Raw genomic sequence first — 72,089 nt, 5'->3', positions numbered from 1 at the left:
AAGGCGCCTTAAAAGAAAAATGCACTGTATTCAATAAGTGTTAGAGAAAGTCCTCTCTTTGTAGTTTGAGATGATGAAGGTCAAGGAAAAAAAAAAGTCCTACATGAAAGTTTTGTGTTTTTTTTTTTTTTTTTTTTTAAAGAAAAAAAGAAAAAGTTTAGGTAAAAGAGCCAACGCAAGTTAAAATTGAAATGAAAGTTTAAAGGTTTTTCGGTTATTTCTCCTTTCTTTTTACAGTGTAATCTATTACGAATTAAAAAAAGAAGTCCTTTTCTTTCAAACTGTTGTCCTAAAGTGCTGGGGTGCCAATGGAAAATACGGTTTTTTATTTATTGTCAAACAGCAAAAATGTTGAATTTGAGAAAGGACAAATGAAAACCTTAGGATAGTAATTGTTGAGGGATTTTGGAGGATTTTAATATCTAACTGAAGAAAATGCCATCACTTTTATCAGGAGGTAGGAGAACAGCTTTGAAGATATTACAATTAAGCTATAGATGTAGTTATTTGTAACTGGGGTGACGCTTAACAGTGAATGAGGAGAAGCCTGGGACACCTGAACCATGCAGTTTACCACATAAACTTTTGAATTCCGTCCTTCTGCCTTGTGCTGTGTTCTAATGAATGCTATCAATAAGAATTGCTGTTTTTAAGTCAGAAGTTTGTTGGAGACTTTGGTTGGGTGGTGATGGAAGCTTTCTGTGGTGGGCAGGAGAGGGAATGGGGCAGGTTTCTAATGGAAGTGTGCTCTGAAAGCGAGACTGGCTTCCATGAGTGTGAATCATCACAAGTCAATTCTTAAGGGTTCTAATCCTACAAAAGAGCAAAACCTCTCACATGCTCCAGCCAGTGCAGAGAAAAAGAGGAGAAACCAGAAACCAGGCATTAAAACCTGTAAAACAATCAGAAAAGTGTGTTAGGACTCAGGGAAACAAACAAACAAACAACAACAACAACAAAAAAAAAACAGCTGAATGTGGTTTCATGAAAAAAAGTCCATTAATATTTCTTTGTGCAACTATGGTTTCAGATACTGAACATATCTAGGAAACAACACATTTCTAAAGAAAAAAACTTTCAGATACCATCTATATATTTTATAATATGGTGCTCCAAGGACACTGCAGTCTTCTGAATAATAATCACTGGATCCAAGTCTCATTTGAGAATGGTACAATTTTTTTCCCTGGGCAATCCATTTGGGTTTTAATACTTGCTTTTTTAGCTTTCCTGAGCTAGAATTACACTGTACTTGAAGCACAGAACTGAAGATTTTTTTACTTTATTTTACTTTTAGCAACCAACCTCTGGCTTTTGACCATGCCCATAATGCGTTTGCTTCATACCTGTCAATTCTAATGAGTTTTGTTTTAATTTTTATACCAGATGAGTTAATTTAGTGATCCTTATAAAGGCTAGGCGGAGAGGTTCCCAGAAATCTAGCATTTCCAAATAGCATTTTCAAGTGGAATCACTTACTGCAATTTAAATATTCAAGCACTTTTGTTTCAAACTTACTATTGTTTATAGGAAGCAAATGCAAATAAGTGGTAAAAACCTTTTGGTATTGGGTCATTAAAAATCCATTCTTGACTTCCTGCCCGCAACTACATCTTTTTTCAGACCTGTCACCCATTTCATTTAAGCACTTAGCTTTCTCCTAATGAATGAATTGGCATTTCATATTACCTTATTATCCTATAAAGCAAAATGCATACTCAATAACATTAACGGTAATTTCTCATAAAGACACATTATCGATCCGGGTGCTACCTGTAAGCATTGAAAATTGCAGCCTGCACACAGAGCTTTTCACATCTGGGCCTGAAGAATTAAAGAAAAATTAAATTTGACAGCAGTAAATTCACAGGCACAATCTAGGCACCAATTTATATGCAAAATGAAATGCTTTATGAAAATTTTCTCTATTTTCTCACGGAGATTTGGGAAAAAGATTTCACTAGATGCTTCTTTCTCTAATATCCCTCTACTTAAATATTATACTGCAGTCACTGCAGACTCCCTTTGATGTATAAATAATCAAGTTAAATTATGTGCAGCAAGGAGACTAGTGCTCTGCCATTCTTATTTTACAAAGTAATATCTACCCTAGAGGGTCAAATTTCCCTGACAAATTCTTAATTACTATGTTGCAACAGAAGCAGAATCTATTTGTGCATAAATCCTGGGCATTCCCATGTGGTAAGTAACTAATATTACCAACCATTTCACTTGGCCTGTTCACTGAACTCCATAATTAGATAATACTTTTGATGATGGTACATTTGAAGTCTTAATCCATTTAATTTTTTATGAGATTTTTTTTATTTTAATAGGGATATGTTAGTGACCGCTGCCTATTTAAAAATCATTAAAATTCTGTCCACAGCAGTAATAAAGATTAAAGATTACTAATATGGCATTCATAACCTTACTGGTTTTCTGGAAATCTGGGGCTTAAGGTAAATGTTAAAGGTCATTTAATATGTTAGTCAGTAATTATAATCCTGGGTAATAGGTTCCTTTTCTAATTATCCCGGTATAAAAGTTCTATTGTTTGGGTCTATTCTTCTGATTTTCTTATTTGGGCTTTTGGGGGGATGAGTAATCCTGGAATTAAGTTTCTGAACATTGATGAAAGTAGGTAATGCTCAATGATTAACTGGATAAAAGCCATATGTTTGAATGCCACATAATATCTTGCCTTGAAGTTACTTGCAAAAGATGCAGCATCCCTTTCCAGGAGAAATAAAGCAGAAAGGTCACTGCAGAGATTAATACCTTTTTTTATTTTAATATCAAACATTGACAAATAAGATAAAGGCTTTGTGAGCAAGCTTAGAAGAAAGTGAGAGTGGTTAAACACTAGATGGGAGAGGATCTTAAAAGAATAATCTGCTGCTCATTAGAGAGGCAGGAAAAGGAGACTTCCTCCTTGAGGCCCCAATTCAGGACACTGTTCAGACACGTAACAAATTTAGATATTGAGAACTGAAATCTGGACTAAGCACTTAAAATTTCATTTAAGTTCAAGTCATTTGATTTTAAGCCCCCTTTAAGCTAAATGTGTACGAAAATGCTGTTAGTAGATCACAGTGCAGTGCTGAACCCACTGTGACCTGCAAAGGCTCTGACAAGAGTCTCCCTACAAAACCTGGACTTCTGGCTGCAGATCTCATATCACACATCTCATTTGAGCATAATCATGCTCTAACTGTAGCAGGAAAAGTTAAGGAAAAGCCAGAACAGTAGTGAGGCAATGTTTCAGGGAGGTGACTTGCTCTTTATGGTGTTTTTTTAGTTTCAGTATGACACAAATACATAATAGCATTAAAAAATAAGCTGATGTGACTAACTTTTATTTCAGCAGTAATTGTATTTCACTAACTGGCTTTGGGCAAATCACTAAGGTTGCATTTAAAAAGTGTCTGCCGGTCATGGTTTTTCCATGTGCGCTGAGTAGCTTCTTGACATACTGATTTGTGCTGAAATTGGTGGTCTGAACTTTTGAAAATCAGGCCTCCAAATGTCTCAGCAAAAAAGAGTTAAGAAACAAACGAACAAAAACATTCACAAAGCTATGAAAACTCTGATCTTAGCATCTCCATTTTAAAAAAGATGACAGATATACTGCCTGTTGAGAAAGTATGAAGCTTAAATAGTCAGTTTGTATAAGGCATTTCAATTCTCCACAGAAAAGGCAACTGATTATACACCAGTTATACACCAGTTGTACACCAGTGAAAATCTTAGCCCAAATCTTCATCACACTCTTTTACTCTTAAAGAAATAAAAATTCACAACCTCTTATGCTTATTATTCCAAAGGAGCTTAGTTGCAGACTGATGAATGTAATTTAACTGTGATTGGTGAAATTTGAAGGATGCTAAATCAGAATTGTATATAAAACTTTGATTAAGAAATTAATCCCTTACAAGCATTTCCTCCGTATTGAAACCCAAGTAGCAAAATCTGAGGCTTTCTTGCAAAGAAGCAATAAATGACTTGGGAAAAAGTTAAACTTCTTGATTTTATCAGTAACTCCATGTGATCAGCCTTTTTTCACAGTGTTTTTGAAAAGAGCATTTTAAAATTCCATTCTATTTTATACTTTTCTGTCTATTTTTTCCCTTTTTCCTTGCTTCATTTTCCCAGTGACTCCTTCAGATAAAATACGAGGCAACATCTATTTAAATGAAAATAAAGACAACAAAAACTTCATGGTTACATATTCACACACAGTTTATCTATTCCCTCATAGTCTTATGCCAGATAAAATTCATGAGCAATTCTCATGGCTACATCTGATCCAAAGTCTCATTCATATCACAAGTTTCCAAACTCAAAGTTATTGCCAGTTTAGCAATCACAAATATTCACAGAAGCTTCTGGTTCCTACCCAAAGAAAATGTGATCAAATGTTTAGCTCTTTAAAGTGAGTATCTGACCAAGATATGAGCACTGATAGTAGAAGGAATGTGTGCATCACCAAACAAACTTTTGGTCACTTGAACAACAGAGCCATATTATGTTTGCCCTCTGGACCTTCATAGCACACCACCAGCAGCAGGTGGGCTCTGTGTCACCTCAGTGCCAGTCAAGGCTCTCCAGAGCTTCTCAAAAATTGGAGAAGCTTCAGAACTTCATCTAATTTCTGTTTAGCTAACCAGAAATAGCATTGCCAGCAAGAGAAAGGAAGTGATCATCCCTCTGTATTCAGCATTGGTGAGGCTGCACTTTGAGTACTGGGCCCACTATTACAAGAAAGGCATTGAGGCCCTGAGGTGTATCCAGAGAAGGGCAATGAAGCTGGTGCGGGGTCTGGAGCACAAGTCTTATGAGGAGCGTCTGAGGGAGCTGGAATTGTTCAGCCTGGAGGAGACTCAGAGGAGACCTTATCGCTCCTTACAACTACCTGAAAGGAGGTTGTGGTGAGGTGGGTGTTGGCTTCTAATCTCAAGTAACAAATGCTAGGACTAGAGGGAATGGTCTCATGTTGTGCCAGGGGAGATTCAGGTCACATGTCAGGAAAAATTTCTTCTCCAGAAGAGTGGTGAGGCACTGTAATGGGCTGCCCAGGAGGGTTGTTGAGTCACCATTCCTGGGGGAGTTCAAGAAACCTTTAGCTACTGTCCTAAAGGATATGGTTTAGTAGGGAAATATTGATGGTAGGTGGATGATTGGACTGGATGATCTTGGAGGTCTTCTCCAACCTTGGTGATTCTATGATTCTATGGTGCTTTGGCCTGACTGCAAATTTGAGCCTTCAGCTTAGTCAGCAGTCATATATATGTAGTATGATGTAGCAGTCATGGTGGATGGTTCATGTAGGTTCCAGGAAATCCAGAAGGGACAACTCTTATTTTTTGAATTTTCTCCTATAAATCTTCCCTTCCAGTCATTCCTCACATTCTCAATCATCTTAACAGGCTAAAATATGAAACTGCTATAGTTGAATTTGGAAGCAGAAAATTGGATTGACATCCATCAGATACAAGAAACCTACTGTTTGTGCCTGGTAGATGCAGAAGAGCGAGGCTTGCTCCAGTAAAAATAAGTAGTTGAGCTTCTCTGAGAAATGCAAAGTACTATTCTCAGCATGGGTTGTGAGCACCTTTTCTTCTGGTTTTGAGGCAATGACTGAGGGAATACTGCTGCGTGTGACTGAGATCTAGCAAGGTATGCTGCCCCAGAGGAGAACAGGGACTAGGGACTTGGCTGGTGACAAAAAGCTCACATTAAAATGTATAATTCATCTGCTGAAATAATTTCAGATATATCACCATTCTGTACAAGTTTAGATACAGCTACATTCACATTGTGATTTAATTATTATACACTGATCAGTATAGAGGTATCCAAGCCATAAACATATCCATACCATAACCCATAACTTTGAATTAGGTATGTTGTGGCTAAGATGAGGAACAGTAAACGTTCTCAGACTCACCTATCTCCACTGAAAGGAATTGGTATAGACAAGAAATGTGACTTAAATAACATCAATCTTTGTGACTTGTAACTAATAGCTTTTGTAATAATGGGACCTATTGATAACTGAGTTACAGTTGGGTGTCATGGTAAGCTATGCAAGACTGATTACATGTAAGAATGCTAAACAAAAATAGGATGAGACTCAAAGGGACATAGGATGGAAGCAGTGGAATAGTGGTGTTGGAAAAAAAGATACGAACAGACAGGTTGATAATTAAGTAAACTGTCTGATTACTTTCACAAGGTGGTCATGGGGAAATGGATACACCATACTTTGTCCAGAGAAGGGCAACAAAACTGGTGAGGGGTCTGGAGCACAAGTCTTACTGAGGGAGCTGGGATTGTTTAGTCTGGAGAAGAGGAGGTTCAGGGGAGACCTCATTGCACTCTACAACTTCCTGAAGGGAGGTTAGGGTGAAGAGGGGTTTGGCCTCTTCTCCCAGGCAATGAACAGGACCCGAGGAAATGGCTGCAAGTTGTACCAGGGAAGGTTTAGGTTGGACATGAGGAAAAATTTTTTCTCTCAGAGAGCGGTCAGGCACTGGAATGACCTGCGCAGAGAAGTCATGGAGTAGCCGTCCGCCATCCTTGGCAGTGTTCAAGAGGCATCTGGATGAGGAGCTGCGAGATATGGGTTAGTGCTTGTGGTAGTAATGGTAACGAGAAGACAGTTGGACTAGATGATCTTATAGGTCATTTCCAACCTTGTGATTCTATGATTCTGTGATTGTATGATTTTACACTTTGACTAAATTGTAAAAGGCATATTTCTATATTTACTTTGCTTTCCACCTCTAATATAATTCAAATATCTGGAATGCAAATACTGGACTTCACATTTGTATTCCTGAAATCACCTTGTGCTTCTCTTCTTTAATATTCTAATAACAAGTTGGATTATTGATATTGAAAAACAGAAACAGTGGATATATAAAGAGCAAATCGGGTCAAAAACAGTGATGGAAGAAGGACCTCATATGTGGTCTCAAACCTGATATATCCTGTTTCTCACTACAAATGTTCATGCTCAGGTATTAGCAGTGACTATTTGACTATCAATTGATCTGCAGCACCCAGGATTTTCTCCTGCTTTCCATAACACTCTCTATTCAGAAAGAGCCAGATGTGCAGAACTGGTTCCGTAAAGATGACAACTGGTAAAGGCTGAAATTGTAATGTAAATGGCTCCTGACTTATGGATGCAAAGTTAGTGCTTTACTTACTTGCTGTCTTATTTTCTGAAGTAAATGATGTTTGAGAGGTCTAGAGGGAAAGACTGAAGCCTGTAATTATTATCAACAACAAAGTAAGTGTTTCTTGTATCATTCACTCTACTGTGTTGGCTATGTAGCTGTGAGTGGAGTCTACACGCCTTGCCATTAAGCTTGACTGAGCTCAGTGTTTCAACCACTGGTGGGAATGATGCCACAGCTCTTGACTTTGCTGTACTAGATTCCTGATTCCTGCTACCCTTCCTGAGGATGGAAATCAGAGGTGAGAGGACTGAAACTATCTGTTTTAAAGGTGCCTTCATGGCCCTGCATGTGGATCTAGTTTAGTCATTACCTCTGTTTTCTTATCTTTAAAATTACTTGTTGAGCTGGAGTATCATAAAGATTGTCTCAGTGGTTATAAACTCCTTCTAGAGTGGTACAGTTATGTGTATTATTTGTATCAAGGACATACAAGGGGTGTGTATTGTATAAACTAGATCTACTCTTTCACATTTGTTTTACTTATGTATCTAAAATATATATGTAAACACAATTTGGAGAGAGAAGATTTGATAGCATGATGCATGAAAAAAAACACAACACAGGTATATAGGTGTATCTGCATGTGAAAGGATTGATGAACATTTTAAATAAAGGGGTAACCTTTCTGTTCAGAAATACCAGCAGCCATCTGTGTCATTTTATATGTATGCATATATATATTCACATATACACACATTGCCAAGTTCTCCTTCAGCTAACCTTTATGCAAGAGAAACTTCTGCTGATGTCAAATGACCAAGAGGATAGCAGCAGCTGATCGTGGTGCCTGTCGGGTGCAGTTGGGTATGTCTCCCCAGCACCAGGCTGGCTTCCCTCACTACTGCCACTGACCTTGCAAACAGCTCCGACAAAGGTCGGAATGGATTCATTGATCAGCCAGGCCAAGCATATGACAGTCTGTGCCTTAATTGAATCCCAAAAGGGGGTAGACTGGGTTTTTATTACAGAGGCCAGACGATAGCACTCATTAAAAGCTCCACAGACTGTGTGGTTTACTAATTAGTTTATTATACAGACACCTTGACGATGGGCAAAGTTGTCATTTTGCCCTTTATCGCACAGGGGATGTTGTTAAAAGTTTAATCAGCTAACACTGACCAACTTAGCTTGGCAGGCTGTGGACAGTCATTACTGAGGTCACCCCTGCTGTAGCATTCCTGACAGGGTCACAGCATGAATCTCCAATAAAAAGCACGTTACATAAGGTAAGAGTGCACCTGAAAGGGAACCAGGAAAAAAGATGTGCTCAGTGGGGAGTGGGAAACAGATGGACTGTTAGGACAAGTGAAGCCTGTTACAGTTTCTTTTTGCTTACATTGTTTAACATATGCTTTTTGGAAATATGGGAAGCTCTCAGTTATTGCTGTGATAAGTTCATTAGAAGGCAGGATAGATTGAACCAAGTGATGTGTGAACAGGCATTCAGTACCGCAGGATTTGAGGAAGTAGGGTTGATTTTCCTAGATAAGTAGTTCCTAAAATGCAGATAATGGGTTGGTCCACAGCACTTGAAGGACTTGCACTGGGAAACTGGAGACTGAGGCAACTCAAGCTCCCTTCTCATCCTTCTTTTCTTTCCAACAAACGCTGGGCAATTTTATACTGTACCTTGGCCTATTTATCCCCTTCAGGTGCGGGCGTGTTATAAGCTTAGGAAAACTTTTCATACGGTTACTTTTATTTAGTTTTTCTGCAGCAGCAGAAGTCCCAGCAAAATAAATACTAACAGCCCGTTAATACTGAGCCTTACACAAAGCCCTCATTACATTCCACATCAGAAGACTCAGAGAGTAAGTAGATGTAGATAAGTGTGGTGTAGAAAACAGGGAAAATGACTGACTAGAATCCCACATCCTTTGCAGCTGTATCTTGATCATTTTTTCTTAGGAAACTATCTAAAAAGATACCTTGATCACATTGTCTGACTGTCAGTCACATTTATATATATATATAAAACTTCAGTTAAATCTGATTGGATAGGGACTCCTGTTCATTTAAATCTTCTTGCAGGGGGTGTTTTCTACAAAAAAGCTGGTAGAAGAGGACCATTTCTAATGGTTCCCTTGCAGGAAGATCAGGGAATTCAACAGTCATCCTTGCACTTTGGTGTGTGGCATACTGTATCAACCATGGCATGTGCTGTCTCTTATTGAGCCACAGCCAAAACACTCAGGTATGGAACACAAAGTATATGCAGTGCTTATGGTGGTCCGCATGGAACAAGAGGGTATTTGAGTGCAGGCTGATAAAACAACATAATTTCATTAGGATGAACTGCAGAGTGGGATGACAGTGGCAAATGAGTTTAGAACAGAATCTTGAGAGAGAGATGGAAAGAAAATGAGTTTATTGAGGTTGATATTTGTAGAGAATATAGGACAAAATTCCAGATAAAATGAGACTTTGTTAATTACAGCACAAAGAAGAAAGTATTTATTTAGGTACCAAGTAGTGTGATATGAAAAGAAAATCAGAATCTTGTCCTAGCACAGGATCATAAAAGAAACAAAGTAGATATGAGCCCATAAGAAATCACTTGAATCTGAGTTTCATCTTAGAAGGACAAGAGTGCACCATTATATCATCCATATCCCATAAATGAGTGGGTCTGAATGCACGTGTCACTGGAACATGCAACAGAGATACCCATGATAGTGAATCCCAACTACAGCCTGTGACTGAAACCACGCTAGTCAAACTGAAAGCATTTAATCATTGTGGTGAATTTATTACCTTAATATTGGGATATTTATTATTGTCTCTGAGTCACCTAGGACAGATTGCATACTGGCTTTGCTGCAAAGCCTTGTCTCGCTCTGTGACTCAAGAGTTTGGGTCTCTTGTTTCAAACACCATTCACTACCACCAGATGTAATTCTAGAGCATCACTTCACAAGCAGAAAAAAAGTATTACAGGATGTACTATCCTCTGGGAGCTGGAGCAGAACATAAGCTATATAGTATTTGTCTCAGTTCTAATTTATTTATTTTTTATACATCAGCTGAAATCCCGGCTTTTGTGAATCAAAATGACAGATGTTACTAGTAACCAGAGCAGAGAATTTCAATCAGAATATCAGTATCACTGCATACTTTTGAGGCATCCTTCTTCCAGCCATGTGCGATTTACAGTTACGCCACATGCTGAATGAAGGTGGAAAGGTAGGGGGTTAATTTTTTTCTTTCATGTTGACTTTTTCTACCAGTTCCAAATATCTGATGCATCTACTGCTCCTCAGTGGTTGAAGTCTTAAATGGCAGAATCCATGTCATTCACACTAAAAGACTGTTACAATCTTATTTAAACACAAAGTGAAGCCTTAAGGTGAATAGGCTGGTATTTGTGTTCAGCTATGGTATAAACCATAGCTGCAGTTATCCCATGGCCAGGGTGAGAGCCTTATCAAAATACTCTGTAGCTTTTTTCAACTCAAAAACCTTGGTTCCTTTGCTAATAAGTACATTTCCAATGTGGAGGAGCTCATATACATCAAAATCTTACTCTGTTCAGAATATGAGATATAGAGGTGGGCCTAGAGAACTGCTGTCATCACTGGATTCCCAAATAAATGTATATAGGGCTACAGGGAGGTGAAGCACAACCTGGTGTACTGCAATGTGTACTATTCATTTTCATTCAAACATTAGCATAAGATGCAGTGGCAGCAAATTTATATCTGTCAACATATGGAGTAAAAATCAATGAGTGTGTACTTACAGTATGTCCTGAGTGCAGTGCACTGTGGGACATGCAGTAAAGGGAATGCGAGAGGGAGCCAAATCCATGACAAAATACAACAGATGCATTTCTATTCAGGGAAGCGTTATCTAAATTCTGAGGACAAGAACAGAAGAAGAATATATGACAGACCTTCAACTTGCATTCATCAGCATGCCTGCTAGTTAATTTTTACTAGCTGGACTTATCCCTTTTCTCTATTTGAAATGTGAATTCATTCACATTAGCCACACAGAAACCTGGCCAGAGTACACTGCAACGCCAGGGTGAGCAGTGGGTCATGTAAAATGGAGGTACCACTGACAGTTAGCACATCTTGGTAGTCACCCCAGGAGTCTTCTCAGAGTGACAGATTGCTCTGTTCCAACCACATAGGCAAATGCTCCATCATTAGCTGACTTTAAAAAAAGCTGCCTTAACTGTGAAACTAAAAGACTCTAACTTTTCCTTTTGCTGTAGCTCCCTCAGGCAATGAAGGAATTTGCGATGTGTGTCAATGAGACATTTGAAATCTCACACATTTAAATCGTCCTGACTTCAACAGCATTTTAAGTACACTGAAACTAGCATTTCTAAACTCAAACACTTACCAGTTTCCTTCCCATAAGCTTGCTCCTACAAGCCTCAGAGGCAGTAGAAAATGTTATTATGCGAACAAAGCTTCTCTCTGTAACTGAATTAAATACAAATCCATTAAAAAGAGAGAGATAATATAATAATTAATACTTTGTACTATCTATTACCTTTCTATTGCAGACTAAAGGTATTAATTCAGCCTTAGCACACCATTTATCTTGCCATTTTATAAACAGAAAAATTGAGACAGAAAGGGGCAAAGTGATTTAACTGAAGTCAGAAGGCAAATCAGCATCAGGATAAGCACAAAATCCTGGAAATCTGTTTGTCAGTGCTGTACCCCCTGTTGTGGCACTAATCTTACCACAAAGTAAAGATACTCTAGAATTTATGCCACTAGTTTTGCTATACAAGAATAGAAATACAAATCACTACAATGAAAAACAGTAAATCCTCAGTTCTCCAGTCTCAGCCTCAAAATAGTGTATGTCTCAGTGGAAGGAGTATAGTGGACATTGTTTCAATCTATAACACCCATTCAGTGATGAGCAAACCATGACAACTTCTCTTCATCTTGTGTGGTATTTTTCAATGTACATGAAGAAAATCTCATAATCCTGTCCTTTAGTCTTTTACCATGTAAGTCAGCGAGAAGCTCCCATTACAATCAGCGGTGTGAGACTGCAATTAAGCAGTGATTAAGAGTCACACAATGCAGCCCACTGGAGGGATGAGCAGTGTTCTGGCTAACAGGATAGGCAAACACACTGTAGAAGTGCTTAGAGATACCACATTAGAAAAAGCATCAGTGCATGGAATTACTGTTCTGACCGCACACAGACATAAATCCAGGTCTCACTCAGCTCTCTGTAAGGATGGACCTGTTTATCCTCCAGAGGGATTTTACATGGCACCATCAGGCTGTCCACAATGCAAAATCAGTCCTTCAGTGATTGCTCGTGAGCACTCAGGACGACAAAGCATTTCATTAATCGTCCATTCCTAATCAGTCTCTTAATAGAGCTATAACTGAATAAATACCCTAGAGAAATTGCTACTTTAAAAAAGGAAGAAATTGGGTACCACTTTGAATATTGGCAGGCACAAGAGTTGCCTTTTAACTCTGGAGTCATTCAACTTTTGTTGGAGTGTTACATAAAAGCTTTTAATTTACCAAGTACCTTTTTGTGAGTCGAGGGGATCATTTGTGACTAATGAAGAGCAGAGAACATTTTAATAATAGTGACAACTAGCTTTGATATTAATATTGTCTCTAAAAAAGTCTCTTTTGAAGTCTCTGAGATTAGGAAAACCCTTTATATTTTATCCAACCGTGTTAATAAAATTGCCTTGCCTACATAATACTCTCTCCGAAGAGAAAGTAATTTTCCCCCATTTAGTTCCCTGTGCTATCCTTTGGATATTTATACATATATTTTCTCACTTGTCATTTTTCTGTGCATCAACATTTCTAATTCTTTTATAAAACAGATTTCTGAAATCTTATTTAAATGAAAACCCAAATGCAATGTTCTATTTCTTACAGGAATCTCAACGTATTTCACATCTTTACAAATGGCATTCCTTTTTGTATGTCGTAGATATTTCTTGGAACTTTTTCAGAGGGGAGATGGAATCGTGTTTATGTTCACGTTTTATGTTTCTCTGATCTTCTGGAGCCTATTAAGGGATCAAAAAAACAGGTCACCTAAAACAAAACATCATTAGGTAAAAATCCTTTCACACATTTACCTAGGCCAGAATCTTTAGCTGTAAATCCAGATTTACAAACATTTAAAATGTTGTTGTTGAAAATGACATTATCAATTTAAACAATGCACCCTCCCTTGAAATGTTCTGCTGCAATAGGATTAGCCCTGGAACTAGGAAAGAAAGCCCAGATTAATATAGAAGCCTTATCCTCCTAAGATAACATGTCCCCTTGTACTAAAGGACACGGTATTTCCACACTTACCAGTAGGCTTTTATGACTCATTACCACTTCTCATTTGAAGTTTCTAAGATTGTTTGCAGTCCTAGTGGCACAGTTATTTTTTTATTAAGTGCAAGTAATTACATCTTACATTATTCCTGAATTTTCTCCCCCTAAATTCTTCTCTTCCAAAAGGAGCTTGTCATCTCTTCTTTTTCATGACCATGACAATGTTGTGAAATATCTTTTTTCATTTCATGTTGTAGTCTTCCCCAGAAATATTTGCATTGGAGTTTTAGATATGGTGTGGTCAGGGTCTTTTCCCTGTAGGAGCTTTCTTCAGGAAGGTCTCTATTTTGTAGAAATATACCAGTAGAAAAATACTAACATAATTGTGTTCTAGATCTTTTATTCTATGAATAATTACATATAAATGTTACTTAAATATGGCAAACCCTATCATCTATCTAGATAGACACAGAGATAACCACAGTTGAGAGTAAGTTACTTCTGTTTAGTTTATGATTTATGCACTTTATCATATCTCACCAACTTTTTGTTAAATTCAGATGGGAAGCAAACCATATCTGTGTACTGAGAGACAACAATGTTTAGTTCCAATAAAAGAGGTCAGCTACTGTGGTAGGACAAAAAAACTGATATGAAAAAAATGTACTGATGGAAACAATACAATGGAAATAACTCTTTTTAGGTCTGAGCTCTGTCTTTGCTTTGACTTTCATTTCTAAAATGAAGCCTACTCAATTTGCCCACAGTTTTCAGAGAGGGTTATAAGTTAAAGCAATACACTTGCTTAAGAATCTTGTTGAATCGGGCCTGCATATGATATATTGCAGGTCATGAATCATTTGAAACATAAACCAGAAAAAAATTCTTTTTCTTCAGTTTCTTTCCTACTGCCCATGATGTATTCCCTCAAGCTCTTCCTTAATTAGGGAAGTTAAGACCAGTAATTCATCTCCTGTTGTTTCTTCCTGCCAGCAGCAGCAGGGGCATTAGCATAGACACTGTTCCAGACATTTTACCATGTGCTCTAACTTTTGAGTAGGTTTCCTTCAGTCTGAAAAAGCATTTATGTTGCTCTTGGCACCCTTTTCAAAAAACAGACATAGGGCAAGATACAAGCCCAGAACAAAACAGATCTCCCAACTTACGCTGATTTCTGAAGATGCCCTGAGTTTTGAAACACATTAAATTTGGTTTGATTTTGTTATGCTTAGAAAGGGCCAAAAGATTGGCAGCCACCTTTTTTCTCGGCAGAGCTATCCATGGCACGCATTTTAGGTGGCTCTGACCAAATCCAAGTCTGGTTCGGTTTTGGCTTAAGTTACTTTTACTTACAAGAGAGGTTGGAAGTTTTCTAACACGTTGAAGCAGAAATTCCAGGAATATGTTTAAAAACGTGAAATTTTAACACAAATAGAAGTTTACTACAGTAAAACTAAAGGTAGGCCTACAGTTAATATTTACAGACATGGGTCTAACAAAGAGACGATAGGGCTAGGCTGCTGACTCAGCCATCCCTATCTATATAGAGATTCTGTAGCTAGAGTAAAGGCAACCAAGAAGGTTATAAAGGGTCACAGAAGCCCCTGTGATCTTCAGGAGCTAGAGCGCCCGCAGAGATTCATTCACCTCTACCACACCTCAAAGTGGAAGGAAGAAAGCACCTTGGTGAGCATTCGTTCAGATGAAGAAACCTTTCATGGGAGTTTCTATAATGCTTCATCTTGAGTGACTATGTGGTTACAGGAGCTGGATGACTGTATAATAAGGCTCACTGGCTCTCTGATAGAAACTTTCATAAAGGAAAAAGTTACTGATGAAAGTAAAGATTTGTGTGTGTGTGTGTTTCTTGTGCAGCTTGAGGATTCATCTGGATTTCAGTGCCTGTAAGATGAGGGACAACAGGGGAGCAGGCCATAAACCTGAACTCCCTGTGCACTCTTCCTGAAAGTGAAGGAAGAGCATCAAAGGGAATGAAAGTGACAGACTCTCTCACTGAAAGGCATTGTATATTCTTGCTTTAGGTCACAGGCATGGTTTGCATCACAGAGCAAAGTCTGTCTAATTTAACATTTATGAAGTCCTCAGTTGTAGGGTGCAGTCTTAAGTAGGCTTGCAAAGTTGGGGTGATGTGTGGAGTAAAAAAGTCATAATTTTTATTTATTTTTTATTTTTAGCAGATTTAAAATTTGTCATTTATGCCTATCTGTTCAATGCCTCCTTTATTATAAACTCATATTTCCCTTTCCTTGTGTGTCTTCTTATCTGCTTACTGGGCTGAAAAAGAAAAGTGCTATCATGTTATCAACTTCATATCAACACTTTTACATGCAAGCCTCTTTTGTTCATAGAATATATTGAAACATTACAATATGTAGAAGCAGAGAAGCCATCAAAAAAACATATGCACATGGGTCCCACCAAATGCAAAAGAGAATCTTGCCTTGCTGATATTTCCACAGTTATGTGAAATCCACTTTTACATAGAGTAAGGGTAATATGTACAAAATGTTTGTTACAATAGATTGGGACCAACATGGACAGAACTATGATTACTCTTTTGGTAGTTCTCAGAATAAGTCTAAGCTTTTTTTTTTCCCCAATAATTTAATAATTTCACTGATGCTTAAAGGTTTTTTTTTCTAAACAGTTTTCAAGCTAATTCAGTTTTTCAAGAGCTCAGCATGCGGTTAGTTATATACATGTTTGTATATGTGTGACTGTACTATAATCATGCAGTCTCAGTTATGAGATCAAATGGGCTCACTTGCATAAGTACACAATTTTGCACTGGAATTGTGAACTAACATACTGTGAACTTACTGAAGTGCTGTTCCACTACTGTAGTCTATTAGCAGGCTTCAACAATAACCTGTCTTCTTTGAAAAGAAAAATGTCTGGGGGAGGAGTTCTATTGTTAGGTGTTCTTAAATGAAAATTATAAAGGAATGCATGAGAAAATGCCCATTCTGGAATTGTAGTGCATCTTGAGATAAACACACTAAAAGCTTGAATAAAGGTGGAAGGACAACAGAAGAACACGATACATTGATAGTTTATTATACACCAGTCAATCAGGAAGCTCATATACACAAAGCTTTTATTAAGTAACTGACGGTATAATCTGAAGGATAGTGTTGATATTAATAGGAAAAGCAATTAAGTATTGCTAGTGATGCCTTTGATTCTACTTAGCAGAGAAATAGGTTGAGAAGGTGCATGAGTAAATCAAATGGGTGATCCTATAACTGCAAAAATAAATTTGAATAGGCCATAAAATAAGATCAAGCTTAATTAACATAAATATATATATATTTATTTATTTTTTTAATTATTGAGTCATCCTTTGCCTTTATTAACACAAATATAATGATTCATAGCTAAGACTTAACAGGAAAGGATTTCTGCTGGAGCCGCTCCAGTAGAAAACAGACTGGAGATTTGGCAAGTGCTAAGGAAAGATAAAAAGTGAAGGCATCATTGGCGACAGTCTGAGACTCAAGAAGAAATAATACAAACAATAGAAAATATACCGAGTTCCTAAAGATGAAAAAAATAAAAGGAATTGTATAAGCAAGTTAAGCAAAGGAGAACAAACTGGGAAAAAATGAAATAAAATGCCACTAGTGAAAGCCAGAAGGCTGATAGGAACCACTGAAAATAGACAAAACTGAGAAGAGTAAGATGAGAGAGCTTTGGAGGGCTTTCTCCTTCCCTCTCCACTTCCCCCCCCTTTAGCTACTGGTCTGAGGGTGCCTAAAATATGATGTAATACAAAAGTGGTTTTTGCTCTAGTCTCCACTTTAAAAAGATAAAAAAACTATAACAACAATGAAAAACACAACTGCTTCATATAAGCAAAGAATGAAGTAGAAGTAATTTAGATAAACTTCTTCTGTTTCTGTATGGACTGAAATAACACTGCAACATGTCTCATGAAGAATGGGTGAGTGGGAAAAAGGGAATGACTTTAAACCTAGAATAGAGAAAATGGGCAATAATATTAATTGATTTTTAATCAGTGAAAAATTGTAGATATGTATTTTTATAGACCAAGTAGATTAGGAGCAATACCCAAATAACACACCTCTAAATAAAGAATATAGAAGTGATATGTCACAATTTACAGGTACTTCATAATAATAATGGTTTGTCACACTCATCAAGTTTTCTTCAGTGGCAGAATGGCAGAACAACAGAATTCATGAAAAGAACTGGTTGTGAGTCATCACAAGATTCTGGTTTGAAAGACATTGCCATAAATAAAACAGGAAAATGCAGACTGAAAAGCTACTGCGAGCACATCAAGCTAGAAAATTGAATTAAAAAAAAAGAAAAAAGTTATAAACTGGTTGCTATTAGAGTGGGATAATGCAAAAGAGAAAGAGACAGACATATTTTATCTATCCTAGCTTTGACATTATTCATTGTTTTCAGTAATGATGAATTGAATTGAACATGTTTAATAACTTTTGAGTATTATGTCCAATCAGGATGACTTGGAGGACAAGAATAGAATTTAAAACAGTTTTAGCAAATTAGAATAATATTCTTGAATAAATAATAGGCAGCTTAATAAGGCCCAGACCAAGCTACTATGGTTGTTTTGATTCTACTTTACCAAAGTAATGACAAATTCTGCAAAAATACAAGATCGCGGAGGGACATCTGTGCAGAAGTTTTGCCAGAAATGGTTTTGAGGTTATGAAGGATTATAATCTGTGCATAAATCAATAATTTTTACCAATTGTACTAGAAGTTATAAAATGAAGGGTCACATTCAGATGAGCGCCATAAAAATGATCCAATGGCTGGAACACCTCCCCTGTGAGGACAGGCTGAGAGAGCTGGAGTTGTTCAGCTTGGAGAAAAGATGGCTACAGGGAGAACTGAGAGCTGCTTTCAATATTTAAAGGGAGGCTCCAATGAAGAGGACAAACTCTTTAGCAGTCTCTGTTGTGACAGGGCAAGGAAAAATGATTTCAAACTAAAAGAGGGGAGATTTAGATTAGATGTATGGTAGAAGTTTTTTACAATAAGGGTGCTGAGGCACTGGTGCAGGTTGCCCAGAGAGGTGGTGGATGCCTCGTCCCTGGAGACACCCAAGGTCAGGCTGGATGGGGCTCTGAGCAACCTGATCTACCTGTGGATGTCCCTGTTATCTGCAGGGAAGTTGGATGAGATAACCTTTATGGTCCCTTGAACTCAAAATATTCCATGATTCTATCATATAAATCATGGCAAGTAATCTTTTAAGCCTTCTAATAAAGCCCTCAACTCCCACCTCCTGATTAGGCTATCACATTTTATATAAGATTGAAAGAAAGAAGAGACGGTCTAGAAGAAAGTGTCATAAACAATCAATGACCTATAGAAAAATGTCTTACAAGCAAAATTTGAGAGGAGTGGGCCTGTTTAGCCTGAAGATCAGAAAACTGAGAGGAGATTAATTAACAATACTCAAATCAGTTGATTCCCACAAAGAAAAAGGCAATGAATAATTTTTTATATACAGTGGAGGAAAGAGAAGGATAACAAAGAGAAATTATGTAGAATATCATGGTCCTTTCTGCGTATGATTTTTGTCTTTTTCCTCTGAAGAAGTAAAATATTTTCTCTTCCTCCTTCTATCCTTTCTACATTAAAATTATTCAGTAGATTTGTCCTGGAGCCTAATTATTTATGCAAATGTTATACATAAAACATTCCAAAAATAAAAACAGTCCAGTCTCTGTTCATGCATATAACTGAATTTAAGACATTCAAGCAATTTCCCTATTTAAGTGATTGAAACAGAGTGCTGCTTGTTACAAACACCTGAACTTTATCTGAGGTTAAGCTAATATATGTGGACTTCACCTTGTTAGTTTGTCTATAGCTACAGAATTTATATATATTTAAATAGAAGATAGGTGAAGATGAACTAAGCCCTCAAATTTTTGAACATACATTTGCAGACCTTTATCTCTTCTTCACTGTCCCTTGCAGTAAGGCTATACCCCTGGCAGGGGGTCTGTACATCAAGAATTTGTGTTCTGACCTTATAGTTTGAAAGGTATTGAGTGTTTCAGCCTCTGCTATTGAAATCATTGGATGTCTGTTGCTGACTCAGATAGGAACAAGGTTAAGCCTGTAAATAGTAACATTATTGAAAATCACTTCTTTAACTGCCATTTTTTTCACTAACACTGAGGCTCATTTTATCAAACTTCTCCCCTAAAATCATGCATGAGGCCTTGTATATCCACAGAACTGTTAACACATTGCTGGAAAACAGCTGGCTCTGCTCACATTTATGTGAGGACTGTTCTGAACATGTAGCTATTAAAATAGCAATTTTTTTGTTATTTTTTCATCTTGCACTGCAGAGCAGCCAGCCCTACACTGAACATGCTTGCCTGTGAAGACCCACAGAAACATCTACCTGAGTTTTTTATGTAATCCCACACTAATTAACCATTGCTGTTAATTCATTCCTCCTTCATTGAAAGGAGTGGACAGGTATAGAGGAGTTATTGCATCCAAAACATTAGGAAATGGACTTCAGTAAGACCTTTGATACCCCACAGCATGCTATCTCAAATTGGAAAAATATGTATTTGATGTGTGAACTGTTAAATGGACAAAGAACTGGCTGCAGGATCAAGTCCAGAGAGTGGTGGTCAGTGGCTCAGTGTGTGGATGGAGAACAGTGACAAGTGACATCCCCAAGGGTCAGTGCTGGGACCAATATTCTTTAATATCTTCATCAATTACATTGACAGTGGGGTTGAGTGCACCCTCAGCAAGTTTGCTAATGACACCAGGCTACAGGGCCTACCGGAGAGATTAGATGCCATTCAGAGGGACCTAAGCCATCGCCATCTTGAGAAGTGGGCCCATGAGATGAGCCTCATGAGATTCAATAAATCCAAATGCAAGATCTTGCATCTGGATCAAGGCAACCCCTCACTACTAATAGAAGCTGGGAGATAAAAAGATCGAGAGCAGCCCTGCTGAAAAAGACCTGGGCATACTGGTGTATGGCCAGCAGTGTGCCATCAAAGCCCAGAAATCCAACCCTGTCATGGGCTGCATCAAAGGAAGCATGGCCAGCATGTCAAGAGAGGTGATCCAGCCTCTGTACTCTGTGCTGGTGAGTCCTCACCTGGAGTACTGCGTCCAGATGTGGAGTCCTCAGTACAGGAGAGACATGGACTTATTGGAGTGCATCCAGAGGAGCGCCACAGAAATGATGCCAGGGATGAAACACCTCTCCTATGAGGACAGACTGAAAGAACTGAGGCTGTTCAGCTTGGAGAAGAGAATGCTCCAAAATAACCTGACAGCAGCTTTTCAATACCGAAAAGAGAACTACAGGATACAAAGAGACAGACTCTTTGGCAGGGTGTATGGTGATAGAACAAGGTGAAATGGCTTCAAGCTTAAAGAAAGTAGATTTAGTTTGGTTATAAGGAAAAAGTCTTTCACAGTGAGGCTGGTGAGGCAGTGCACAGGTTGCCCAGAGAGGTGGTTCGTGCCCCATCTTCAGAGACATTCAAGGTCAGGCTGGATCAGGCCCTGGGCAACCTGATCTAGCTGTGCATGTCCTTCCCTGTTCATTGCAGGGGAGTTGGACTAGGTGGCATTTAAAGACGCCTTCCAACTCTAAGGATTCTATGATTCTATGAAATCTGTGGAATAGCTGTTTCTGTAGAGCTATGGGAAATCATTGAAGCTAGGTGACATTTGATTACAGACTGTAAGGAGCTAAATGTTACAAGTGTGGAGCCTGGGGTCATAGGTAGGTGCATAAATGTATTTGTGAATCAAGCTTGTAAGGAAAAGGAAAAATATCTAGACCCCTCTATTAAAATCAAAACTTCTCCATGAATAAACTTAAAAATTGTTGTTTTGTAAATCTTAATTGCAAATTACACAGTACCCTAAAACAACAGTGGAATAGAATTACATTCTCTATCTTGAGATAAAAGGTTGTTTTTCTATAAAAAATAACCTTTAAAAATATTATAATGCTGCCTGTTTACTTACTTGTTCTGATTTTATTTTTTATTTTAATATTCTTCTAATGTTTTTCAACATATTTTTATTCTCCGTTCTCAATTGAGTACTGTTTTTAAATAAAGAACAGACTGTGATGTTGTCAAACTAATACAGAATGAAACCTGTCTATGGGAAAAAAAGGGGAAAAAAAACTAAGAATATTTTAATTACATAGTAAAAGTTGTTGCTCTTTGTTATTTAGGCATAATCGTCTTCACTGCTTGAGAACATATGTAGGAAAAATGAAGGTCAGGTTCTTGCCTGATTTAAATCAGCATTTGTTTCAGCATGGTTACCAGCATTTGCATCTTCTGAAGTCAGTGGCATGTTGTCAGTTACCTCTGTGGGAAACCACTTTTAAGAAGTTCCGCTCTGCAGTATTTAATGTAATGTTATACAAAGACTTGTGTTATACATAAACGACCACTTGAAATATGTTCAACAAGCAGGGAAAAGCTCTACCAGACTCTTCAATTGTTGGTGTAAATGTTTCAGGCAATAATCTGATTCTTAGGTTCCATCTGTATGCCACTGCACAGACCAAACTGTTATCCTGAAGGGATGCTTGCAAGCCACTTTGGGAGCAGCAGTTTCTGTAAAAAGCATTTTAGTGACATGTTGTGCAGAATCAAAGGCTGAAAAGGAGACCTCAATATTGTACAATTTTGACTGTGGGGAAATGGTGTCTGATGATCGACTCTGCATTTATGCAGTTCTTCCTCTGCTCACCACACTCTCTGCATGACCGGAATGATGCACTTCAGTGCATCATTCTGCACACTGTTTTGAACACTTAAACACATAAAAATAGAATAATCATAATAAAGGAAATTGAAGGAATTATTTGCCATACTTTTTCTTTTTTTTGGCTATTTTTTATTAGTTGGAACTTTGCTCCTGGGAGCAGGAGATTTTCGTAGGGAAGAATGTAAGTTTTATTTTTGGTTTTGTTTTAATTGATCCACCTTTGAGCAAATTCCTGGTGATTGGATCATTTCCTCTCTTATCTGATCCAATTGAACAGCTACAGTCTTGTACCGAATGTCAGTAAATTCAAAAGCTGTTATGAATAACTAGTGGTAGCATTGCACAGCGGATTTCCCAAGGTATTCCATAATAGAAACAAACATGTTCTGGCAGTACAGTATTAAGATGTACAGCATTTCAGCACTTTCTGTGGTTTCAACAATTAAATTACAGTCTACCCTGAGCCAGGCTTCAGGAGGAGGAGCAGAATTCTGTTCCCATACGACTCTGTGGAGTATTAAACCCAGTTATTTTATTAACTAAAAGCCCTCTTGGGAAAGCCAACTAAAATTATCATATCCTCTCACACATAATGTAATTAAGCCCCCCTTACAAAAAGGTACTTAAGCACATGCTTTACTTTAAGCACAAAGGTAGACCTCTTGATTCAATCAGGATTACTGGAGGATTTAAAATTAAGTGCATGCGTAAGTTTCCTATCACCAGAGCTATCAGTAGATAAGTTTTGGTTTGTTATCCAGAATTAAAATGGATGAGCTACAGTGCTTTTTCCCCACAAGTTACTCTTGATGCCTACTCAGAACTTTCTTCACAGTGAAGGCTGCAAAATTCTTTGGGTCTCGTGTCAAAGGAAAAATTTAGGGTGCTCTTAGTTTTTTTCTGTGAGCATTACAACTTTATTTCCTTATTTTAGCCCTTTGATTGGAATTTCATTGATTACAAAGGCATTTAAAGGATGTTATATATTATCATTGAGTTGTTAAATAGCTGTCCTAAAAGACCTGCACTTAGAAAGTCTACGAGAATAATTGCTGGGTGTCAACTTCTCAGCACATGTATTTATTAATCTACTTATTTATTTATTTATTTATTTTATGCATGAGCTCTCTATAATTAGCAGAAAGTAAGCCTCAGTCATCTAACATTGCCAGAAATTTATATTATGACCTGGAAGACTGGAAATGAGACTATACCCTGGTATATATCTTTGTTTTTATGGTCAGTGCCGTAGTGCTACTGCTTGGAATGGGAATTTCACTCATCCCCCAGAAATAGGACAGGAAACCTTGAATTGGAGCTAAAGAAGGTGAAAGGAGTGGTTGCACTAAGCTATCTGTTCTGGAATTAAACAGTTACAGTACAAAGATGAAATGCCCTGTATTGCAATGCTGACATCTTTAACCATGCTTCCATATGCAAGTAGCAGTGTTCAAGTGTGCCTATTCATACTCACCTGCAACCTACACTTAGGCTCAGACACTTGTTAGATGCTTATGTATGTATGATTGACATCAGCAGGTCAGGGTTTTTCCAACAAATCCAAGGAAAGGAATTAACCCATAAGATTAAGATTAATGGTAAATTTATTTAATTTTTATAAAATAATAATTAAAAAAAAAACAAAACACATAAATATTGTTATCCTTTCTAATGATGGGAGAGGAGAGAGGAGGTGACTGAATAAGGAAGGTCTGGAGTTCAAATTAATATTAACTTGATACTGCTTTTTGCAATATGTGACTTTCAGATGTTCAGACAGTTATTTCCATGGGTCACAAATGACTAGAGAAGTTATGAGGAGTATGTATATTTGTTACTCCAAAAGTAATGCCTCCTATTTTTTTTTCCATGGAAAGTACAACTGATATAAAGAACACTTTTTTTTTTTTTTTTTTTTTTTTTTAATATATATATATATATAGCAAATTCTCAGCTATAAAGCACTGTCTTTCACCATAGTCATCATCATTAGTTATGTATTTTTGCCAGCAATGAACAAGTGCCTGTATGCTACACTAATAAAAATCTGTACCAGCAGAGATGGCCCCGTTTCACACTTGCTATAATAGCATAATTGCTAGGAAAATGTTACTCACACAGTCCATCTTTCTCAAACAGATGGAAGACAGAAGGCACCAAGTCTGAAATACACAGTGTGTGAAGCAGGATAGTCCTACCATAATTGGCAATATACTCTATCATCTTCATACTGATATGAGGCCCAGCAATTACCGTGTTGCAAGCGAAAGGTTGTCTTTTTCTCTGGCCCTACTCTGTATGTTTGAGCCTTCATCTTAGTCATAGAATGGCCTGGGTAGAAAAGGACTTCAAAAGTCATTTAGTTTCCAGTCAAGAGTCAGTGTCATGATGTAGTGGTCAGAGTGGAAGGTTTGGGATTCAGGAAATCCAAAAGGATCACTCCATTCCTATCTCAAAAGATAAAGCACATAATTTTACCCAGTGAGGACTACATATTGAACTTTAATAAGAAATTCCCAAGTTGCCACTCCATGGACTGCCTTTTTGACTCTGGCTTGTACCAGTGAAAACATGTCTCATCATTGGTAATGATACCATCCAGAAAACTATCAACTTCAGCTTCGTACTTGTTTAATAGGTCCTGTAAATAGTGACAACTGTGCATGGCTTGTCTTTCACATCACTGTTTCCACTGCTGAAATGCACCATTCACCACCTCACTGTGCCCACATGCACTCCTTGGTCTCCACAGATGTTCTTCAAGCACCTGTGTATGCCATTTTATCTGTATGGAGGAATTCAGTGACACATCTTTGCTTCATACACAAAGTATTTCAGATACCATTTTATCAGACTGCCCCTCTGCTGCCATCTATCACAGAGCTTCTACTTCAACTTCTACTACCATACCACCAACATCTGCCTCCAGCATTGAGGACCAACATAATCAAATAGAAGGCATTACTTTCAGAGCATCATTTGTACTATCCTTTCACTAGCCCCAGTCACAACTATTAAGAGTTTGAGGCATGATAGAGGTATGGCTGATCTGTGGTCATTGTCTTCTGGATAACAGAAATTTTTGTGCAATCTAATGGTGGTTAGACAGAGATTATCATGTTTTGCTTTCCCTTTAGACAATTTTGTTTTTTTCCTCTGGGTTGCCAGAATCCTATCATGAGCACAAATTTTAGATAGAAAATGTTGATTGATCAACATTTGTGAATTTTCTTGTGCTTTTACATCCACCTGCTGCTTCCCCTTTTACACTTCCACTCAGTCTTAGATTTATTTTTTCCACATCTTCCCCTTCTGGCTGTCAGATGTGTGTTATACTTCAACTGAAAGAGAAAATCCCTTATGTTACGATGCCACATGTTCAATGCAATCAAAAGGAAGTTGGCTTGTGTTAATCAAGGTGTGCTATATTGTATGCACCTGGCACATGTGTATGTAGATGTGCCATATTGAGAAACTATATATTACTTACCTCTGAGCTGTAAGAAAGAGAAATAAGGAGCCATATGGCAAATGAACTTCGTTTTTTACTGCTTGGTTTTATTTGTTTCAAAATACTGCAGTGCCACAAATCCAGAATATTAACAATGTTCCATCTGGAAAGTGGACGTTTTTGCTGCTTTGCCATCCTAGCATGCTAGTGTTCTTGCAAAACTTTGGTTGTCTTGCTTGCCTCCCTGCCTTCACCTGAAGGATTTTCCATAGCCAGGGAGGTCAGTGAGAACAGTATATTTTTCTTTTGCCTTTGCTGGGCTCATTAAGTCTAAGATGCACAATACAATATGTCAGACATGAAATAAAGGAAATCAAGTCAGAGATGTAGATTGACCATTTCTTTACTCCATTATTTCTTAAAAAAAAAAAAAAAAAAAAAAAAAAAAAAGAATCATATCTTATTCTCATTCCTTTGGCTCAAAAAGCTGGAAGGAAATTGGTATCCAGCTCTGTCTCTTTGTTATTCCAATATCAAATGGAGATTGTGCAGGTTTTATTTGTCCTTATTTCTATATTTAAATGTATAACTATAAAGCCAGACTTGTATGGATTGTGTATGTATGATTTAGCAAGACCTGGATTATTTCTCTCTATTATTGACATTTTTTTCCATTTAAGAATATCACTTTGCCATACAAATCACTTAAAATTTGACTTATTATTGGACTATATTTGTAGCCATTGTTTCCTTTAAAGATAAAAAGTCATTGTGATCAAGATCACGCTGTTCTCATAACCACACGGTGACATAATTGTTTAATTTTCAATATGAGAAGTTTAAAGTAGCATTTAAATACATTTTGTTACAGCTAAAGGTAAGACAATGTAAATTTGTAAAGTTTTGTGTTCAAATTATAATTCAAGAAAAAAAGTAGCAGTATAATTCCCTTGGATGAGATGGCTCCCAAAAGGTATGACAAATAAAGTATCACTCAAAGTTATAAAAATCCAAGAGGATACTTGTTTGAAGATCCAGATTAATATTTGCCAATAATCAGGTTGCTTTGGTTCTCTGTCATTATTTGAGAGCAATGGCAACCGGCTGTGTGGCTCTGTGAATGGCCCCAAATCTGCTGCAAATGCCACATACAAGTTGAAAGAACATTCACTGTATGTGTGAAAAAGGACCTAGAACAAACATGCAGAAACATAGTGTGGAACACTAATTCAATCGTTTTTCTATGAAAAAGCATTTACCCATATACTTAGCTTGAGGAACTTAACACATTTCCAGTTCATTAACCCAAAGAAATTATCCTTTTTTTTTCTTCTTCCCTTATTTTTTCTTTCCTCTTTCCTTCCAATGGAACTTGCCTTTCATATTATAGAAAGAAACATTTTATACCAGTGTGTATTTACTTGTGATCATATTTGAAGTTTCTTTCGCACTTTTCATCTTTCCTCAAGCAACCAGAGCTGTGAGTGAATTAACTTTTACAATCATGAACAATGCATTTCTAATTATAGAATAGTGTCATACGGTAGCCAATCTCTCAGAAGTTCTAATTATAAAACATCATCAGATTAAATTAATAAATAATGAAAGTTAATTTAGAAGAAGTTCTGCAAAAAATGTAGATGACATTTTTACATACAATTAGAATTTGTAGTTAAACTGAAAAACATCATACAATAACTTCATAGTTGCATGCGTAGGGTTGTGAATTCTTTGCTTTGATCTTTTTCCCCAGATGTACTAGCATATCATGTAGGCTGTCAAATGGAAATGTTAATTATCCATTTACAAAATTTCCTCTGCTTAGCAACCAATATAAACTTAAATGAAAATGTACTGGAATCTACTCTAGACATGGGCAGCAGCACTTTGTCCTCTACCTCTCGTTAATCATTTCTTTTCACTTGTTGACACTTCTACCTTTCTATATTTTAAAGTGCACGTACCTTAATAATAAAAAAGCAATTCTAAGTTTTTTCTTAATTAAATATTTTATTATAGTATGCAAATTCTTGTACATTTCATTTACCTCTCAGTTGCTTTCTTTATTCTTGGCTTCTTGCCCTCTCCCAAAATCAATACACACTGTATTATTCTGTCTTTAAAACAGTATTAGGAAAGACGAAGACAAAGAACCATTCTGATGTCTTCTCCATTTCATAATCTTGTTTGCTTTTTCAGGAGTTTTTGCCCTAATAGATAGATTTCTCAAAGCAACTGCTGAAAGGGAAAGGTATGATGTTGGAATGTGACAAATGATTTAAGGTCTGGAATTTTAGCTGCCAAATTTTATTTTCAGCATTTCTTGGAAGTCGTGTCCCTTTATTTTGTGAAAACCAAAGTAAATATTCAGTTCTCAAACTTCCAATCAAATGAAGAAAACTTATCCTTATTTACAAATTATTGTCATTATTGTTTTGCTTTGATTTTCATTAAATCAAACTTTTTAAAAAAAAAAAAAAAAGACTTCTACTTACAAAAGACGTAAGACTTCAAATTGCCAAAATTTCTTAGCTTCAATTTACCGCAGCATTTTCTGGAATCCTTACTCATTCTATCACATTTGTCAGCCCAGGAGGTAAGAGCTTGGAGCTGATCACAGTCTCAGAATGTTTAACCGTTTAAAGAATTAAAGGAAAGCAATTTGAACCGTACTTTCTCCCTGAAAGTGATGAAAGAACAGGTAAAACTACAAAGTATGGTCTTGTCTTCACAGCTTAGTAAAGGATAGCCTTTAAAAATATGTGCCCGATGGTAGCTTTTCCTGAATATGATGCTGTATTTGTCTGAGTATTTCCAGGGCTAATGAGAGAGAAATGGAATAACCGTGAGGAAATAAGGACATTTATCTTCATCTCACGAGTTTTAGCTACTCTTCTGTATTCATAAAACTCAGCATCTGAAATCATGATAGAGACTCTCTGGTACACTTGACTGCTGTTGTCACCTCCATCACCACAGTGAGATCAAAGTGGTCTTTTAATTTCGTATAAGCACTTGCTGTTCTAACATACTTTACAGAGAGAGAAAAAAAAAAGACTTCAACGCCAGCTTTATTTCACTGCTCTAAATTCAGAACTAGTGTTTCCTGGAGGGATTGTATATTTTATATTCCTATAGCAAACTAACAGCACAACGGCCATGGCACAACCTTCCTTTTCACCCCTTCCATAGGACCAAATTGCTTCCAGAATGTGACCTTGAATTTAAGGGATTGGTAAACTATCTGGAAAATCTTATTTCTGATTTTGAAAACGAACAAGCAAGTTAGCAAGAGCTGAAAAGGAAAGAACAGAAGAACCTGCTTTTTCTGTTTGTTTGTTTTTTATAACTTGGTCTCCATGTTTTCCTATATAGCTTCATGATTTCCTTGGAACCTAATTTATAATTTCTGAATATTTTGCATTGGCTATGGTATAAACAGCCAGCAATTTGCATTAAAGATGAAGAAAACCTCACTGATTCCTTGTGTATAAACTACAATATCATCAAGCATTTTGTTGGGTCTAAGTTAGTGCATAAAATTGGGGGGGACACAGGGAGAAGAAGATATATTCTTTTTTCTTGAATGAGTACATATTTGTACTAATAGATATTTCTACCTTCAGATCTTTAAGGTTTTGCCTAGTCATTATCATGACATCTATTCTGTAGGAGAAGAAATCAAAAGAGAAATATGTAAAATAATCCAGTAAGCAAGTTCCAGAACTACATAGATTTCCAAATCCTTGAGATTCAGCATGGTGTTTTATTTGCTTAATACCCCTATGTCCAAGTAGGATATCTTACGTGAAGTTAAATGGAAGTTAATACTAATTAAATTCACATAAAGCTTACTCCAAATATTGAACTTTGTGTGCATCTGATTATGCTGCTTTAGTTCCACTGTATATGAGCGACATGGTATAAAATAAAACAGATTATCCTATTCTTCTTAGTGAATAGCTTTCTTTATTTAACTACATGTAAAATTGATGTTGTTACTTCTTTTCCAAGACCCCTGTGAAAGTAAATCATATAGACTTGCCTGAGAAGTACTGTTTTAGTGCAACAGTGCAATTTGGTTCGTTCATTATAAGATTGCAGTAACCAATACAGTGGGAAAGGTTGTTTTGTTCTTCACAGGTGTGGAACATCTGAACATTACTGTGTGTCCATAGAGTTGTTGAGTATTTTAGGGGTTGGGTCCACCACAGCAAATTTTAATTTTTAATTTTGGTCAAATTTGGTCAAACATCCTACAGAATGATGGGTGTAAACTTTAGCTTACTTCTTCCTCTCTGCTTGCAATAATGTTTTATTTCTCCCGTCTACACTGGATGCAAATCCCTATTAATATCTACTTCCTTACAAATAGTAAAAAAATAATGCAGATTTTGGATCAAGTGAAGATATTTTTCTTTTCTTATAATAATAAGTGAGGAGTAAAGTGGTAACAACAAGTGCTAATATAGGCGTTAATTTATTTTGTGTTGTGTGTCTAAGTGTGTACATGTGTAAAATGTAGTTTGATATCCAAACCTGGCAGGGGGAGCTATTACACTTCAGTAATATTAGTGAGCCTAACTTGCTGAGAATTCAAGCTGGATAGTTTGCTGTATCTTAGAAAAAATAAAAGAGATGGTAAGGCACAACATCAAAATGTGCTCTTCTAACCTCATGCACCTTCCCTTCACACCCTAAAAGGAAACTTGCTCTCTCTTGAGTGGAGTTTCTCATTTAATTTCTGGTCTTGTGGTTCAGAGCAATCAGAAATATACTTTTTAAGTGTTGGTTATATTCACATCTGGCCTGAGAGCAGCAGGTAGAAATCTATTCTGTACATTGCCTGTTTTTTGTTGTTGGTTTGTTTTTGTTTTTTTTTTTGGAGTGAAGAGCATCAAAAGTAATCACTACTCAAAATATTAGATGGATTTATGAATGTGTAAGGATGATGCTGCACATGAAAATTGGAAATAGGATTTTAATTGTCAGATAATTTCATAATTTATCTATTACCACCAAGTATTGAAAAAGTTTGAATTTGAAATTGAAACTTTATAGTTAGGACTGTTTTGAGAATAGGCCCTTGAATGTGAACAACTTTGAAGCAAGCTTTGCAGCATGGCTCATGTTTAATATGCACATTTTCAATTCCTACAGGAACTGTTTCTGAACTGCTAGCAAAGATAGAAATCCATCCCAATTTCACTGGACTTGTATGTTTTTATGAGCTGAAGAAATACAAGAGAATATATGCGAATAAAGAAAATATTGCTATTTAGAATTTGCTTTCTGAACTTCTGCTTTTACTTATGTTTTCTATCTCATGTTTTAAAGAAAGATTCAAAGACAACAGAAACAATAGTGTTTCATAGATAAGAGTAATCCTCATTTATATACAAAAAAAAAAAAAAAAAAAGAGAATGCTTACTTCTCCATTCCAGAAACACTAAAGCTCAGATGCTTTTTTTTTTTTCCAGTAAAACCCATGGAGAAAAAATAAGAGTACTTTAAAATGTTCTTCTTTCCATTGGTCATTTGCATTTTGCTTTGTCTTTTGTAATGTTCTCTTTGACTAGCCAGTCTTTACAAAGTAAAGAATGACAATGGCTTTTGCATATGTGACTGCTCACAAAAAATCTTTTTAGGATGTTTCCTTTATTCTTGTCCTTGATTCATATTGCTTATACATCTTATAAACAGCAACGTCTTGAAGTCAAATGATAGCCAAAGTCATAAGAGAAAAATTGCTATTGTTTTGTGCTACTTATCTTTGTCTTCCTATCTCTTCACTTGCATAGGTTTAAAAAATTCACTGCTGGAACTTCATTAAAGGAGTAAGTGGACTGAAGCTGTAGGAAAAGAAACTGAAATGTATCTGTGTACAGACAGGCTGTTTGTACAGTGCTTTTAGAGCAGAACACTGGAAACTTCCCTCGTGTGCAGCACCAGGTGTGTTTTCAGAACTGTTTAGACTGTGAAAACATCCTGCATTTTATATGCACTTTACCTGGCAAGAAAATCATGTTATTGGAACGTATACTAGATTTAAAAAAGGTTGGTTTGAGGTCCTTGTTCTTCACTTCCTTTGATTTTTTTTGTCTAAACAAATAAACATGAATATGTTCTGCCTATGCTTTCAGTCAGCTGTTCTCCAAAAATCTTAGCAGCAGACAGCTCGAATCTTTCCACCTCAGTAGGGCTCAGTAATGTAGGCTTAGCCATGCTCTGGCTGTGTGACCATGTGCCTTCTGGCTCAGAGATGGCTTGTGTCTGGTCTATCGGCAGCACAGAAAGGATTAGTCTGTGGCCTGCCAAACGTAGGCAAAGTCTGCAAGCATTTCCTCAAACCTGAGAAACTTTCTTTTGTTTTAGAAGAATGCAGAGATCATCACCTAATCCCCTGACCACAGGTGCTGGGGTTTTAAGAAGAATAATAAATATTACAACAGTCCCAAAGAAAACAGTGAGAGCTGGCATTGCTGCTGTTGGCAATTTGAATTTTTGAACAAAGTTCAGACCAACTATTGCTTTCAATCTCATTTTACATTCAGAGCAATGTTGATTCTTGAGTAATTCTGTAGTGTGACCTGAATAGCTTTTACTATACTAGTCAGAGTGACTGTACCATTGATGCAGGCTGTTGCTCTTGTGCTTGGGCACCTAGCTTAGCCTGGTGCCCTCAGACCTTTGTAAGAAGCCAACTCTTCCTAGTCACAACAATTGTCATTTCTATAGAATGAGCAGAAAAGCTTTTGAGGATAAATACAATGTCCATTCCAAGCCCAAACTCTGACTGCATTCTGCATTTAGATGAGCCACAAGGATTTCAGACTTCGTGTGCTCAAAGTGCTACTCTGTTTTCCATCAACTTTGATTAAAAGGAAAGTTGGGTTTGTGAGAAGGACATTGGACCAGGGATAAAGAAAATTTATTCCCAGTTTGATTATTGGCTTGAGAAGTAAATCTATAGAAGTCATTTTGCTTCTTGGTACCATCTTTCTAGTCCAATTTTGCTCATTTAAAATGTAAATTGGAGATTATTGCTGACTCTGAGACAAGGATGTGCTTCTAGATCAAACCCTAATAAACACACTAAATTAAGATGTGGATGTGCAAGTGAAGCATTTGTACAACTGTTTACCAAATATTTATATAAAAATGCCCACTTAAATTCACGAATTCTGAGTTTTATTGTCTTTTTTATAAAATACAATATGTTTTGTTCCCTGGAAACAAGAGTAACAAAAAACTTAAACCCACTCAAAAAACTGCTGTTCTTGTCTGGATGCCAGTTTCCTCCACAGTCACAATCTTCAGACAAATCACTGTCTTAAAAATAAAATAAAATCAATATTCATTATCCATTCCCAGTAAAAATATAAAGATAATTTTTTTATTTTAAATTCATACATTTCATACCCACTTGTCCAAAAAAGAATTCCTCTATCCTTCTCCCTCCCTCTTTTGAGCCTAATCCTTTAAATACTAGAGAGGTGGGCAGCTGGTGTGCTCTTTGCTGTGTTTCCTTCATTTCTTCCTTCTTGTGAGTAGTATGCCTTCTTTTTTTTTTTTTTTTACATTTCACTTTTTCTTTTTTTTTCTTAAATCCAGTGGGGGAATGTCAGTTTTTCGGGAGTGTAAGTGCAAGGCCTCTTGAAAGGATTTCTGAAAAATGAAGTTTCCTTTTGTGCGATGTTGTAATGTTTATGTGGAGTTAATAAAAGGGAGAATGTTACAGATGAGGTTGTGAGAGACAGCTGCAAAGTCTGAAAGTATGAAATAAGAAAATATTGAGGAAAAAGTGATGAGTTCAAAACAGAGAGGTTGTTTGGTGGAAGAAGAGTGCATTGCACTGAATAAATCTAAGCCTGCTTTGTAAGTAAAGAAAAATGAGTGCTACTGAGAATACAGTCCTTTTCCAGGGCTATATGTAATATAACTTCAGCACTTTGAACAGTTGAAATCTGAAGCACTGGGATTTAGAAGTGCATAAAATAAGTGGCTGTAATATTCAAAACACAAAGTGATTAGGATTGTGACAGGAGTGCAGGAGAAGGAAGCTCAGGGGAAGGGCAGATCAACCAACTTCTCAGAGTACCAATAAGCTTTTTATCATACAGAAACTTTGTCTTTTTTCTTGTTTAATTTGCTCAGTTTCTATGTTAATTTATCTTCTCACTTGAGGCCTCCCCACTAATAACATGCAAACAAAAGTTTCTTGGGAGGGAATGTCAGCTGCTCTATACATAGAGCTAATTCTTGTTCTAAACCTTTAAGTTCCTCTATGGCTTGCTATGAAACAATGCATTTCAGTCACCTGTAAGACAACTCTGTCTCAAGGACGGTTGCAGCAACATCTGCATGTTAGGGAGAGCTCCATATTACCAGTTATGTGATAAAATCTATCTTCTTACATCCCTGCGACTTTGCCAAAAATACCTCTAGTCAAGCATCTGAGCAATTCTGAGAAACTTTACGTTTTTTGTTTTTTTTTAAGATGCCCCATGTATTGAATAGATTCCCCTTAATAGGAAATGTTTTTACCTTGCAGGAAGGTTAATGATTAGTTTGGGACAAACAGGATGTTTGAGGATCAATAGGACATAATTCACCACTATTAGAAATAAGGAACTTGTTGCTGCAAGAAAAGAAATGCTCAATGGCACATTTAGCATCACTGTCTCTTGCATGGAGAAACCAACATGTGAGATGTAAAAGCGAGGAATGTTTGATTGATGGTGATTGGGCTGAGTTCATCTGATGGCTCTCAAAGAATTGTTTTACCTATAATCTAGCTATTATCTCCTGATTAATGTCAGACATCCAATTCACATTGCTAACAACAACCACCTGTACCACATTTTTATCTATGCTGTGAGATGGGGGAAGTACTATTGGTCCCAGTTAGATGGTATCAGTTTGCAGTTAGAACTATATTGGGAGGATCAACCACCAGCATACAATTATTTTAACAGCTTTTGTGGATAACTAGTATGGGATGTCTAAAAGTTATGTGCCCAAGTTTGAGCAAGTCACCTAAGACTCCCTTAATAGTAATGGAAATACAATAGGTATCTCCAGAGTGTGATTTTTCTGACCTCTTTTAGACATCCTATCTTGAGATAAAATAAATTGCTCTCTGGAGATGCCTGTTTCTCTCTTCTGATAATAAAGGGAACTGAGATATCTGCCTCAGACCTTGGACAGATGGTGCCTAAATTAGAGAAGGTGAATCACACCTTTACAACCATTCAGAATGTTTAAAACAGAATTAGCCTTCGCATTTGGGTGACAAGAAGGAAGGAAAGAAAATAAGAGCAGGGAAATTCATGTACTTCCATATACAATGGAAAAGTTCCAGAGCTGTCAAATAGAAAGGTGAATAGCTGATTTCACTCAGAAGCTGGCAGAGATTTCCAGATCAGCATTAGCTTTACTAGAAGATGAAAAGTAAGGAACAGGTGAACGTGTAACTGAAGATAGAAAAGGTGACAAAAAGCAAAATCTATCCCAAAGATTGTTTTCTTCTCAATGCAACCATCAGTCATGTGAGAAGTGAGTCCTTTAAGCTCACTAATAAGACTTGCCTGATGCTTCCTATACAAAACTTTCAAAGCTCTTCAGAAACCTGAGTGAGCATTATTGCCCTTGATCTATAGAGGGAGAAGATGAGGCTCAGAATGGCTGTAACTTGTCAGAGATCGCAAGATTAACAAGTAGTAAAGTTGAAATTGGAGCTCAAATATTTTACTCCCTGTTTTCTGATCTAAATAATAATTATTGCTACTTTCTTATCTCTATCAAATGCATAATATTGCACAACTTGTTCTCAGGCATTTAAAGAACATCTTCGAATGACTGAAACATTTTTAGAGACTCACTTTTTATTGGTAAAGCTTGTGAAAGAAATTCCACTTCTATTGTCAACATGAGTTGATAGCCAGAGACAATCCAAATTTATAATCACCCACTGAGAAGGCAGCATGCAACTGCTCTGAAGTGCAGCTACATTACATAGGTGAAGAAAGTCTCTGAAAAATTATGGCTAGAGTTTTCTACTTGCTGAGTTTCCTATAATTCTAGTTGTACTTTCTCAGGTCAAGTTTTGGGTTTTTGATATTCTTTCCTGTTAGCACTGAAATCTCAGACCTTCTCTCAAAGTCTTAGGCTGGACCATGATTTTAAGAGCAAAATAAATCAAAAGTAGTCCACAACCAGTAGCACCAACACTGCAAGCAGTACATGGAATAATTCTGCAGGCAGCTCTCTTGCTTTTAACAGCCACATCCTCTAAGCTTCTTGGGAGCACGATCAATCACAATGACACAGGAAAAAAACATTTAATAGCTTATATGAACCTCTATAACTCATGAAGTAATAGTTCAAATGATAAATATATCTGCATCAGCAAACTCCACCCTCCTGAGTGCAGTTTCTGCATTCTGAACTTGGTTAGCATCTATTTGAAATCAATGGTCAAAAGTGTGATGCTTTCTTCATTTACTTCCATTTCACCAGAAGACATTGGGTCTGCAGTTTGAATTCAATAAGAAATGAAAGAAAACCAAAGTCAGGCTGTATTACAGAAGGATTTAAATATGTGTGATTTCTAAAGCTGACATTGTGAACAAGATTAAAACAAGGTGTGTGAGAGCCTAACTTTTATTGCACAGTTCGTTCTAGCACTCATATTATCTTGAAGCTGTATAAAAGAGATCAGAGATTCATCTCCCATTTGCAGCTCAAAACAAAATGATGAAATGCATGTTAAAAACATTAAATCACACTAGAAACATCAATTCTCAATTAAAATGTAGATGTGATTAGAATGGTAAGAACTTTGTTAAAACAAAATCCAGGAACTGCAAGCAACAAGAACTGCAGTCTGAAAAGAAATCATAATTTCAAGTGATGAAATTTGTTGGAACACTTGCTATGAGAAATTTTGGAAGTCAGTTTGTATGAAACCTGCAGTGCTTACCTGATTATTATCTTGGGAAGGAGGATTTGGCTGTTGTTCTTAGTTCTCAAAAAAATAAAAACAAATAAAATGGTGCTTTTACTAGACTATGAAGTTTGACAGGCTGAGTCCTGAATAAAAACCCAAGAAAAATTGTGGCCAGCAATGTTGCAATGAATTTTATGCAGTGATTCCTTCAGTTGCATGTACCACAGATTAGTAGATCTGTAAATGACCAACTCCACTGTAGGATGAGTGTGGGCACAAAGGTCTTTCAGATCATGAGAGGATGAGCTCCTATGGTAGGTGATAAGACACTCAATTGGCTATAGGACTGGCTGAGCTGTTATGGATGAGGGAAAGGACCAATCAGAACACATGAATAGATATCAGTCCAAATAAGTTTCCTTTTAGTCAGAAATAATTCTGTTTTTTTAAAATCCCAGTTGAGTTCTAAGCCAAGCTTTTTCAACTTGATTGTACCCAAATACAGTAGTAGAAACTGGAATTTAAATCTTCATTCCTTGAGGTCCTGCGTGCCTTCCCACTCCCATTGAAATCATTAAGTATGCTCAAGACTTTTCAGAATTAATCCTTTTTATTTTATTATTTTCCATTTTATTTTTAGCTGGCATTATCTTCATAGAGAGAATTCTTAAAAACATCACAGTTTCCCTTGTGATAGTAAGGAAAACTTTTTTAAGAGTTTGATTTTCATTCTAAATTAAACATCAAAATGAGAAAAAAAGGATCATGTTTTTGTTTTTTTAAATAGGCAGATGAAAGATTTTGTTATTAATAATTGACATGAAAGCCTTTCGTCTTGAACACTGGTGTATGTAAACCTCAATAAAATCCTAAAAGTGCTTTTGTAGAACAAGAACAGTCACAAAAATCTGAATAAAGCCACCTTTTCAAAGAACACGATGAGAAAGGGGAAAACTCTTAGATGTGCAGAGCAACACATTTTACATTCATGCCCTAGTTATTAGGAGGCTTTGAAGTATTCACTGTTATTGAATACAGTGTATACTGTAATTCATTTACTGCCTTCATACAGAGCTAAAAAGTTCCTGCCAAAGTACTTTGACTGTTTATGTGAACATGTGAATTCGGGAGGGGGGAGGAGGAGGAGAAGGTGAAATAATCTTTCTGTCTAAATCTCGTGTAGCTCTTAAGCTTTTCTTCAACTACAGAAAATATCATAGCAAGCGTACATGAAACTAAAATAATTAAACACCTAATGGGAAAATTGTAGCAATTTTTTTTAGTCTATGGATCATCTTCTCAGATTTTCATACTGCAAAAGATGAGAAAACAACAGTTTACAGACTGAAGCTATATTCCAGAAGAAGGTATAAGAAGAAGAAGCAGAAGTAGCAGAAGAAAAATTCACTTTCTTGCAGAACTACTGGATGTCCAAAGCTATAGCAGGGCGCATGACATAGCTGCTTTGCTGCCCAACCACCGTTTTTACTGCAGATCTTTATACACGCACACAAAAGCAAGTTCTATTAATCAGAACTCCACTGCTGTAAAATAATGGGCTAGGCTAAAAATTTTTGATGCTTAAAAAACAGAGAATGCTTGTTTATTTGCAGTTAGTGGATAAAAGTTTCACAGTTTACCTCAGCAGCTACTAAAACTGGAAGTGTATTGCAGGAGGAAAATAATTCTGAGGCTTGCATGTGGTTGCAAGAGTTAGGTATTCAACTGGGAAGTCATGGATATATAGGGAGATTTCAGCAAAAATAAGAGTCAGCCATCATATCTGATCACTGCAAAGCATAGTTTCAGCTTGTGGGAGAGTTTGCCAAAAGAGGAAAACTTGGTTGGTTAACTGGAAGAGGTAATCAACTTCAATGAGTAGGTGGCTATTCTGCATCTTTTTTCTGTAGACTGTACATGCATTCCAGATGGTAAATATTTTTAGTTCCCATTTTTGTTCTTATTTTATAAGAGATTCAGAGATCTCAGAGGAAGCATGTTCATTTTCCATTATGCTAGTTTAAAACCTCTAATGAAGTTTGAGAGTAGAATTTGGCCCATAAAACACAGTCCTATGTCTATGATACATATTACACAACCCCCTAAGGAACTTCAATAAATATAGTTATTGAACTACTGTAACATTAAAATATGCTTCTGGGCCCTTTAGTTTCTTCTATACTACAAGATTTCTGTGAATTGTTGTTTACATCAGCACTTGTACAAATGGGAAATCAAATCATTAATTTATAAAATGACATCTGGAAATCTTAATTTCTGATTGATCTAGTTCCCTCTGGATTTTCCATGTCATCCAGCTCCATAGCTTTTGAACATAATGTAACTTAAGTAGGTTAACATCCCAAGATTCTGGGTAGATCTCAAAGACATTTTCACCCCTCTGAATTCTTAACCAAGACTGAAAAATTATTTTAATTCTTACATCTTTCAAGCATATCTTAAAAATCTATGAGGTAAATACGAATAGTTCATAACACTGGCTCTGACTGGATGTTTCAAAGACTCCAGATAGACATAAAGTTTTTACTGTGGCTGCTAACAGAATGGGATGACTAATTCAGAAACAAAGGAGGAGACTGACTATGCTGAACCATTTATTTTTCCTCTGCATTTAATAACTTTTACATTCTTGCATAGTTATCCTCTTCTCTCCTCTCTTATGGAGTAAGGGCATAGCCACGATTTTCAGCTTTTGGCTGTATGTGTTTTATTTTCTTTGTCATCTTTTTTGATCCATACTGAATTGCTGAGTTTGACAGTCTGCCTTTCACTGGTGTCTGAATCAGTTCACAGGTGGAAGACAGCAGTTGCCAGCCTCTGAACTTAGAGATGCCATAAATACCTCCCAGCTGAGTGGTGGAGATACTCCTGTATCTCTCTGCTCAAGGAAAATAACCTGAAAAAAGAGTATTTGTTCTCAGCAGCTTAAGTGAGAATCAGCAGTTGAGAAGACAATCCAGCTGAGTGAAGGAATGGACAGCCCATGCCTGTGCACACACTGCTTGATGGAGAACTACCATGCTCTGTGCCCAGATGGTCAATGCTGATCTGCAGGCACCATGAGAAGAGCTCAGCTGCTCCTATGAAGCCAGCATCTGCTTCTGGTGGCTATCAGAGCCTGGTGGTGGCAGTGCTGCAGTGCCCCTCTCCTCTCGCAAAAACTGGCCTCCGTTGGCCAAGAGCTGATAAGTGCATTCTGCTGGAGTCCAAGAAGAGGCATGATCCCACCTGAATGTAGTGGATAAGAGCTACAGGGGTCAGGGAGAGGCACTGAGAGCAAAGGATGTGGTAGCCCAATTTAGGAATAACATGTAGGCAAATGAATGTGCAGGCATGGATTTTTTCTGTGGTAGTCTGCCCTGAAATTTTCCCTCCTCACAAGCACATTTTCTATGTAATCTCTGTGTTTAAAAATCCTCTTTTGATGAAGCAGTTACCTCTTTTCTGCTCCAGTGTTTCCAAATATGAGCTCTTCTTCTTAATCTTAGATGTATGAAGTGGAACTATGTACACCACATCTTCTGTAAACGAAATCCTCAAAGATACTGGTGTTACATCTGCATTAGTGAAGTAGCACCATGCAAAAGGAACTGATTTGCTGGGTGACCTCCATGCTCTATGCATTTGGGATATAAAGGCAGAGAACTCATACCAGCCCTAGCTCGGTGCTGTGACCTGAACTAACTGTCTTTTCAAAAGGTTGCCTTAAAAAGGGCAGTAACTTCTGCAAGTGAAAACATTAATGCATATGTAGCCCCCATCTCCTGTTCAGCGTTTTGATCCTCCTGCATATCAGTAATGTTTTCTGAATTACATGGTTCTCAATAAATGCTCCTATATGGAATGAAAACAAAGGGTGTCACGAGGTCAGCCACTGAGTCTTTTTTGACACCCTTCTGTCTTGGTGCCTTGTCAGCACAGTTAACTGTTGCCTTTTAACTGGTGCCTGAATAACACTGGTCACACAGCTACTAACTCTGCAACTCATTTTTTTCATTCTCTCTCTCCTCACTATAAATGCCATGTTAAAGAAAATCCATTGCTTTTCGCAGTATCAAGTAGATTAGATTTGCTGTGTTGCCCTTGTCTAGAAAATCTTATCAAAGAAAGATGTCAAGTTTGTCAACACCTACTTTTAGCAAACCTGTGTTACATTTTATCTTACTCTCTACTTCTGTCACAGTTTTTTTATTCCGTTTCTCCTGTCATAATTCTCTCCTTCAGATTCCCTTCCTGAAGCTTTGGTGTACTAGCAGTTAAGATGAACAGCTTGTTCCCTTGCTGAATCACTTCTTCCTCAGTCCTTAAATACAGATATAGAGCTGCTAATAGTATATCATGCTACCTGACCTTACATATCTTAAAAATCCTCATGAAATAACCCATTATTTCCTATGCCTGTTCTTTTCATAATACTCTAGCAGATGTTAGCTGATATTTTGTTCAAATGCATTTTGTTTTTCTCCTGCTTCAAAACTATGTAAGCTATCGTGCCCCTAACATCAAGTCTGGAAATAGAAGTTTTATGGAAAATCAAAGGTGTTTTTTTTGTTTTATTTTATTTTCTTTTTTTTTTTAATTTTTAATAGAAGATATCTGAATCATTTTCAGTTTTTGCCTCTTCTATATCAGCTTCATTTTTTTGTTGTTATTGTCTGATTTTGTGTAGTGGAGGAACCATTCACTGCTTATTTTCATCTCTTTGCAAAAGTTCATACAAACTCTAATCATTCTTTCTTAATACCTATTATTATCTATGAACATGGCTTTCTTTCCAATAAATAACTTCTTCCATTTCTCAAAAGCTTTCTGTCTGTTTCTTTCTACTTCTCTTTAAACTTATCCTGGCCTGCTTAGAGTTCTCTGAAACTTTTCCTCTGGTGCTGAATACAAATTCTATTTAATATCTGTTATTTTTTTACTAATATGTGGACAAAGCTTAGTATATGTGTGACTTAAAAAACAAAACAAAAACAACAAAAAATAAAAAAATAAAAAAACCAACAAGATCAACGTTTTTCTGTACAACTAATTTTCTTAACTTTTTCATCAAACTTTCCTGTCTTTTGACTTAGTTATACTTCAAGAAGGGAGGAGTGTTTGTCTCTTCCATTCAATTCAGGCTTAATCAACTTTTTCTCACTCAGAAAACAGTTATTTTCCAATATTTTCTGTAATACACACTTCTAAAAAAGTATATATAGCATCCCCTGCTGTTAGCTTTAGGGAAATTCTGGTTATTCAAGGTCTTCTGGAACTTTCCATAATTAGTTTAAGTTAATCAACACAATTATTTTGTATCTTTTAAGGAAAACTGAAAGGTGCAGCAGGAACTCAAACAAACTTCGTTTTCTGTCCACATCCTGGGCAATTTTCTGACCTGAAATTGCTTACTCCTCCTGGAATGAATTTGCACAGATACATTCCCAGGCAGTAAAATATAACAAAACAGATTGTTCTGCAGTAAATAACAGATTCTATTTGAAACTATCTTATATTTTAAAGACTTGCAAGGTAGACCTAATAGGGGAAAATAAACTATGATAAACTATGTTTTTATTTAACTCATGACATGATAAGGAAAAGAAAATCCATCTAGTTGAACTCACATACATCTGAAATAGTCTTCATAGAAATATGGAAAAATAAGGTCTCTATAATTTGATACATGTTCATAAAAAGAAGTGTATTTCATCAGCTCTATGAAAAGTTTGAGATATAAACATAGCTGAATGAGATAATCTGTTGAGAACAAAATGTGTCGAACAACCTTAATTTGAAAATTAAGGGGTCAGGGAGGGAAAGCTGAATTTTTTAGAGGAGCATCAAGAGAACCCAAGACACAGTGAAAGGCAAAAATCAAGTCACCGTGTCCCCTAAATGTGCTTTAAATTCATAGCTTTAATAACTGCGTGTGGCCTTCAACACTTGATTTTTTTTAATTTAAGGATGCACTACTACTCTTAAGTTAAACAGCAGCTGTTCAGCTCAGAGTGATACAATCAGTGTTTTATGTTGTTCTTGAGTTTTTGAAAAAGGCATATTCCAAAAACTGACTGCAACCATAGACTGACTACAACAGAGCTAGGAGATGGCGGTTTGGGAAAATGCAAACAAGCACTGCTTTATTGTTATTTATACTGATTCTTATCCTGTCATTCTTTTATTACTTAAAGAAAGAGCAAGTTAAAAATATGGTGGGAAGCTATTGCATTGGCAGTGGTATATGCATTTCCTAAAACAAACAATTTAAAGGCCCATTAAACAAACATCTCTCATTCTTGACATAAGACCACAGTGTTGCTATCTGCTTTTTAAAGCCTGATTTACAACACAAGGTGTAGAGTGGAATAAAATTGTGTGAGAAGCATCTGATTAGGGCAGTTATAAACATCTCCACTGTCAAGGAATTTTATCTCAAGGCAGTGGTCAGAGCTACACTGTCTTCATCTTCTTTCAGAAGCATTATTCTATTTTGACCAGGCTCAAGATAAAAATATAGGATTTATACATGGTTTTCCTGTGATGTATGAATAACTGTTGCCGGAGAATTGCTGTCACTACTTCATAGATAATATTGACAATTGCATTATTTATGATTCAGGAAGACAAGATGCTCTATGCATGTGCTTATTCAATTTCTATTAATGTATCTATGGCACAAAACTGATTGGTAATGGTGACATTACAGTGGCTAAACGGTGGCAGCTGTTTATGTATAAGACTGTGTAGTGGAAATGCTAAGTCATAGCCTGAACCAGTGATTGAGCACCTGGTGAGAAGGCAGGGCCAACCTAGGGGAGATCAGGTGTGTGCAATGCACCTGAGTGATTAGAAGAAATAGAGCCAGGATCTGTTCTTTCCCAGACCTCATTTAGGGATTGGCAGTAGAAGTGAGGTGTTATTATCTGGGGATCCCTGTCTCCTTGATGATCTTATAGCCCTTCTGAAGGTAAGCAGTTTCTTTATCTTGTTTTTTTGCCTACTGCTGTTGTGTCTGAGCAGATCCTCACTTCTTGTGGATTGGGATCCACAATCTTGTGGATTACCGCTGTTTTGTTGCATTTTCCATCATGTTACAGACTGAAATAACTGATTTTAAGTGATTCTGGATCTGTTCCTAGTGGAAGTGGAGTAGAAAGGCTGCTGTAGCTGACTATTATCTGTTTTCTTGTAGAATTGTTTCAAGTTTTCAGTGGTGGAGTACAAGCAGGGTAGGCACTTGAAGTCTGGGACCAGGCAAGTTATGGTGCGTTGTGGAATTAAACATCTCCTCATGACTTAGGGGTCCCCTGTACCTGTAACACAGTTGGTCTATGCTAGAGCTCTTTCCCTGCCCCACTATGGGTGTGTTGGCCTGGGGAGTCTTCTTTGAACTTTTTTGGGATGTGCCCCTGGTCCAACCAGCCCTGAGGACCAGTAAAGGTGCTTCTGGCTGGCTTGCCAAACTGAATTGCGGAGTCAAACTCTATAACTACAAGATAATTTTAAAGCAGGTAGGTTATTCAGCACTGCATGTCTGCTGGGCACAGGTAAACATCCTTATTTATGGGAAGGGGCATGCATATTCTTAGTATTTCTAAGACAAGGAATGGTTATTACAGTTATTTCTGGGAGTTCGTTATAATATTCCATACCCATTCTATGCCCTTAACCTGACCCCTAATTAATGCTTCTACACATGCATAGTGCCTCCTGGTGGTTATGGGAATGAAGACTGTACATCATCTTCGCAGTGTGCTTCTGACCCCGGTGTAGTTTGAGGAAATATTCCATCTTCAACTGGTTCAATTTCTAGGATGGTTTCTAGGATGTGGCTGCTTGGACCAATCAGCAGGCTCCTTAAGTTACAGTTGAGGTACCCCATTATCTTTTCCATTGCTTGTTCTCAACCACTTTTACAATTTTAACCATATAACAAATGAGCTCTTCATTCAATAGGGCATAAGACTGTGGATATTTGTATGTTTACCTTGTACCTTGACAAGGAATGCATATGCTAAGAAGGCAGAGCATCCTTGTTGCTATTGATAGTTAGCCTGGAAGCTGAAATAGGTCTTGATCGTAAATTCCTGGCCATAGTAAATAGCAGGCATGGCTTAAGGGCATATTCACTTTGCTTACTAGTAGGTTAGTCACCTTCTCCTGGTTTCTATCTGGCCAAGGCCATGTTTACTCTGCAATTGGAGCCTAGGAGATCACTAGATTTGATATCTGAACTGCTTTCTGTTGACTTTCTTGAAACTCTAAGTCCAGATTTGGGTGCTCCTTTGCTCTGAGATGTTCAGAAAATTGCTGTGACCTCAAAGGTCAGAACAGCGTGGTGTATATATATATGTAATGTAAATACACTTGAAAGGCTAGATTTAGCCTTGCTTAGTCTAGGATATCTTAGATTTGCTTTATTACAACTTTTGAATTTTTTTATTCCCCTGCTGTTGCTGTGAGGTTCCTGGCACCAGCAGTGGCTGGCTCCCACTTCACAAGTTGTCAGGTGACTTCTCAAGCAATAGGGAAATGCTGAATCCCTGTGGAGTCTTTAAATTATTTATTGTTAATAGGTAGCTTAAAATTAGCCTGCCTGCCACTGTGTGAAACATAATGAGACATTAACACCTCATTGCTTTAGAAGAGGTGGGAAGGGGAACTGGCATGAGTCGCAAGAAGCTGTCAGTAGCCATTCAAAGAAATGCAGCATAACCATTACATTCCTGCACCCTACGCTAGCAGTATAGCTTCAATAAATAAAGAAGATATATTTGTATAACTTGAAAATAATTCCTTCTGTATGAAACTGCAGAAAATGAGAGTTTGGAAAATATGTGAAACCATTACTTCTCTTGCCAGTTTTTGAGAGGTTGTTCCTTTTATATCTGTAGTTAGCATCACTGCATAAGCATCAAGTTTTTTCAGAACTTCAGTGTGGGATCACAGAATAGCCCGGGTTGGAAGGGACCTCAAGGATCACGAATCTCCAACCCTGTGTCACTTGCAGGGCCACCAACCTCCCCATTTAATACTAGACCAGGCTGCCCAGGGCCCCATCCAACCTGGCCTTGAACACCTCCAGGGACGGGGCATCCACAGCCTCTCTGGGCAGCCAGTTCCAGTACCTCACCACCCTCACAGTAAAGAACTTCCCCCTGACATCCAACCTAAATCTTCCCTCCCTCATCTTAAAACCATTTCCTCTTGTCCTTTTTTCTATAGCTATTATTAAATTGAATGTAAGCTTTCAATTGTAATTCAGTAGTTATCCAGGAAATCATATTGGAGTAATTAGAAACATTTTAAAAATTATATCTTTTTCCTTGGGAAAAGATGTGGATACTAGTGTGGTGTACGTTACAGTAAATACTAATGAAGAAGACATTATCTGTCTTCTTACACTGACACTCTGTAGTAGTCAGTTTAATAATGAGAAATAGAACAAGAAGGCTGATAAAAGGCTCAACATTCAATTCTGAGGCATAATAACACTTCTCTCTCCAGACAAATGCCGTGTAAACTATACCTCTGTACAAGCAAGGAATTTTCTCTTGCAGCTGTTGGGTTCTGCTTATAAACTCACAAAGTTGACCTCCTTTGTTTCATTTCATTCAGAGAACTCCTGTATCAGTAAATCTAGATATATCTGAAAGCAGATCCTCGTTGTTATGGTCTAATTTTGAACGCTGTAGCAGTTGAAAGTGGATGGATGGCTAAAAGTTAATTGGCATACATTTCTTTCCTGATCATTTTTTTTTCCTCATGAATTTCAATAACACTGGTCCATTTATGATCAGAAGTTTTTTAGGCCAAGTTATCTGGATTGAGTTGATACAGACTTATAGTGCAAGTTATTTAGGTCATGGTATTCTCTCCATTTTCTCCATTTCCCTTATGCTCTTGGCAAGTCCAATGCTTTTTCTAGTTCTACAATTTCTATTCTTTTTTCTTCATCTTCTGAATCAATATAATTCAAGGAATAGAACTTCTTCCCATCTCTCATTCTAAGATGTCTTGCTGTCGGGAGTTTATATCCAATATTTATCTTCAGTGCACTTGTCTTAATGTGATCCCATTACTTACAGAGATAATCTAAGCAGTCATTTTCAATTTATCATTAGAAATAGGAGAATTTCAGTGTGTTGTGGTTTAACCCAGCAGGTGGCTAAGCACCATGCAGTTGTTTGCTCACTCCCTTTCTTTGCATTGAAATAGGGCGGAGAACTGGGGGGAAAAATAGTAGAACTTGTGGATTGAGATAAGTATTTACTAAGATGGAGAAAAGGATAATAGTTATGACAGTATTTATATATGGATGTATATAACAAGTGATGCAAAAGGAATTCTTCACTGATGCTCAGCCCCCTGAGTGTTGGAAGAGAGAGAGAGTTAAACTGTCATCCCCTTCAGAACTCCTGCATGATGTTATATGATATGAAATATCCCTTTAGCCAGTTTCAGTTAGCTGTCTTAGTTCTGTTCTTTCCCAACTCCTTGCACCCTTTGCTGAGATTGGTCTTGGCTCTGTGCAACACTGCTTAGCAGCAACTACAGACATCAGTGTGTTACCAACATGTTTTTCTCCTAGAATCAATGAACAACATCATACTAGACGCTCTGAAGAAAACAGTTCCATCCCAGCTGAAACTAAAACACAATGATATTAGTAATTTCAATCATAGTTTGGAACTTGATTTTGCTAGAAATTGTGCAACCACATTCACCCCAGACCTATGGCATCAAAGCCACTACAGAGCTTAAGGCCACATAGACAAAAGGAAGTTGGGTTTTGTTTGTAACGGAGCTAGTATAGGTTGTAACTCCATAGTGTTGCATTGGCAGGACTGATTGTGTGGGAAAGGTGGAAATGAAGGGTGCGAAGGAATAGGTAGAGTGTTCTGCCTCCTCCATTCAGAAGTGGCTCTACCTCTTGTGATGCCTAACCCTTCATCGATCTCTGTTTTATATCCCCAGAATATTAAGTCAGTCTGGTAGTGTGATTATACTTATTTTTCAGTGTACCTTTTTTGTTTTGTTTCCCTCTTGGAAAAAATGTATAGTAGAACTTAATGATGACAGAAGCTTCTAACCTCTGAGAAAAAGATTTGAGGTGTGCATGCTTGCTTAAATCTGATGGGGAAGGAGCTATTTTAACTTCAGGGGGAAGAAATTCAAAGGTGTACAGGGCAACACATCAGAAGTACGTTGTTTACATTAATCTTGCATCCTTTCTACCACTATAATATCATGGACGATACTAAATTGAGACATCTGATGTTTGGATTCAAGAAGGTTATATGTCCTCTTAAATGCCTAATGAAGAAAACAAATTGAAAAGAAGCTTCAAGCTCCATTCACAGCTGCTCTGATTCATGGCTGGGACTGAGTACAGATGTATTCTATTAGGTGCATACAGAAGTTTGGAAAAAAAATTGGCTAGAAAGTATTACTAGTTCTGTACACTTCCACTTTGTTATTGAGATCATTCTCAGTCTGACGTCAATAGACTTCAATTTTGTCAAACCTATTTGACAATAAAATGAATGCAGTAACTGCACTGTGCTGTGTGGCACAACTGTGTTTTTGTTTTTGTTTTTTTTTTCCCCCCCAAAATATCTTTAATTTCAGCTGTGAAGAAATAGCCTATTTTGCAGATGTATTGTTCAGAGATCCACGGCCTACCCCTGGATTTTTGTTATTAATTTGAAATCATTTGAAATATCTGTGGAGTCTTGAACAGTCCTGATGCTCTTAGGGATTGTAGGATGTAAGTGAATGCACACCTGGATTCACTTTTCAAGACCTTTACCACCAATTTAACTTCTTCTGTGCCTTGAAAAACTGTAATTATTGGTAATGTTATAATGCAGTATCAACCCTGTAAAGTGAGTATTGTATATATGTGTGTTGCATGATGATTTTCAGACAGTTGAGTACTTTTTCTTTCCTCTTTTAGAGGATTAGTTCAAATTTCTGGAGCTATTAATAAAACAAATAGAGTGAGCACATTTTAAACCAAAGCATAGTTATGGCTACCAGCTAGTGCATCCACTTCGCTTACTGTCCCTGGTAGCTGATTATAAGAGTGAGTGTTAACACTGAGGAAAGATTTGATTAAAAGCCAAAATTTTTGAAACCAGTAAGTGATCTTCCCCTGTGCACTGTATAACAAGTGTGGTGATGTTTCCAGTTGTGTAGTGCTCATTCATTTGAACATTAGTCCACACTGAGTCACTAGATATTCCAATGCGTTTGTTTAAACATTATGCTTAATGAAAAGGGGGGAAAAGTTAACCTCTCATGAAGGTTAAGTGAAAATGCTTGGCTCTGGTAATTTTTCTGTTCTTTAATCTAATTAATCTAATTAATATGTAAAATATGAAGCGAAGAATGAAGTAACTCGCCTATATAGGCTTCAACTATGACCTCTACCATAGCAAAATTATCTTTTGTTTTAATGCATGCTGTATTCTGAGATTTGTCTTCAGAACACTGTTGACAAAAATGCATAGCTAATTTCAATGACTACGTTAAAAAAATGCTGTTTGATAGAGCGAATTTTCAGCTACAAAATAGTGTTATTGTGCTCTTTGTGTCTCCATGGAAATAAATAGGAGGCATTACTTTCAGAGTGAACAACATAGTTACTACTAGTGATCTTGCAGTTCAAAACATTCCACAGAAATAATCTGTATGTTCTCTTTGAGTTGTTTGTAGAGAGGTACTGGACTGCAGCATGTAGTTATGTAATCCATCATATTCTGAGGGGTGTGCTTAATTCATTTACACCAATGTTTACATTCAAATGGCATGTTTTGAAACTCAGGCTTTTTCAATGTTAATTTCCTTCTTTTCATGTAAGGCCATTGCGTTGAAAATATACGTAATATTTCTCTAGCATCACAGTTTCTGTATCTCTACATCAACAGTCATAATCCTCAAATTTTAAGCATGTTGTATGCATACTACCATGTATCTCAAGGTATGTTGTTTGTCACTACAGCGTTAACTCAATACTGATAAGAAGATGGAAATAAATTCATTATAGTTATACGTGTGAGGACTCTAGAGGGCTCTTCTAACCCAAGCTTTTCTGCTATGTGGTACCCCTCTTGGGTCTTAAGCTGTATGACAAAGAATGAGCATCACTCAGCAAATTTGACAAACAGGTGGGAGTCTCTTTGTATCACTGGGAGGCCCAACATTCTGGCAAGTGACATGCTTTTGAACTGTTTCAGACTTCATTCTTTTTCAAATTTCAAGCATCTCACTATTTGTCTTGTGCTAGTCCTCTCTTCAGTTTACAGTTCATGCATGCCTTTCCATTGTTCTAACAGCAGACATTGACCTACCCAGAACATGGAAACCTTTTCCTAATCATTTGCATCCAATTCATTTGAAAATGTGATATACACTGCATTCTCCTTGCAACAGACTTTAAGCAGTCTGGCTTGCTGAAACACCCCTGCCATATTAGAGTACAAGCCTGATATTACTGCTCTCTTCTTTAAGTCTGAATGTACCACGTGTCAAACCTGACCCCCTTAACATTCTGTTATTGTCATAGCATGCTTGCAGGCAAAAGACCATAGGATGTGCAACTGCATGGTTTGGTATCTTCATATGATAGGCCAACACTTCTTGGCAGCCTTTTCCTCAGAGGTCCAGGTTCTAGTGCAAGAATGGGATCAAAAACTGATGCATCCTCTAGTAATAAAAGCCTCAGATCTATGTCTGTCTTATTTATAAGTTATTCTCACTCTTTACCCCATCTTACTTCCAAGAAGCAAGAGCAGATTTGTCAGCACTTGGCTCCTGCTCATCCCCATATGGTGGGTGATTGCTCTAATATCCTTGAATCAGTCCTGTAGCAGACTGCTTGACAAGTTAAGTCAGACCACTGTGATGATGAGCTAAGGCAGATGGTGATTTGCTGTAGCCTGCAGCAAGAGGGAGACAGTTACATGTATCCTCACCATAGGTCTCTAGAAATATTTTAATGAATGAATATTTGAAAATCTTTTTCCTCTTCCTTTTTCTGAGTGATGAAGTTTTTTCCCATAAGGACAATTTCTGTGATTTCACCTTTTCTTGCAGCATTTTCAGATAGGCTCCCCTGCAGGCTTGTTTCAATTTCTTTAGCTTATTCCTCCTACCAAAACATATTGACCAAAATATGAAAGGCCATGAATCCCACATCCTCCTCAGTCAGGATGAGAACACAAACCTGCCTGAGGAACCAGTTGTAGTACGGGGCCTTGTCTGAAGTGATTATATGTGTTCATATTGGTCTGCTCAAAAGGCAGGAAGGTACTCTCAGGTCAAGATAAATGTGAAATCCTTTGCAGACTCCAGGACTAGCAGGTTATGTAAAATGGCTTCTTGGGCATATTGTTTTTACACAGGTTTTTTTGTTTGTTTGTTTGTTTTTTTTGAATGTAACCATCTAGAAGAATGTAACCAAACTAGCAGAAAACTAGGATAATAGGAGTAGACTGTTGGATCCTATCTGCACTGTACTATGTGAATTTCTCTTAGTGGACTGTCACCTTTACTTTTTATTTTCACTTTTATTTCTTGTCCTTCTGGAGGGTATGCAGGTATGGATGGAAGAAAGTTTGGCTGGTTGGTTTCTGTTGCCCTTCAGTTATGTTGTCTTTGTAATCTATTACACACAAAACAAGAGAGGATCTTTCTCTTGTTATAGAGAAAGCCAGGGGAAAGAAAAAAAAGTATTTTCTTTGTTTGAAAACTGTAGCAGATGTCTGTGGCAATAAAAAGGCAATTATACTCGTATTATCATGAGAATTTCCAGCAGGAAATCTTGACAAACTCAAAGTTTACTTAACTGAGATAAATACAGTAGATAAATAGCAAACTGAATTTAGTTTACTCTTGTACACAGGTGTACTACACATTTCCTCAAGCCATGATTCATAGCCATAACCTTTCCTAATCACAGGCACAGCAAGATATGTCAGGAGTGGAAATGTTATAAAATACATCTATAGATCCGAACTTTCTCCAGATTTTCTGGTGTATTTAGGTCTGATAAACAGGTTTGGGCTCATGTGGTTCCTCTGTATTTGAAATACAGGAAGACCCAACTTGCTTGTCACCCTAGATGCACTTCTCTGAGGTTGAAACATTTTGCTTGAAAATATATGAAGGATGTCCTCTGCTGGCATGGAGTCCATGGCACAGCTAAGAATTGATTTCTTTCCCCTCTTACAGCATCCTGGGAAGCAGCTACTCTCTGAGGTTGCTCTGATTTATACTGGGAGCAAGGTAGACCCTGGCAGCACTTTGAATCTGGGAGGCCTATGATAGCAGGAGAACAGCAATATAAATAACAGGTAATACTCCAGGAATTTGGAGAGTTCGGCTCTTTGAGCAAAGATGCCAAACAGTACTTCAAGAAAAATTCTCTGTTCAATATTGTTTCCAGGCAGGCGAGTGAAAAATATGTAAAAGCCAGATGTACTCTGTTTATGCTAGTTACTGAAACTAAAAAAAATCCACATATATGTCTAATAGTGCACCACATTCTTCTAGCATTAATGTTTGTTGAATTAGTAACTTTCACCTCACTGAGACTCCACATGTATATTTACAGAATCACAGAATCATCTGGGTTGGAAGGGACCTCAAGGATCATGTAGTTCCAATCCCCCTGCCTAGCAGGGCCACCAAACATCCACATTTAGATCAGGTTGCCCAGGACCCTGTCCAATCTGGCCTTGAACACGTCCAAGGACGGGGCATCCACAACCTCCCTGGGCAGCCCGTTCCAGGGCCTAACCACTCTCCTTGTGAAGAACTTCCCCCTAACATCCAACCTAAATCTTCAGAGCCGAGTAGAGAGGGACAATCACCTCCCTGTCCCTGCTGACCACCCCTCTCCTGATGGAGCCCAGGATCCCATTTGCCTTTCGAGCTGCCAGAGCGCACTGCTGGCTCATGTTAAGTCTCTCATCCATCAGGACCCCGAGGTCCTTCTCTGCCGAGCTGCTCTCAAGGACGTTTACTTCCAAAAAAAAAAAAAAAAAAAAAAAAAAAAATTTACTTCAACCCTTGCTTGCAAAATCAAATTTGAATAAGGCTATTTATGCTTTCTGTTTTCTTTCCTATCTCCAACAGCAGGTTAGAAACATGCTATTGTTTATGATTATGCTGTTATACTTACAATACAGATATACCCCCTGGGATATATTGACAGCAGAAAGAATATTGCCTTTAGGACCATCACTGTCTTACTGAATAATACTTTTCACTGTATTTGGTTATTATGATTATATGTTATTGAGTTAACTTCCGGTGAATATTCAGTCTTTTTGCCTATCTGCTGGTATACAAGTCATATTCAAAAAGAAAAGACTTTCTTTAGACAGAAAAGGCCATTCTATGGTTACTTAGAAGCCATAGCATTTCAATAAAATATGCAGACTACTGGACAGCTTGTTTTGTCAACAGTTTAATTTTCTATAAAATACTGCATGCTCTACTATTTTTGAAGGTTATCATTGATAGACTGTATGTGAAAGGATGGAACACTAAGTCTTTGTCGCCCAACATTTCGCTTTGCTATTCAGTATATGTAAGTACATCTGCATCTCTATTTTTTGAATTCTCTGAATCTACCAAGTTACTTGCAAGGACTTTAGTCATCTCAGTATCTGTCTTCTCAAGAGAGTTGTCGGGCTATTGGAAGAAGCATAAATCAACAATCTAAAGTTTTTACTCTGTGTTATGCCAATTGCCATCAGTATGTTGTTCCAGGAATCGGGGTTCACTAAGCATGAGGGTCAGTCTTCCATATACTGTTTTGCCTAGCTCCATGTCCTGCACCACCAAGAACAAATATCGGAGAAGCTGAGTTTTCTTTTTAATCATGGTCACATGTACATCTTCTTCCCTATGTGATAAGCATAAGTGTTACAGCAAACGCTCTAGTGTAGAGAACTGCAGGATTGAATGTATAATTGGAGTCTGGCAAGTCGATTTGAAATCTGGTTTTGGTTTCAGTCCATTGTGATTGAATTCTGCCTATTATGAAGTAACTTGAGTGACAGTAGGTAGTAATTTTTCAGTCAGATAGTGGTGAGGCACTGCCCAGAGAAGCTGTGAATATCCCATCCCTGGATGTGTTCCAGGCCAGGCTGAACGGGGTGCTGGGCAGTCTGAGCTGGTGGGTGGCATCCATGCCCATGGAAGAGACTTGGACTGGGGGAATTTCAGACCCCTTCCAACTCAAACCATTGTGTGATTCTATGATTTCAAGATAGACACGATATGAGGAAAATGCAGTAGCTAACAAACACTTGAAAGTAAGTGTCAGTGTTCAACAGGGAGATTCAGTCACACAGAATAGCCTATACCAATTCTCAACAGGATATGTCAAACAGTAAATGGCCAGCTGGTCCTATCTGAGGTCAGGATGTTGACCAGACTTCAAGATTCCTTCCAGGCTTATGCTTTGTATTTCTGAAGGGCTGCCTTAAAAGGTGATTTGGTGATTCTCCTCATGCTGGAGCTAGCAACAGGAAACTTTTATTTTGTCTATAGCTGTATGCACCTACTTACTGGGGCTGCTGGTTAACTTGACAGTGACAAGAAATGAGAAAACTCTCCTGTGTACAGTTTTAAACCCCTGGGGAATTACAGTGGACTGCAGGCCCAACACGTTAGCTGCACCACAGCTCCCTGTGGGATTTAAGCTGTGTTTTTCTTCCTATGAATTCCTGAGAATCCATGGCAGGTGGCAGAGCCTTTAGTCTAATGTGGAGCGGCCTTGAAGCTGTTCTGATGCATTTCAGTTGCTTCAGAGATGTGATTGCTGTGTGGACTACAGCCCAGCATGCTTCTGGCAGCCCTGCCGTGCATGGGGGAAGTGGATGCTGTGGATTTGGCTTAATGAGCTAACTGCTGGGGACCAGATTTATGGCATCAGCACTGTACACAGGCATGGCAGAGACCAAACAGTAACTTACAATTTATGCCTGAGTTTACCCATTGCTGTAATCAAGGAGTATCTTCTCCCTGCTCTGAGCCCAGCAGTGCTCAGAAGATGGGTGCACAGGTGTATAGCCTAAAGATTAAAACATGGTCCTCAATTTTGGTTGGTGTGAGACAAAATAGAAGGAAAGCCAGGAAACTTGTCAAGGAACAGATTGTAAAAGCATGTTTAATTTTATTGTCTGTGAGAGAAATGGCAGTACTAGCTAAAACCCTGTGAGCTGTAATTGCTAGTACTGTACTGCTAATTAGTATATGTTATAGCCTAATTTCTTCTATCATAGAAGGTATCTTTTACAAAAATTTTCTGTGAAGTGGTCAAACATGCAGGAGGCTATTGATAGGTGTTTTGTTTTACTTTTTACTGCTGAAGCAGTGCTGTTATTTCACATCCTTGATTTTTGAAACTGGCTTTCTCCCTGACAGTTTCTCCCGTCAGAAGTTGTTCTCAGTGCTCCTCATTTGTTGTTCCCACTGCTGTAGCAGACAGCCCATGCACAAGACTATATTAATTCTACCCTGTCAGAATTTGCAAGGAATACTATACCAGGAAGGACAGGAGTTTAGAAGGGTCATCACACGCAACGTCTAGGGAATGTTTGTTTCCAGTTTCATCATACAGTAGTCATTGTGATGTTTCCATCTCTCCTCTTCCATCCCTACTGAGGTGGTATAGGGCTGTGAACTTTTGCCTTGTGGTTTGTAAGACTGTTGAATCAAGGTGACCAGCATGGTGCTCATTCTCCTCTCAAATCCTCATGCTAGATCTACCCTCTGCAATTCTCTCACGGAAGCTGTGCTGTCTATTTAAGATGTCTGTGTACCTCAGAGTATATCCCCATGTCATTCTTACTGCACGATCTAGTGCTGCTGATATAGCTTTTTTTGAGTGTCTTCTACACTCAAACATTTTTGAGCCTCTTGTCATCCTGAAACGTTAGCAAATGACTACTGAGGAAGAAAGATTGCTTTAATATTTTAAAAATTAAGATGATTCCGGAGGCACTTTTTTTTTTTTTTTTTTTTTTGTGCTGCCTTCTGGTAAAGACAAAATCCTGTCAGTAAGTGCTTCCTATCTATTGAAAAATGTCTTGTTCCCCATCTCTGCCCTAAGTGATTCTGTCAGCACTAAAACACACAAGTATGTGCGCACACACACACAGAAAAGCAAGCATCAAGAACAGTGCAGAAATGCCTTGCTCTGTAACTATTTCATTAGATGTAGATACTAGGTAGCTTTATTTTCACTGATTCAAATACTTCTGAATTTAGTTGGACTATTCACAGACATGAGGTTACTCAGAGATTTTTGCAGGTTTGGAGCCTTGTTTTTTTTTTATTTCCATTTTCCTTATGTAAAAATACAGTTGCATTTTAGAAAGTATGCCACAGCGTAAAGTATCAGAAAAATAGATTCACCTAATCACATATCATTCTCTTTTTTGCTTGTTTTTTAGTAGTATTGATTTATCTTCTAAAAGGCTTCTCCTGATTTTAGACGGAACTGAAATCAAATCCCTCAGGCTTTGACTGTGTTGCTGGAGAAGCCTATTAGGATTTTTAACATTCCAAGTTGCTTTCTGAACAGATTGCACCAGCTCGCTGATGAAACTTGAGCTAATTACTCTAACGTTGACAAATGCACTAGAGCAAAAAAGTCACATTTAATAAAAAAAAAAAAACTCTTGAAGAGAAACAGAGTAGATTCAGAGTGTAATAGAGCTTTTTTAGAGGAGGTTTCTTTAGGGAGAGAAGGAGAAAAGAAAAAACCCTGCTATTTAAAAAACGGTATTTGCCTTCTCTGATTATTTTTGAATTAATGTTAATGGAAAACATTTCAGTCCTTAGAAGACTGAAATAAATCCATTTGAGAGTCGGTAGAAGTTTAGAAACACCCTTTATCCAGTGGTCCTGCTCTGTTAAGGGGCACCAAAAATGTCTACAGAGCTTTTTGGTCTATAGTGTCAGATCAAGAGAGATGAGTCCTGATCACTGAGCATAGCCATCATTACCACGTGCTCCTGCAGTACGCGGTTCTCCAGTGTGCCAAGTTGACTGGTACTTCATTGAGTTCCCCAAACTTTCCTCACCAGAGGTAGATAAGCATTTCCTACGAATTATGAGGGAGTTGCTAGCAGTGAGAGGCTGTGTTTCAATAGCATATAAACTATAAAATCTATAGGTATGGTTAAATTCAGCTTTAGAACGTCCAGATTATGTATACTGGAGAAATATGGAGAAATGCAAGTCCTGAAATAAGGATAACTTCACGCTCAGGCACATCAATTGAAAAATAGATTATTAGCTATGTAATAGTGCACTCACAATGAAGGGAAGCTGACAGTAATAATATTGTACCATCTTTTAATTATTTTAAAGACAACTTTGGAAAAAAAAAAAATTAGAAATCGAAGACATACATGCACATTAAATGTACTTCAAACACATTTAAATCTGCCCAAATTTTGAATGTCAAAGAACAACCAAAAATGCTTATCTGATTGCTCATCTTTCAGTTCAGTACTCATTAAGTTTAACTACAAGCAGTGCAGCTGTGACATGAAGATTTCCTGCCATTTAAACTTACTGTGCCTTAGAGAAATGTACCTTCACTTTCTTTTTTTACTGTTTACTTAATAGTTTTGACCTTTTAGCCAATTGTCCTTATCCATCATTATAGTGCATGATCAATCATTTTGTGCCTTGTCATCTACAAAATATTAGCAAGAAGGAAAAGTTTTATATTTCTTTGCCTTTCTTGAGATTTTATTGGATTATCTTCATGTCTACTAGCAGGAAAAAAAAAATTACTTTAGTTTACACTGGTTTAAATTCATTCTTTCTTGAATACAAATGGAAGGAGTTCAGTGGAAGTTTAATTTGTTAATTTTAATTGGTATTTGTGGTCAATATTTAAAATTCACCAAACAGTGTGCTTGTGAATCACTATCTTCCTTGTGTATTGTTGAGCAATAAACAGAGGTTAAAATAACCCATGGAAACATGAGCCTGTGCACACACCTTACACATATGTATGAATGTGCTAAGGATGGTTCTTCAGTTAAACCAGGGCTGCAGGTTTCTGAAGATAAAGATCACCTTCATCACAACTACCTTGAGCAAAGATGAAATGTTCAGGAACTTAAAATTTACAAAAATAAAGCCTCACTTTAACAGGACTTGTCTAGATCACAGAACAGTGCAAAGATTGTGAGCTAGGAAGGTCACTGTAATAAAGAGTGACAATGCAAAAGTTTCTGATTAAGATCTGAAAACAGTCTGCTCTTACCAAAATGCTTTTCTCTATTCAGTATAGCATTGTTTAAACGCCTCCAATGTTTCTGTTCCCAGGAGTAGCATGTGAACAGCTTCCCAGAGGAGCCCTCTGTTGTGTTCCAGTGAATAGTATATACAGTTACTGGAACACAGTACAATATTGCTTGTGATGAGGGTTAAGTGATTGCTATGTTCAAAAGGGCAGAGTATTCCTCAAGTCATTCTCTTAATTTGGTGAGTGCTTGGAGAAATCATGTTTTTTATGTATTTGTTCTCCTTTTCCTGATAATAAACCAGAGGTAACAGCACTTCTCAACTTCCCGTGGGATATAGATGAAGATCAGGAAACAATGCATAAAGATGTTTGTAGCTAATGCATGGTGACCTGGTAATGGGGGCACCTGAAGTACTTTTATACCACTTCAGCAAAAAACATTCATTTGCATCCATAAAGTCTAAAGTATCGTGTCTATGTTTAAATATATCTTAGATCTTTTTTTATTGGTCTATGTTCTTTTTTGCTTTATTCCTAGAAAGGGTTGCTTTGTGTTGATGTGTCATGGAGGTAGTTAGGTAAACAAGAGGGAATGAGAGAATGTGGGGGAATACATATCAGATGAAGTAAGAGGGAGACCAAGCATGTAACAAACCTTGAGCATGCATTATTTGTACAATTATTTGGCATTCCTTCTTAACTGCAACATGTCAGTCCCCACAGTACCCGTTAGCAGCAAGCATGCCATTCATTATACAAACCTTTGAAGCATTCCAATTTTATTTGGGATAATTGGGGTTGTTCTAACAACAGTTTTTCTGTGATCCTAACGCAGAGCATGAAATTGATAATATAAAGGAAGGTGAAGATACAAACATACTACTAAGTTTTGGGGCTTGTAAGGCAAGTTTTGAACAGGTCTAGTTGTAATTCTTTAAAATATACATATGTCCCTTTGATGTTGGATCGAAGTAGGAGCCAGACATAATACTAGCAACTTAGTGGCTTCAGTGGTGAACGGCAACTGAGTGGTACAGAAACAGGGGAGCATGCTTTGAAGTGCTTGATATTACACAGGAAAATATGCACTTCAATAAGAATGTACCATGTGCAAGAGGCTGCTGTTGAGATGAGCTTTAAAGTCAAAAGAAGGGCAGGAGCAGGAAAGTTCATGTTCAGGTTTGTATCTGAACCTTCTTGAAGCTTGTGGGGATATTCATTTCCTCAGTCAGCACAACTGATAGAAAGAAGCAAATTTGAAGTTGAGGTCCAAATCGAAACTTTCAGGGTTGATGGATCTGCGTTTTCAGTTCCAGTCTGGTTTTGATCTCTAATACCTTTGCACTTCAGCAGCTTTTCAACAGTGTAGTTCAAAGGGCTCTATAAAAATGGAAGGAAGAACTATATAGTTAACCTTATTATTGCTGAATACAATCCATAGCACAAAGCTGTGTCTGGGGAGGTGGCTTGTGAATGGCCCCCCAGCCCTGCAGTGGTACAGATAGGAATACACCCCTATTGCTCTATTCAAAAGGGCAGAGTATTCCTAAAGTCATTCTCTTAATGAGGCAGCTTTTCTTCAGCTGATCATACTCTTATAATAATTTTGAATTAGATGTTTAATGCTTATTGAATGCAGGAAATAACTAATGCAGTTGGAGTGAATTCAGGATGTCCATTGTCCACTGATCAAAAATTGGCAACTTATCTTCTTTGCTTAGTATCAGAATGTTCATTCTATAGGAAACATCATTCTTCAAAGTACAGTTTAATTATTTCTGAACTCAAGTGCCTGATTCTCTATACAGTTGTGCAGTTGTGCTGTTATTTGCAGGACTACAGTATTACAAATGAGAATTGATCTTCATATCTTGGGGCAATAAGCCTTTTATACAGTTTTCACACATCCCAAGGCTTTATGCAGGGAGATGTCCAAAAATCTTGATATTCTTTTGTCTGGGGTGGGGGGAAGATCTCTCTAGTACAGTGCCTGTATTATTGAACAAAATTTGTTCTAGACAGTGTTCTTCCTATCTTCCTTTCTCTGATTCCGAAGGAACAGTAAGAATTCATAGTGATAGTGTCTACAGGTGTAGTGTTGCTAAACAAGTGCACTTTTCCTTACAACTAACACACTTCAACAACAACAACAATGAAAAAGCAAAGAAAGAAACCACCAACAACAAAAAAGCTCCTTTTGACCTTTAGATCATATCTGTGGCATATACTGTTGAGTTTGCCCTGCCAGCTGATGAATGTTGTAATGAGCCAGAGGTTGTGCATCTTTATTTTAATATCCCCTAAATGTTCACAACAAAATGTAGTGAAGGGTTAGACAAACTTGTCTAAGAGAGAAAAAAAAAAAAAAAATTACAAGCCAGTGAGTTCCACATCTTTATTTTGTGTAAACAGAAGGAAAACTTTTGTAAGATAACTTCATCAGTTTCTTTCAGCTAAATTGAAGAGCAGTGAACAAGCACTGCCTAGCCCCTTCATCTGCACCTCTTATGATTTTTTGTCTTCTGTTATGTCTTCCTTCACAAAGAATCAGAAGCTCTGCAATCTTTTTTACTCTTCATAGCCTTTCTAACATCAATATTATTACTAATTCTGCTATATACTTGTTGAGATTTAAAAATGCTATTCAGTCGAACTCTGAATAGCAGAAACTTGAAGCAAACAAAATGGTGCATTAAATTCATTTTAATAGGGAATTAGAGGGAAGTGAAGTGACTGTGAAGAATCCATTCAATCATCCTACTGCAGAACATTTCATATGCTTTGTAATACTACAATGTTCTCAAACAACATGGCTCCATGAAATCCTAGTTGGGCTTGGCTTTTGGCTCTTCCTAAATCCCTAGCCAACATCTCTCCTTAAACTAAAATCATTTGATTTTAATCATGATTTTCAATAGTTTCTTTGAAAGGGAGCTTAGAAACAACTGTAGCTATCGTAGCACCTAACTTCACTTTCTGTCTTTATATCACCATCTCTAACTTTATCTCTAGAGAGATTTACTTTCACTGTAAAGCCATTGGTATAGATGTACTGAAAATATGAGTTTGGTGAAAACAGAAGAATATGCACATGCATGCAGCTGAGAGAACTAGATTGGGGAAAAATAGTGACAGAAGATCTGAATGGTGCAGCTGAACTATGCCTGCTTGGCATAAGGAAAACAGATAAAAATAATTCCTTTCCCAAATTAGCTGTAACATCGCTCACTGCTACAAGCAGGAAAACTTTAACTCCTTTCTTGGTACATGCTGGGCAGTTTGGTTTCCTTGGATTTTTATTTTTTTCATCTATTGTCTGTTACAAATACCCAACAAGCAATACCCAACTCTATTTTCACAGACAATAGCTGGTCCAGCAGCTCTCTCTCCTTGTAGACTCCCTGGCCTTTGCTTACTCCTGTTTTCATCAGCACCACCTGTTCATGCTCAATGAGTCTTAACCGTCACCAAAGAGTTAACTTGCGTCTTTACACAAATAGAAGGATAAAAATTTCTAATGGGGTGAATGAGAAACAGTAATGATTTTCTCTTTGCAATCAGTTACTGTTTGTGCTTAGGCTGCAAAATTTACATCTCTTGTTAAGAAGGATTAGTTTCTTTCACTTCTTGTTTGGTTAAATTTTGTTTTCATGCACCAGCAAAATACTGTAATGCTTGGTTTGCAAAACCTTCCAGAGAAAATTATACGTGAATATATCCATTAGAGGCACCTTTTTTAAAAGCAGTAAACAAAGTAAAAACAATAGATCATGAGTTTGAGAAGGCTGCCTTTTGCAACTAAATTTGAATTTCATTAATCTGAATTATACACACAGATTAAAAGAAAATTTGGGGGGGGGGGGGGGGGGAGGGAGGGAACACTGTACAAAGACAGTGGACAAACCAGCAAGAGAGGAGGAAACTGTTTTAAAGTGACTTATATCCAACCTATATCAAAGGTATGTGTTAGCTAAGCCTGATGTCCATACCCCAAATGACTGAGTATAAATGTTTTTCATGTGGGTTTTTAATGTTAACTGACAAGGAAAGGCAGTCACTTAAAAGTATTTGACATTCATAAGCATCTGAAAGACTTTCTGTCATCTTCTATTTATCCATTCACTAGACTAGAAAAAGCTACAATGCTTTGTTTTTCTCCTTTTTCTCTCAGGGCATCAGTCAATGCATGTGTGCCAAAACCTCACTCTTCTCATCTATGCTTTGTGATGCCCATGTCTTCTGCTGCCTTTTCTCTCTCCACTGTCACCAAACAGCTTTGGTGTACCTGGGAATAGAAAGGAGTGCCACATCTGGAATTTTCAGCTCTCAGCCTGACCAGCTTACAGAGAGCATGCTCCTGCTCCTCCTGAAGGCAGTAGAACTGCCCCTTCCAGCAGGAGCAAAACCAGATTGGTTGCCAAGGGAAAGCTGCCACAAAGCTGCCACTGGGAGGGAGAGAGAAAAACAAGAAATATTAAATATAAGTGCAGATGTTTTCCTTGAGAGCCTTGTTTTTCTGACACAAAATAGGAAGCTTTTATTTAAGAACATATGTGTGGATAATGTTCCTCAAAGCATTGGATTTTGACAGTTGTGCACTTGGTTTGTATATTTTGACATGTAACAATCTAAGCAAAGGACGGGAACATGTGGGTTTTGAGTTTCATGTCAGTGTTGTTTGGTGTTGGTTTTCTTGCTTGTTTGTTGGGTTGTTTTTTTTTTTTTTTTCCCCGTTGCTTTTGTTTTTGGGTGCTTTTTTTTTTTTAAAAAAAAAAAAAAAAGAAAAAAGCATGAAACATTCTTCTTAGATGTCTGAACTAACTGTATGTTACATTTACATTTTTAATCATGCTCAAGACTATTAATGTAAAGATAGTAGTTCATCAGAATGATTTAAGGCTGTCCCAGGCTTAAGGAAGAATAAAATATACTTTAAGTGTGGGTTCTGCAGGGTGGAAGGAATTGAAGGCAACCTACAGGGAAAACAGCAGAAATATTTCCGAAGGCTTCTAGGTAATGTAACTGGCATAGGAAATACATAAGCACTTTGCGTTTGTTACCTCTGACCAAATAAAGAGACTTCTCATTGTCAGTGCTTCTTTGATCCTTTTAAGTTGGTCTCCTGGTTAACACAAGCTTATGAGTCTGCCTGTCTCTTGCTACTGGTAACTACTGAATGTATATTATCTAAATTTAATCGTTTAATCATCTTGCAGAGAATGCTTAGGATGCGTTTGTCTCAGAAAGTTTCAGGGAAGTAGGCAGTCCAACAAATGTTGCTCTAACAGGAAGAGAGGGGAGGGAAGGTCAGATTAGCCACTGGAAAATTACTATCGGAAAGATTTGGGGGAATCAGCCAACACATGCATGTGCACACCTCTTCAAAGGATCATAGTATGACTTGATTTGGAAGGGACCTCAAGGATCATCAAGTTCCAACCGCCTAGCCACAGGCAGGGCTGACAATCACTTGATCAAGTGCTAGATCAGATTGCCCAGGACCTCATCCAACCTGGCCTTAAACACCTCCAGGAGTGGGGCACCCGCAATCTCTCTGGGTAGTCTGTTCCAGCACCTCATCACTCTTAGTGGAAAAACTTCCCCCTGACATCTAAACTAAATCTCCCTCCCTTTAGTTTAAAACCATTCCCCTTTGTCCTATCACTATCTACCCATGTAAAAAGATTATTTCCCTCATGTTTATAAACTTCCTCTAAATACTGAAAGGCTATAATGAGATCTCCCTGCAGCCTTCTCTTTTTCAAGCTGAACAAGCCCAGTTTCTTCAGCCTATCTTCATAGCAGAGGTACTCCAGCCCTTGGACCATCCCTCTGGTCCCTTTGTACCTTACTGTATGAAAGGACACAAGCACAGTTCATGAAAACCTACCTAACAGTCTTTCCTGTGCTGTCCAAGGTTGTGTTTTTGTTTTTTTGTTGTTTTGTTTGTTTGTTTGTTTGTTTTAGGATTTTATTTTAGTTTGAATAGTCCTATTTTTCAGTAGTTTACTACTTGCAGTTAGGGAAAGAGAGACAGGATGAGATGAGTTCTTCTCCCCCTTCTGTCAGAAGAGAAAATTAGAGTGCTACAGGATTCCACAGTATGGTTCTTTGCATAATGTTGCTGTTTCTTTCCTTGCTTTCTTCTTCTATGGGCTTTCATAACTTCCTTTAGAAGTAGAATAATGTGCAACCTGAACTATTCAACTGCAAGATTGCACACGCAAGCAGGTGACACTGGTGAAGGATGCAGGGGATGTGGATGGTCATTTTCATGTTTCCAGTCATGCTAACAGTTGCAGTTTCTGAGGAATGGCTCTGCAGTAAGGTGTGCCAGTGCCAGTTTTCTGAAGCAGATCTGTCTGTGGTTGCTGGTGGTTCAAGAGAAAGAACAGAAGGCAAACCAATAGACTCTCTTCCAGCTGTTGCTATAAAAATGGGAAAAAATCCTAAACATAATGTGGTTTCCTTCTGGGATGTCTCATGTCAGCGTGACAGCAGTGGTGTTAATAACACAAGCAACATTCTAACAGCCAGTCACACTTTTCACGCATTCTTCTTCCTAGCTCTTACAGTGTGTGTAAGTACACAAAAGGTGTGCAGCAACATGCAGCAGGTTGGACCCATGTAACCAATCTGTATAAGCAGTTTGCTTGTGTAACGCTATGTATGCTTGTGGTTGCATTGTGCCTTATATTTTTAGTTTTGGCTTCAGTCTAAGCATAGTGCACTGGACCTGGGAAAAACAGGAGTCTAACAATAGAAGTGCTGCTGGCGACTCTGCTGTGGTTGCATACGATGCTGTTTTAATACTTAGCTGATATTCAGCAGCTTTCAGTCTTGGGTTGAAGAGATCTGATTGAAAATCAGATAGAGACGTATATGGAGAATTCCAAGATCCTCCGTTGCCTTGAAGTTAAGTGGAGTGGGCACTTGATTATTATGAAGGCTAGAATTGGATTGAAGAATCATACTTAGAGGTGTAATAGAGCTCAGAAAGTGCCAGACCTTGGAAGTACCTAGCCCTTGATTGTAGCAGCTGGAAGTGATTTAACAAGTACTTGAGGTGACAGAATCAAATGCTTTATGTGATGAATGGGCTGTTTCAATATAGCAAATGATTTTGCTCTTTAAAAATCAGAATTAAACAGTTTGTTTTTTGTGAGGAGTGAGATCATGGTGAATTATATGCGTGCACGTGCCCAGAGACATAGTATTTCATGTTAAGCTTGTCTTTATAATAATATGTTCACTTATTTTTGAATTTATTGCTGTGCACTGGCCCTTCTCCTTAGGGTAAAAAATACAGTCTGAGTGTGTGTTTTATGCATGATGGTATCCTAAGAGGCTGAAATTGAATGACCTAAGTACATCCAGCTCCTTTACTTAATGATTTACTAAGCTAATACATTTTTCATTTTATAATATGTCAATTCCAAGAGACAAATAACTTCAGATATCTACCGCATAATACTTGGCTATTTGGTGTCCAGGTGGCTCTGTACAAAAGTGGATGCAGACTAGAGAGGGATTCATGGAATTTTTTTCATCTAGCTAATGCCCCCTAGTCTAGCCACTGACAGTGCTTGTCACATGGCTTACTTAATGCTGTCACATCTATTACTCCAATTGAAATGTAAAAACAAATCTTGAAGGAAATTCTACCCCACCTGACACTCCTGTTACACAGCAGAAATACTCAATTTCTTCGGTCGCTGTGGCCAAGACTGTAGTCATTTCTTACTATAGAAGAAAATTCCCCACCTGAACCTTTCTTAAAAATGAAGTCAAACTTGATTCTACAGCTGTTTAGTGAGCAGAACAGTTAGTTGTAATGTTATAATGTTAAGCTTTCCTGTATTTTTGTATAGGAAAGGAAATACATGAAATCAATCTTTAGTCTTGGACTTCGTACTGACCAGAACGATTTAGACTTTATGAGTGCTGAAGCACCTCTCCTATGAAGAAAGACTGAGGGAACTGAGTTTGTTCACTCTGGAGAAGAAAAGGCTTTGCTGAGACACAGTGAGACCTCACTGCAGCCTTCCAGTACTTGAAAGAAGCTTACGAACAGGAGGGATACTAAATTTTTACATTGTCTGGTAGTGATCAGACAAGGGAGAATGATTTTAAACTAAAAGAGAGGAGATTTAGATTAGATATTAAGAGGAAATTCTTAGTGGGTGCTGAGGTGCTGGAATGGGTTTCCCATTGAAGCTGTGGATGCCCCATTCCTGTAGGCACTCAGGGCCAGGTTGGATGGGACCCAGGAAGCCTGATCTAGTAGGTGACAATGCTACCCACGGCAGAGTTGGAACTAGATGGGCTTTAATGTCTCTTCCAGCTCAAGTCACTCTGAGATTTTATGATTCTCTGTCTTTTATTGCTCCGCTGTTGCTGAACTGAAGCTTTTAATACACTGGGTAATGAATACAACCAATCCCAAAAGACAAACAAAAAAGAGACTGCATTTGTAGGATCATTGCTTTAACATATCAACTAAGGGAGCACCTTTGGGTGTCAAGGATGATGTTGTATTGAAGATGAGCTGCATGTACACAATTTATTCCCTTCCCATTTGTGGTTTCTGATCTCTCATGAACTCAAAGAGGATTGTAGAAGGCTAGAGTTTCTTGTAAGGCATATGACTAGTTGCTTCAGAAACAACCAGTTGGCAGTGAATGAGCTTCATTTCTCCCTTTGCTTTGTCTATTCAGAAATTAGATGCTGACCTTTGAGAAGACTGGCATCCTGCATTTGGATGGACCATGGCCTGGATTCACAAATGTTTGGTGGTGTTTCCTGCTTCTGTCTTTCAGGCTTTGTGTTGCCTTCTGACCTAAGTACTGCAATTGTCTGTAGATTTGAGGTTTTGATGCAGAGCTGGTACTGAAGCATCTCTGATTTGACTATTTCTCACATCAAGTATGAAGATAAACAGTATTTCCCTTTAAATCATGCATTATCTCTTGACCTCTGAAAGAAACACCTTATGCATAGAGGGGGTCAATTATTGACTGTTTGATAGGGTAAGGTCTGCAGCCTTGCACTGGAGCACCCATTCACTCAACCTCTTCCCTTTTTTCTAGAGGATGCTAACTCCACTACTTTTCTTTCATTATTTGTTTTCGCATCCCAAACATGCCTGTTTTTACAACCAGAAAGCCAATGCATTTCAGGTAACAGTAGCTTCAAATACCGAAGAGCAGAGCATCTCCTAAGAAATAAGGTGTTATAGAATGCTTAAGGATGTAAGGAATTTTAGCAAGTTAGCAACATCCCTCATCAGGGCTGGGCAAACTTCAGCATTATGGCAAAAATTCAGATATCAAAAAGTCTGGGCCACTCTGATGCTAGGAAGCTGTTGGTTTAAGTTAATGAATGCTGTCAGTGGTGGCATATTCATAGGTGCTACATTTTGGCATCTAAAAAACGTATGTTGTTACTTTTTTTCCAGAACTGAAAAACAGGTTTAAAATGGATATTTTTTTCTTCAGGGATATTTACATAATTATACAGAGTATGAGTGTTAATGAAGAGCTAGTAATAAAACTGGATGAATTAGCATGACTGAGTGACTTAACGCAATCCTGTTGATCATGGAGTTAGGGATGGCTTACATTTTGCCAGACCTTTTTAATTTTTTTTAAAGTAATCTCTTGCATTTGCACATTTGAATTTGAACTTTCATTAATTATAGCTTTATTTATTTCATGAACATGAAACATCATCGCTTCATTGACTTAAGTGTTTACATCAGTAGAACACCTATTCTAAAATATGTGCACCTGACAAAATTGTTAATGAACAGTTCACCATCACCCCCAATGTGAGTACATTTTAGAGTCACTCCAGCTAAAGGAAGTTACATTTTTCCTTTTCCTAATACTCTGAACATTTTTTGTTTTTATATGCTTTTAAATTGCAGATGTGGCAAAGTATATGGAAAAGAACAATGTATGTAGAAGGAGGGTACTCCTTTAATAATAACATTATTCCTCCTTCATCTTCTCTCCTAGTACTGTTTGTTACTGTGACCTCCTCCCTGACACAGCCATTTAAAGGGGTCATTCAAGCATGTTGTAAGAGCAAAGTCACCTGATCTTTTATTAAGAGGAACACCTGAAGTGACTTTTGCTTCTGACTCTGTTATGAGGATAATCAGTGGAAAATAATAAGTGCTGGATTTAGAGAGAAGTAACATCTTAATCTTAGCAAGAATGTAGGTACCAAATCGATTGAGTGTCTATGGCTTTTGCACAGGTACACCACTGTTTTCAGTGAAGCCTGATCATAATCTCACCAAAGTCAGTGCTGTGTACCCTTATCATCTTTAATGTGACTGAAAAGCAACAGTGTGTGTTGTTAGATGATAAAATAATTCTGATTTTTCCCTTTGGGTCCTTTCAAATTTTTACCCTTAAACTAATAATGGCAACTGGGACAGCAAAAAAAAAACCAAAAACTTTATATGACAGTTCCGAAATTTCTGCAGTCATAATCATTTTTGGCAGAGAGATGCTAGAAGTAAAAATATCAAGTTTGTTTGAAGGACGTCTTTGTTCAGAAACTCTGCATGTGTTATTTCATTCAGAAGTGAGGCTTCCTTATACTTTTCTTGCTCTACTTTTTTGTGATTCCTCATATTGCCCCATTTATAGGACTGGAATGTAAGATAGTCAGTTCCTGAAGCTAAGTACTAAATATTCAAGCACAAAGAAAATGTTGAATCTTAACACTGAAAGTGTTCTTTCTTTGCTCCCCTTCTGCCTTCGAAGTAAAAGACACTGAGACATCTATCAGATGTGGGATTTATCAAATCTGTGACAATGATAATTTAACACTGAGTGTGCATCTATCTTTATATCTAATTCTTTATTAGCACAAAAGATAGAGCTTGTGTAAACAGTGCTACCTGGTATATGATTCACTAATGAATATGGAAGGAGGGCTTGCTTGCAGTTTGTATGTTTTCAAGTATATCTTCATGCAAGTACAGGAAGAAAATTGGAATTGCACCTGCAGAGTTTAACAGCCAGAAGTATGTTCTGGTATATGCAGCTTATGAGATTAATGCCTTCAGAAAGTATGGCAAGGGTGAAGCTAGTTTGAAGTGAAGTTGAAATAAAGTTGTCAGGCCGTACTTTTCTTTTTTTTCTTTTTTTTTCTTTTTTTTTTTTTTTTTTGACAGCAAAATAAATAAAACATTTTGTATGGTTAATGCACTGTAAAATAGCCAACTCTGTGCTGAATATCCGGAATTAAGAGATTCCCTTCTGTCTAGTCAAGTGTATCTGAACACTCATAAAGCGTTATTTCGTAGATACAGATGAATCAAGCTTGTTCACAAGTGCTTTTCTTTCTGTGAATGGCATACTAGTTCAAAATAGGACATATTTATTTAGAGCTCTGTTAATCAGCATCAGAAACAGAACTCTGCCCCAAAGCTGATATAACAAACGTACATTACAAACCTGGGCTTTTTTAGGCTTTTGGACAACAGATTCAGACTGTCTATTCTTGTTTGCTGTAAACCTATGCTAATAGATTGCTCTATATTGTAGTTCATGAAGACACTTATTTCAAAAACAGATACAGTCAGAATGCAGGAGAGAAAGACTTTGAAAGAAAGGGTTTTTGCTTTGGAATTTATCCAGAGAGAATAAATCTATTTTAACAACTGAAAATATGAATTGTATTTAATTCTCTGACAATTTGTGCCTATACTGAGATTGTAATTTAGAAGTAATTTTGATTGTAAATATGGGACGTTAAGAAAGAGGGATATGAGGGGTATTTCTGTGGGTACTCCTTCCCATTAAGGATCACGAATTTTCCTTCTTACACTCTCAGCGTAACTTTGCTCCGCTTCCAAAGTAAGCAGTTGAAAATGATTAATTTTAGATGATGGAGTGTGGTCCTGCACAACGAACAAGTTTGAAAGCTAGGTTCAAGCATGAGTTTCCTTACAGCTTCATGAATTTCAGTCTGAGGTTTCAGTTTAGGCCTGGCTTGGAGAGCTGTTCCTGTGAACAGAAATTGTTACAAGCACGTATAATTCTGTGCATAGAAACATTATTTCACTACTTAAAGATCCTTGCTAAAAGCACTTTAGTCTCTCATCTTTGGAATCTTGTCTATGCAATTCTCTTACTTAAGCCAGGTTGTAGTCTTGCAGATCATGGCTGTCAGGATTGCTCTCTACTGGTCAGTTGTCTCCTGAAGCTGGGTGTAGTTGTGCCAGAGTGGCGTGGAAGGAAATATCAGTTCTCTGTAAAGCACAGTACTCCAGGGATGCTTGGACAGATTGGTTAAGGGCAGCTCCGGTTATCTGTGCAAAAATGGAATGCTCTGTTCTCTCACATTCACTGCTTTGATTTTTCTTAACAGCCTGCAAGTGAAGAAGCACATAGCTCAGTTCAGTCAGTGCTCTCCTCTCCTTGTGCTTTCTGGTATTTGCCTTGAACTGTCTGCTTCTTACTGTTTAGGAAATGATCTCTCTAGTTAACTTCCACAGAAGCAGCCATATTTTATGGCATCTTGGCTTCTGCTTTTTCATTTGAGAATTCAGGATCCATCATATTTGGTTTTTCTCTTAACAAACCCAACATTGATCTTGCAGATCATGCATGCTGCACTGTCAGACAAGATAGATAATGACTTGAACTGCAGCAAATGGGACTATATGACATCACACTTTTGTGAGCAGACAAATCTGTAATCTTATTTAGTTTGACAGGTATAAAGGGCATTTCAAAAACTGATTATATTTGCTGTGATTTTAAGAAGGTCTGGGACATGACTGGAAAATCTTCGCCTAACCTATTCCCCAGGGAACAAACTCTTCTGAAGAATAATGCAAAGCATTTTTCTGGGGGGGCATGAAAAAAGAATGTGTTTTCTACATTATAAATAACACATAATAACATCCCTCATGAAGGCGGCAAAGGTGAATGTGGGGTGCTAGAGCTTAATCTCAGTCAAATTTTGTTTTGTTCTACAGCCAAGCTTTGTCAATCAATGGGGAAAAAAAGCTGAACAGCATGAATGCAATTCACTGCAACTCTGAAGGATATATGAATCTGTGCTGATGTAGAATGGCTTAGATTGAAAGGCACCTCAAGATTCATCAGGTTCCAAACCTTCTGCCACAGATGGGGTTACCAGCTTACTAGATCCAGTGCTAGATCAGATTGCCCAATGCCCCATCCAACCTGGCCTTGAACATCTCCAGGAATGGCATCAATAACCTTTCCGGGCAACCTGTTCCAGCTCCTCAACACCCTCTCAGGGGAAAGCTTCCCCTTGACATCTATCTAAATATTCCCTCCTTTGGTTTGAAATTATTATCCCTTGTTCTGTCATTATCTACCCATGTAAAAAGTTGATTTCCTTATTGTTTATAATCTCCCTTAAAATATTGGAAGGCCATAATAAGCTCTCTCCACAGTCTTCTCTTTTCCATACTGAACAAGCCCAGCTCCCTCTGCCTGCCTTCAAAGAAGTATTCCAGCCCCTGATCATCTTTGTGGCTTTCCTCTAAACCCTCTCAAAAGTTCCTGTGTTGGGCATTCCAAATACAATACTCCAGAAGGAGACTCACGGGAGTAGAAAAGGACAATCACCTTGCTCTCCTTGCTGGCCACCCCTCTTCTGATGCAGCCCAGGATACCATTGGCTTTCCAATGCTAGCTCATGTTAAGTTTATCATCTGCGAGGACCCTTAAGTCCTTTTCAGCAAGACTGCTCTCAAGGAGTTTTCCTGGTCTGTATATATATATCTGGGATTGCCCTGACCCCAGTGCAAAACCTTGCACTTTAATTTGTTGAAACTCATTAGGTTCACATGGGCCCATTTTTCAAGTTTATCGAGGTCCCTTTGAATGGCATCTTTCCTGTCTGTTATATCAAATGCACTGCTCAGTTTGGTATTATCAGCAAGCTTGCTGACGGACGGTTCATTTGATCCCATTATTTATGTTACCGATAAAGATGTTAAAGAGTACCGGTCTCAAAACAGAATCCTGGGGGAAAACTCTTCTTATTCGCCTCCACC

General features: G+C 37.6%; 1 long non-coding RNA gene across 1 annotated transcript; it reads left to right on the top strand.

Annotated features, from left to right (window-relative positions):
* The first annotated feature begins 43,619 nt into the window (after positions 1 to 43,619).
* LOC128073941 (uncharacterized) lies at positions 43,620 to 63,093 on the top strand. Its single transcript, XR_008202936.1, has 3 exons — positions 43,620 to 43,711; positions 51,982 to 52,103; positions 62,205 to 63,093. It is a non-coding gene; the product is annotated as an uncharacterized LOC128073941 (long non-coding RNA).
* Positions 63,094 to 72,089: the final 8,996 nt, after the last annotated feature.

Source organism: Tympanuchus pallidicinctus, unplaced genomic scaffold (genome assembly GCF_026119805.1).
Source record: "Tympanuchus pallidicinctus isolate F22 unplaced genomic scaffold, pur_lepc_1.0 scaffold8, whole genome shotgun sequence".
In the NCBI taxonomy this organism is placed as follows: Eukaryota; Metazoa; Chordata; class Aves; order Galliformes; family Phasianidae; genus Tympanuchus; species Tympanuchus pallidicinctus.
The sequence above is the reverse complement of the archived record's forward strand: the minus strand, read 5'-3'. Positions and strand labels throughout refer to the sequence as shown.